The sequence below is a fragment of the Mustelus asterias genome, chromosome 12 (genome assembly GCF_964213995.1).
Source record: "Mustelus asterias chromosome 12, sMusAst1.hap1.1, whole genome shotgun sequence".
Classification (NCBI taxonomy): domain Eukaryota; kingdom Metazoa; phylum Chordata; class Chondrichthyes; order Carcharhiniformes; family Triakidae; genus Mustelus; species Mustelus asterias.
In genome coordinates, this window is record NC_135812.1 from 53,907,824 (window position 1) to 53,979,912 (window position 72,089).

Here is a 72,089-nt window from a genome sequence, read left to right on the forward strand (position 1 = left end):
TATCCGCTATATCAGATTTTCGGCAGTAATAACTCATTGGCATTGAGGAAAGCTTTGGAATCAATTCTCAATAAACTAAAATGCTTAACTTCTCTCGCAATGCAACTTGCCGAAGAACAAATTGCGAATCCTTGCAATCAATTGTGGATTTACTCATAATGCTTACCTAATCCTGCCATGTAACATGCCGAAATATCAGACTTCTGGCAAAAGAATCTGATTGGGATTCAACAAATCTTTGGAAATGAATGTAGATTTACAAGCAATGCTTCCCTCATTCACGTACTGACTTACCCACCGTATCAGATTTTCGGCAGTAAAGACTCACTGGCATTGAGGAATTCATTGGAATCAATTCTCCATCAACTCAAAATGCTTTCCTTATCTCGCCATGGAGCTGGGCGAAGAGCAAGTTGCGAATCCTTGCCATCAATTGTTGATTTATTCAGAATGCTTCGCTCATCCAGCCATGTAACATGCCGAAATATCAGACTTCAGGCAATAGAGACTGATTGGCATTCAACAAATCTTTGGAAATCAATGTAGATTTACATGCACTGCGTCCCTCATTCACATACTGACTTACCCGCTACATCAGATTTTCGGCAGTAATAACTCATTGGCATTGAAGAAAGCTTTGGAATCAATTCTCAATTAACTAAAAATGCTTAACTTCTCTCGCAATGCAACTTGCCGAAGAACAAATTGCGAACCCTTGCAATCAATTGTGGATTTACTCATAATGCTTAGCTCATCCAGCCATGTAACATGCCGAAATGTCAGACTTTTGGCAAAAGAGACTGATTGGCATTCAACAAATGTTTCGAAATGAATGTAGATTTACACGCAATGCTTCCCTCATTCACCTACTGACTTATCCGCTATATCAGATTTTCGGCAGTAATAACTCATTGGCATTGAGGAAAGCTTTGGAATCAATTCTCAATAAAGTAAAATGCTTAACTTCTCTCGCAATGCAACTTGCCGAAGAACAAATTGCGAATTCTTGCAATCAATTGTGGATTTACTCATAATCCTTACCTAATCCAGCCATGTAACATGCCGAAATATCAGACTTCTGGCAAAAGAGTCTGATTGGCATTCAACAAATCTTTGGAAATCAATGTAGATTTGCACGCAATGCTTCCCTCATTCACATACTGACTTACCCGCTATATCAGACTGTCGGCAGTAATAACTCATTGGCATTGAGGACAGCTTTGGAATCAATTCTCAATTAACTGAAAATGCTTAACTTATCTCGCCATGCAACTTGCCAAAGAACAAATTGCGAATCCATGCAATCAAATGTGGATTGACTGAAATGCTGAACCCTTCGAGATAAGAACTTTGCCGCAATGCCAGATTTCTGGCGAGTAAGCTTTCATTTGTGTTGAGGAAATCTTTGGGATCAACCCTGGGGTTACTCAATATGCTTACCTCATCCAGATATGCACATTGCATCAAGATCAGATTTCTGGCGATAAAAGCTCATTGGCATTGAGGAACTCTTTGGACTCAATTTTGGATTTACTCAAAATCCTTACTTCATCCAGCCATATAACGTGCCGAAATAACAGACTTTTGGCAAAAGAGACTGATTGGCATTCAACAAATCATTGGAAATCAATGTAGATTTACACGCAATGCTTCCCTCATTCACATACTGACGTACCCGCTATATCAGATTTTCGGCAGTAAAGACTCACTGGCATTGAGGAATTCATTGGAATCAATTCTCCATCAACTCAAAATGCTTTCCTTATCTCGCCATGGAGCTGGGCGAAGAGCAAGTTGCGAATCCTTGCAGTCAATTGTTGATTTACTCATAATGCTTAGCTCATCCAGCCATGGAACATGCCGAAATATCAGACTTCAGGCAATAGAGACAGATTGGCATTCAACAAATCTTTGGAAATCAATGTAGATTTACCTCATCCAGATATGCACATTGCATCAAGATCAGATTTCTGGCGATAAAAGCTCATTGGCATTGAGGAACTCTGGACTCAATTCTGGATTTACTCAAAATGCTTACTTCATCCAGCCATATAACATGCCGAAATATCAGACTTTTGGCAAAAGAGACTGATTGGCATTCAACAAATCTTTGGAAATGAATGTAGATTTACAAGCAATGCTTCCCCCCTTCACGTACTGACTTACCCGCCGTATCAGATTTTCGGCAGTAAAGATTCACTGGCATTGAGGAATTCATTGGAATCAATTCTCCATCAACTCAAATTGCTTTCCTTATCTCGCCATGGAGCTGGGGGAAGAGCAAGTTGCGAATCCTTGCAGTCAATTGTTGATTTACTCATAATGCTTAGCTCATCCAGCCATGTAACATGCCGAAATATCAGACTTCAGGCAAGAGAGACTGATTGGCATTCAACAAATCTTTGGAAATCAATGTAGATTTACACGCAATGCATCCCTCATTCACATACTGACTTACCCGCTATATCAGATTTTCGTCAGTAATAACTCATTGGCATTGAGGAAAGCTTTGGAATCAATTCTCAATTAACTAAAAATGCTGAACTTCTCTCGCAATGCAACTTGCCGAAGAACAAATTGCGAATCCTTGCAATCAATTGTGGATTTACTCATAATGCTTACCTCATCCAGCCATGTAACATGCCGAAATATCAGACTTCTGGCAAAAGAATCTGATTGGCATTCAACAAATCTTTGGAAATCAATGTAGATTTACACGCAATGCTTCCCTCATTCACATACTGACTTACCCGCTATATCAGACTGTCGGCAGTAATAACTCATTGGCATTGAGAACAGCTTTGGAATCAAGTCTCAATTAACTGAAAATGCTTCACTTATCTCGGCATGCAACTTGCCAAAGAACAAATTGCGAATTGATGCAATCAAATGTGGATTGACTAAAATGCTGAACCCTTCGAGATAAGCACTTTGCCGCAATGTCAGATTTTTGGCGAGTTAGCTTTCATTTGTGTTGAGGAAATCTTTGGGATCAACACTGGGGTTCCTCAAAATGCTTACCTCATCCAGATATGCACATTACATCAAGATCAGATTTCTGGCGATAAAAGCTCATTGGCATTGAGGAACTCTTTGGACTCAATTCTGGATTTACTCAAAATGCTTACCTCATCCAGCCACATAACGTGCCGAAATATCAGACTTTTGGCAAAAGAGACTGATTGGCATTCAACAAATGTTTCGAAATGAATGTAGATTTACACGCAATGCTTCCCTCATTCACCTACTGTCTTATACGCTATATCAGATTTTCGGCAGTAATAACTCATTGGCATTGAGGAAAGCTTTGGAATCAATTCTCAATAAACTAAAATGCTTAACTTCTCTCGCAATGCAACTTGCCGAAGAACAAATTGCGAATCCTTGCAATCAACTGTGGATTTACTCATAATGCTTACCTAATCCAGCCATGTAACATGCCGAAATATCAGACTTCTGGCAAAAGAATCTGATTGGCATTCAACAAATCTTTGGAAATGAATGGAGATTTACAAGCAATGCTTCCCTCATTCACGTACTGACTTACCCGCCGTATCAGATTTTCGGCAGTAAAGACTCACTGGCATTGAGGAATTCATTGGAATCAATTCTCCATCAACTCAAAATGCTTTCCTTATCTCGCCATGGAACTGGGCGAAGAGCAAGTTGCGAATCCTTGCCATCAATTGTTGATTTACTGAGAATGCTTTGCTCATCCAGCCATGTAACATGCCGAAATATCAGACTTCAGGCAATAGAGACTGATTGGCATTCAACAAATCTTTGGAAATCAATGTAGATTTACATGCACTGCGTCCCTCATTCACATACTGACTTACCCGCTACATCAGATTTTCGGCAGTAATAACTCATTGGCATTGAAGAAAGCTTTGGAATCAATTCTCAATTAACTAAAAATGCTTAACTTCTCTCGCAATGCAACTTGCCGAAGAACAAATTGCGAACCCTTGCAATCAATTGTGGATTTACTCATAATGCTTAGCTCATCCAGCCATGTAACATGCCGAAATGTCAGACTTTTGGCAAAAGAGACTGATTGGCATTCAACAAATGTTTCGAAATGAATGTAGATTTACACGCAATGCTTCCCTCATTCACCTACTGACTTATCCGCTATATCAGATTTTCGGCAGTAATAACTCATTGGCATTGAGGAAAGCTTTGGAATCAATTCTCAATAAAGTAAAATGCTTAACTTCTCTCGCAATGCAACTTGCCGAAGAACAAATTGCGAATTCTTGCAATCAATTGTGGATTTACTCATAATCCTTACCTAATCCAGCCATGTAACATGCCGAAATATCAGACTTCTGGCAAAAGAGTCTGATTGGCATTCAACAAATCTTTGGAAATCAATGTAGATTTGCACGCAATGCTTCCCTCATTCACATACTGACTTACCCGCTATATCAGACTGTCGGCAGTAATAACTCATTGGCATTGAGGACAGCTTTGGAATCAATTATCAATTAACTGAAAATGCTTAACTTATCTCGCCATGCAACTTGCCAAAGAACAAATTGCGAATCCATGCAATCAAATGTGGATTGACTAAAATGCTGAACCCTTCGAGATAAGAACTTTGCCGCAATGCCAGATTTTTGGCGAGTAAGCTTTCATTTGTGTTGAGGAAATCTTTGGGATCAACCCTGGGGTTACTCAATATGCTTACCTCATCCAGATATGCACATTGCATCAAGATCAGATTTCTGGCGATAAAAGCTCATTGGCATTGAGGAACTCTTTGGACTCAATTTTGGATTTACTCAAAATCCTTACTTCATCCAGCCATATAACGTGCCGACATAACAGACTTTTGGCAAAAGAGACTGATTGGCATTCAACAAATCTTTGGAAATGAATGCAGATTTACACGCAATGCCTCCCTCATTCACATACTGACTTACCCGCTATATCAGATTTTCGGCAGTAAAGACTCACTGGCATTGAGGAATTCATTGGAATCAATTCTGCATCAACTCAAAATGCTTTCCTTATCTCGCCATGGAGCTGGGCGAAGAGCAAGTTGCGAATCCTTGCAGTCAATTGTTGATTTACTCATAATGCTTAGCTCATCCAGCCATGGAACATGCCGAAATATCAGACTTCAGGCAATAGAGACAGATTGGCATTCAACAAATCTTTGGAAATCAATGTAGATTTACCTCATCCAGATATGCACATTGCATCAAGATCAGATTTCTGGCGATAAAAGCTCATTGGCATTGAGGAACTCTTTGGACTCAATTCTGGATTTACTCAAAATGCTTACTTCATCCAGCCATATAACATGCCGAAATATCAGACTTTTGGCAAAAGAGGCTGATTGGCATTCAACAAATCTTTGGAAATGAATGTAGATTTACAAGCAATGCTTCCCTCATTCACGTACTGACTTACCCGCCGTATCAGATTTTCGGCAGTAAAGACTCACTGGCATTGAGGAATTAATTGGAATCAATTCTCCATCAACTCAAAATGCTTTCCTTATCTCGCCATGGAGCTGGGCGAAGAGCAAGTTGCGAATCCTTGCAGTCAATTGTTGATTTACTCATAATGCTTAGCTCATCCAGCCATGTAACATGCCGAAATATCAGACTTCAGGCAATAGAGACTGATTGGCATTCAACAAATCTTTGGAAATCAATGTAGATTTACACGTCATGCATCCCTCATTCACATACTGACTTACCCGCTATATCAGATTTTCGTCAGTAATAACTCATTGGCATTGAGGAAAGCTTTGGAATCAATTCTCAATTAACTAAAAATGCTGAACTTCTCTCGCAATGCAACTTGCCGAAGAACAAATTGCGAATCCTTGCAATCAATTGTGGATTTACTCATAATGCTTACCTCATCCAGCCATGTAACATGCCGAAATATCAGACTTCTGGCAAAAGAATCTGATTGGCATTCAACAAATCTTTGGAAATCAATGTAGGTTTACACGCAATGCTTCCCTCATTCACATACTGATTTACCCGCTATATCAGACTGTCGGCAGTAATAATTCATTGGCATTGAGAACAGCTTTGGAATCAATTCTCAATTAACTGAAAATGCTTAACTTATCTCGGCATGGAACTTGCCAAAGAACAAATTGCGAATTGATGCAATCAAATGTGGATTGACTAAAATGCTGAACCCTTCGAGATAAGCACTTTGCCGCAATGTCAGATTTTTGGCGAGTTAGCTTTCATTTGTGTTGAGGAAATCTTTGGGATCAACACTGGGGTTACTCAAAATGCTTACCTCATCCAGATATGCACATTACATCAAGATCAGATTTCTGGCGATAAAAGCTCATTGGCATTGAGGAACTCTTTGGACTCAATTCTGGATTTACTCAAAATGCTTACCTCATCCAGCCACATAACGTGCCGAAATATCAGACTTTTGGCAAAAGAGACTGATTGGCATTCAACAAATGTTTCGAAATGAATGTAGATTTACACGCAATGCTTCCCTCATTCACCTACTGTCTTATCCGCTATATCAGATTTTCGGCAGTAATAACTCATTGGCATTGAGGAAAGCTTTGGAATCAATTCTCAATAAACTAAAATGCTTAATTTCTCTCGCAATGCAACTTGCCGAAGAACAAATTGCGAATCCTTGCAATCAATTGTGGATTTACTCATAATGCTTACCTAATCCTGCCATGTAACATGCCGAAATATCAGACTTCTGGCAAAAGAATCTGATTGGGATTCAACAAATCTTTGGAAATGAATGTAGATTTACAAGCAATGCTTGTAAATCTACATTCACGTACTGACTTACCCGCCGTATCAGATTTTCGGCAGTAAAGACTCACTGGCATTGAGGAATTCATTGGAATCAATTCTCCATCAATTCAAAATGCTTTCCTTATCTCGCCATGGAGCTGGGCGAAGAGCAAGTTGCGAATCCTTGCCATCAATTGTTGATTTACTCAGAATGCTTAGCTCATCCAGCCATGTAACATGCCGAAATATCAGACTTCAGGCAATCGAGACTGATTGGCATTCAACAAATCTTTGGAAATCAATGTAGATTTACATGCACTGCGTCCCTCATTCACATACTGACGTACCCGCTACATCAGATTTTCGGCAGTAATAACTCATTGGCATTGAAGAAAGCTTTGGAATCAATTCTCAATTAACTAAAAATGCTTAACATCTCTCGCAATGCAACTTGCCGAAGAACAAATTGCGAATCCTTGCAATCAATTGTGGATTTACTCATAATGCTTAGCTCATCCAGCCATGTAACATGCCGAAATGTCAGACGTTTGGCAAAAGAGACTGATTGGCATTCAACAAATGTTTCGAAATGAATGTAGATTGACACGCAATGCTTCCCTCATTCACCTACTGACTTATCCGCTATATCAGATTTTCGGCAGTAATAACTCATTGGCATTGAGGAAAGCTTTGGAATCAATTCTCAATAAACTAAAATGCTTAACTTCTCTCGCAATGCAACTTGCCGAAGAACAAATTGCGAATTCTTGCAATCAATTGTGGATTTACTCATAATCCTTACCTAATCCAGCCATGTAACATGCCGAAATATCAGACTTCTGGCAAAAGAGTCTGATTGGCATTCAACAAATCATTGGAAATCAATGTAGATTTGCACGCAATGCTTCCCTCATTCACATACTGACTTACCCGCTATATCAGACTGCCGGCAGTAATAACTCATTGGCATTGAGGACAGCTTTGGAATAAATTCTCAATTAACTGAAATTGCTTAACTTATCTCGCCATGCAACTTGCCAAAGAACAAATTGCGAATCCATGCAATCAAATGTGGATTGACTGAAATGCTGAACCCTTCGAGATAAGAACTTTGCCGCAATGCCAGATTTCTGGCGAGTAAGCTTTCATTTGTGTTGAGGAAATCTTTGGGATCAACCCTGGGGTTACTCAATATGCTTACCTCATCCAAATATGCATATTGCATCAAGATCAGATTTCTGGCGATAAAAGCTCATTGGCATTGAGGAACTCTTTGGACTCAATTTTGGATTTACTCAAAATCCTTACTTCATCCAGATATATAACGTGCCGAAATATCAGACTTTTGGCAAAAGAGACTGATTGGCATTCAACAAATCTTTGGAAATGAATGTAGATTTACACGCAATGCTTCCCTCATTCACATACTGACTTACCCGCTATATCAGATTTTCGGCAGTAAAGACTCACTGGCATTGAGGAATTCATTGGAATCAATTCTCCATCAACTCAAAATGCTTTCCTTATCTCGCCATGGAGCTGGGCGAAGAGCAACTTGCGAATCCTTGCAGTCAATTGTTGATTTACTCATAATGCTTAGCTCATCCAGCCATGGAACATGCCGAAATATCAGACTTCAGGCAATAGAGACAGATTGGCATTCAACAAATCTTTGGAAATCAATGTAGATTTACACGCAATGCATCCCTCATTCACATACTGACTTACCCGCTATATCAGATTTTCGTCAGTAATAACTCATTGGCATTGAGGAAAGCTTTGGAATCAATTCTCAATTAACTAAAAATGCTGAACTTCTCTCGCAATGCAACTTGCCGAAGAACAAATTGCGAATCCTTGCAATCAATTGTGGATTTACTCATAATGCTTACCTCATCCAGCCATGTAACATGCCGAAATATCAGACTTCTGGCAAAAGAATCTGATTGGCATTCAACAAATCTTTGGAAATCAATGTAGATTTACACGCAATGCTTCCCTCATTCACATACTGACTTACCCGCTATATCAGACTGTCGGCGGTAATAACTCATTGGCATTGAGAACAGCTTTGGAATCAATTCTCAATTAACTGAAAATGCTTAACTTATCTCGGCATGCAACTTGCCAAAGAACAAATTGCGAATTGATGCAATCAAATGTGGATTGACTAAAATGCTGAACCCTTCGAGATAAGCACTTTGCCGCAATGTCAGATTTTTGGCGAGTTAGCTTTCATTTGTGTTGAGGAAATCTTTGGGATCAACACTGGGGTTACTCAAAATGCTTACCTCATCCAGATATGCACATTACATCAAGATCAGATTTCTGGCGATAAAAGCTCATTGGCATTGAGGAACTCTTTGGACTCAATTCTGGATTTACTCAAAATGCTTACCTCATCCAGCCACATAACGTGCCGAAATATCAGACTTTTGGCAAAAGAGACTGATTGGCATTCAACAAATGTTTCGAAATGAATGTAGATTTCCACGCAATGCTTCCCTCATTCACCTACTGTCTTATACGCTATATCTGATTTTCGGCAGTAATAACTCATTGGCATTGAGGAAAGCTTTGGAATCAATTCTCAATAAACTAAAATGCTTAACTTCTCTCACAATGCAACTTGCCGAAGAACAAATTGCGAATCCTTGCAATCAATTGTGGATTTACTCATAATGCTTACCTAATCCAGCCATGTAACATGCCGAAATATCAGACTTCTGGCAAAAGAATCTGATTGGCATTCAACAAATCTTTGGAAATGAATGTAGATTTACAAGCAATGCTTCCCTCATTCACGTACTGACTTACCCGCCGTATCAGATTTTCGGCAGTAAAGACTCACTGGCATTGAGGAATTCATTGGAATCAATTCTCCATCAACTCAAAATGCTTTCCTTATCTCGCCATGGAACTGGGCGAAGAGCAAGTTGCGAATCCTTGCCATCAATTGTTGATTTACTTAGAATGGTAGCTCATCCAGCCATGTAACATGCCGAAATATCAGACTTCAGGCAATCGAGACTGATTGGCATTCAACAAATCTTTGGAAATCAATGTAGATTTACATGCACTGCGTCCCTCATTCACATACTGACTTACCCGCTACATCAGATTTTCGGCAGTAATAACTCATTGGCATTGAAGAAAGCTTTGGAATCAATTCTCAATTAACTAAAAATGCTTAACTTCTCTCGCAATGCAACTTGCCGAAGAACAAATTGCGAATTCTTGCAATCAATTGTGGATTTACTCATAATCCTTACCTAATCCAGCCATGTAACATGCCGAAATATCAGACTTCTGGCAAGAGAGTCTGATTGGCATTCAACAAATCTTTGGAAATCAATGTAGATTTGCACGCAATGCTTCCCTCATTCACATACTGACTTACCCGCTATATCAGACTGTCGGCAGTAATAACTCATTGGCATTGAGGGCAGCTTTGGAATCAATTATCAATGAACTGAAAATGCTTAACTTATCTCGCCATGCAACTTGCCAAAGAACAAATTGCGAATCCATGCAATCAAATGTGGATTGACTAAAATGCTGAACCCTTCGAGATAAGAACTTTGCCGCAATGCCAGATTTTTGGCGAGTAAGCTTTCATTTGTGTTGAGGAAATCTTTGGGATCAACCCTGGGGTTACTCAATATGCTTACCTCATCCAGATATGCACATTGCATCAAGATCAGATTTCTGGCGATAAAAGCTCATTGGCATTGAGGAACTCTTTGGACTCAATTTTGGATTTACTCAAAATCCCTACTTCATCCAGCCATATAACGTGCCGACATAACAGACTTTTGGCAAAAGAGACTGATTGGCATTCAACAAATCTTTGGAAATGAATGTAGATTTACACGCAATGCTTCCCTCATTCACATACTGACTTACCCGCTATATCAGATTTTCGGCAGTAAAGACTCACTGGCATTGAGGAATTCATTGGAATCAATTCTCCATCAACTCAAAATGCTTTCCTTATCTCGCCATGGAGCTGGGCGAAGAGCAAGTTGCGAATCCTTGCAGTCAATTGTTGATTTACTCATAATGCTTAGCTCATCCAGCCATGTAACATGCCGAAATATCAGACTTCAGGCAATAGAGACAGATTGGCATTCAACAAATCTTTGGAAATCAATGTAGATTTACACGCAATGCATCCCTCATTCACATACTGACTTACCCGCTATATCAGATTTTCGTCAGTAATAACTCATTGGCATTGAGGAAAGCTTTGGAATCAATTCTCAATTAACTAAAAATGCTGAACTTCTCTCGCAATGCAACTTGCCGAAGAACAAATTGCGAATCCTTGCAATCAATTGTGGATTTACTCATAATGCTTACCTCATCCAGCCAGGTAACATGCCGAAATATCAGACTTCTGGCAAAAGAGTCTGATTGGCATTCAACAAATCTTTGGAAATCAATGTAGATTTACGCGCAATGCTTCCCTCATTCACATACTGACTTACCCGCTATATCAGACAGTCGGCAGTAATAACTCATTGGCATTGAGAACAGCTTTGGAATCAATTCTCAATTAACTGAAAATGCTTAACTTATCTCGGCATGCAACTTGCCAAAGAACAAGTTGCGAATTGATGCAATCAAATGTGGATTGACTAAAATGCTGAACCCTTCGAGATAAGCACTTTGCCGCAATGTCAGATTTTTGGCGAGTTAGCTTTCATTTGTGTTGAGGAAATCTTTGGGATCAACACTGGGGTTACTCAAAATGCTTCCCTCATCCAGATATGCACATTGCATCAAGATCAGATTTCTGGCGATAAAAGCTCATTGGCATTGAGGAACTCTTTGGACTCAATTCTGGATTTACTCAAAATGCTTACTCATCCAGCCATATAACGTGCCGAAATATCAGACTTTTGGCAAAGGAGACTGATTGGCATTCAACAAATCTTTGGAAATCAATGTAGAATTACATGCACTGCGTACCTCATTCACACACTGACTTACCCGCTACATCAGATTTTCGGCAGTAATAACTCATTGGCATTGAAGAAAGCTTTGGAATCAATTCTCAATTAACTAAAAATGCTTAACTTCTCTCGCAATGCAACTTGCCGAAGAACAAATTGCGAATCCTTGCAATCAATTGTGGATTTACTCATAATGCTTAGCTCATCCAGCCATGTAACATGCCGAAATATCAGACTTTTGGCAAAAGAGACTGATTGGCATTCAACAAATGTTTCGAAATGAATGTAGATTTACACGCAATGCTTCCCTCATTCAGCTACTGACTTATCCGCCATATCAGATTTTCGGCAGTAATAACTCATTGGCATTGAGGAAAGCTTTGGAATCAATTCTCAATGAACTAAAATGCTTAACTTCTCTCGCAATGCAACTTGCCGAGGAACAAATTGCGAATCCTTGCAATCAATTGTGGATTTACTCATAATGCTTACCTAATCCTGCCATATAACGTGCGGAAATATCAGACTTTTGGCAAAAGAGACTGATTGGCATTCAACAAATCTTTGGAAATGAATGTAAATTTACACGCAATGCTTCCCTCATTCACATACTGACTTACCCGCTATATCAGATTTTCGGCAGTAAAGACTCACTGGCATTGAGGAATTCATTGGAATCAATTCTCCATCAACTCAAAATACTTTCCTTATCTCGCCATGGAATGGGCGAAGAGCAAGTTGCGAATCCTTGCAGTCAATTGTTGATTTACTCATAATGCTTAGCTCATCCAGCCATGTAACATGCCGAAATATCAGACTTCAGGCAATAGAGACAGATTGGCATTCAAGAAATCTTTGGAAATCAATGTAGATTTACCTCATCCAGATATGCACATTGCATCAAGATCAGATTTCTGGCGATAAAAGCTCATTGGCATTGAGGAACTGCAAGGATTCGCAACTTGCTCTTCGCCAAGCTCCATGGCGAGATAAGGAAAGCATTTTGAGTTGATGGAGAATTGATTCCAATGAATTCCTCAATGCCAGTGAGTCTTTCCTGCCGAAAATCTGATATAGCGGATAAGTCAGTATGTGAATGAGGGAAGCATTGCGTGTAAATCTACATTCATTTCCAAAGATTTGTTGAATGCCAATCAGTCTCTTTTGCCAAAGGTCTGATATTTCGGCACGTTATATGGCTGGATGAAGTAAGGATTTTGAGTAAATCCAAAATTGAGTCCAAAGAGTTCCTCAATGCCAATGAGCTTTTATCGCCAGAAATCTGATCTTGATGCAATGTGCATATCTGGATGAGGTAAGCATATTGAGTAACCACAGGGTTGATCCCAAAGTTTTCCTCAACACAAATGAAAGCTTACTCGCCAAAAATCTGACATTGCGGCAAAGTGCTTATCTCGAAGGGTTCAGCAATTTAGTCAATCCACATTTGATTGCATGGATTCGCAATTTGTTCTTTGGCAAGTTGCATGGCGAGATAAGTTAAGCATTTTTAGTTTATTGAGAAATGATTCCAAAGCTTTCCTCAATGCCAATTAGTTATTACTGCCGAAAATCTGATATAGCGGATAAGTCAGTAGGTGAATGAGGGAAGCATTGCGTGTAAATCTACATTCATTTCGAAACATTTGTTGAATGCCAATCAGTCTCGTTTGCCAAAAGTCTGACATTTCGGCATGTTACATGGCTGGATGAGCTAAGCATTATGAGTAAATCAACAATTGAATGCAAGGATTCGCAACTTGCTCTTCGCCCAGCTCCATGGCGAGATAAGTTAAGCAGTTTGAGTTGATGGAGAATTGATTCCAAAGAATTCCTCAATGCCAGTGAGTCTTTACTGCCGAAAATCTGATATAGCGGGTAAGTCAGTATGTGAATGAGGGAAGCATTGCGTGTAAATCTACTTTCATTTCCAAAGATTTGTTGAATGCCAATCAGTCTCCTTTGCCAAATGTCTGATATTTCGGCACGTTATATGGCTGGAAGAGGTAAGCATTTTGAGTAAATCCAGAATTGAGTCCAAAGAGTTCCTCAATGCCAATCAGCTTTAATCGCCAGAAATCTGATCTTGATGCAATGTGCATATCTGGATGAGGTAAGCATATTGAGTAACCCCAGGGTTGATCCCAAAGATTTCCTCAACACAAATGAAACCTTACTCGCCAAAAATCTGACATTGCGGCAAAGTGCTTATCTCGAAGGGTTCAGCATGTTAGTCAATCCACATTTGATTGCAAGGATTCGCAATTTGTTCTTCGGCAAGTTGCATGGCGAAATAAGTTAAGCATTTTCAGTTCATTGAGAATTGATTCCAAAGCTGTTCTCAATGCCAATGAGTGATTGCTGCCGACAGTCTGATATAGCGGGTAAGTCAGTATGTGAATGAGGGAAGCATTGCGTGTAAATCTACATTGATTTCCAAAGATTTGTTGAATGCCAATCAGATTCTTTTGCCAGAAGTCTGATATTTCGGGATGTTACATGGCTGGATGAGGTAAGCATTATGAGTAAATCCACAATTGATTGCAAGGATTCGCAATTGATTGCAAGGATTCGCAATTTGAGTAAATCCAGAATTGAGTCCAAAGAGTTCCTCAATGCCAATGAGCTTTTATCGCCAGAAATCTGATTTTGATGCAATGTGCATATCTGGATGAGGTGAGCATATTGAGTAAGCCCAGTGTTGATCCCAAAGATTTCCTCAACACAAATGAAAGCTAACTCGCCAAAAATCTGACATTGCGGCAAAGTGCTTATCTCGAAGGGTTCAGCATTTTAGTCAATCCACATTTGATTGCATCGATTCGCAATTTGTTCTTTGGCAAGTTGCATGCCGAGATAAGTTAAGCATTTTCAGTTAATTGAGAATTGATTCCAAAGCTGTTCTCAATGCCAATGAGTTATTACTGCCGACAGTCTGATATAGCGGGTAAGTCAGTATGTGAATGAGGGAAGCATTGCGTGTAAATCTACATTGATTTCCAAAGATTTGTTGAATGCCAATCAGTCTCCTTTGCCAAAAGTCTGATATAACGGCACGTCATATGGCTGGATGAGGTAAGCATTTTGAGTAAATCCAGAATTGATTGGAAGGACTCGCAACTTGTTCTTCGGCAAGTTGCATTGCGAGAGAAGTTAAGCATTTTTAGTTCATTGAGAATTGATTCCAAAGCTGTTCTCAATGCCAATGAGTTATTACTGCCGACAGTCTGATATAGCGGGTAAGTCAGTATGTGAATGAGGGAAGCATTGCGTGTAAATCGACATTGATTTCCAAAGATTTGTTGAATGCCAATCAGTCTCTATTGCCTGAAGTCTGATATTTCGGCATGTTACATGGCTGGATGAGCTAAGCATTATGAGTAAATCAACAATTGATGGCAAGGATTCGCAACTTGCTCTTCGCCCAGTTCCATGGCGAGATAAGGAAAGCATTTTGAGTTGATGGAGAATTGATTCCAATGATTTCCTCAATGCCAGTGAGTCTTTACTGCCGAAAATCTGATACGGCGGGTAAGTCAGGACGTGAATGAGGGAAGCATTGCTTGTAAATCTACATTCATTTCCAAAGATTTGTTGAATGCCAATCAGCCTCTTTTGCCAAAAGTCTGATATTTCGGCATGTCATATGGCTGGATGAAGTAAGCATTTTGAGTAAATCCAGAATTGAGTCCAAAGAGTTCCTCAATGCCAATGAGCTTTTATCGCCAGAAATCTGATCTTGACGCAATGTGCATATCTGGATGAGGTAAATCTACATTGATTTCCAAAGATTTGTTTAATGCCAATCTGTCTCTATTGCCAGAAGTCTGATATTTCGGCATGTTACATGGCTGGATGAGCTAAGCATTATGGGTAAATCAACAATTGATTGCAAGGATTCGCAACTTGCTCTTCGCCCAGTTCCATGGCGAGATACGGTAAGCATTTTGAGTTGATGGAGAATTGATTCCAATGATTTCCTTAATGCCAGTGAGTATTTCCTGCCGAAAATCTGATATAGCGGGTCAGTCAGTCTGTGAATGAGGGAAGCATTTTATGTAAATCTACATAGATTTCCAAATATTTGCGGAATGCCAATCAGTCTCCTTCGCCAAATGTCCGATATTTCGGCACGTTACATGGCTGGATGATGTAAGTGTTCTGAGTAAATCCAGAATTGAGTCCAAAGAGTTCCTCAATGCCAATGAGCTTTTATCGCCAGAAATCTGATCTTGATGCAATGTGCATATCTGGATGAGGTAAGCATATTGAGTAACCACAGGGTTGATCCCAAAGTTTTCCTCAACACAAATGAAAGCTTACTCGCCAAAAATCTGACATTGCGGCAAAGTGCTTATCTCGAAGGGTTCAGCAATTTAGTCAATCCACATTTGATTGCATGGATTCGCAATTTGTTCTTTGGCAAGTTGCATGGCGAGATAAGTTAAGCATTTTTAGTTTATTGAGAATTGATTCCAAAGCTTTCCTCAATGCCAATTAGTTATTACTGCCGAAAATCTGATATAGCGGATAAGTCAGTAGGTGAATGAGGGAAGCATTGCGTGTAAATCTACATTCATTTCGAAACATTTGTTGAATGCCAATCAGTCTCGTTTGCCAAAAGTCTGACATTTCGGCATGTTACATGGCTGGATGAGCTAAGCATTATGAGTAAATCAACAATTGAATGCAAGGATTCGCAACTTGCTCTTCGCCCAGCTCCATGGCGAGATAAGTTAAGCAGTTTGAGTTGATGGAGAATTGATTCCAATGAATTCCTCAATGCCAGTGAGTCTTTACGGCCGAAAATCTGATATAGCGGGTAAGTCAGTATGTGAATGAGGGAAGCATTGCGTGTAAATCTACTTTCATTTCCAAAGATTTGTTGAATGCCAATCAGTCTCCTTTGCCAAATGTCTGATATTTCGGCACGTTATATGGCTGGAAGAGGTAAGCATTTTGAGTAAATCCAGAATTGAGTCCAAAGAGTTCCTCAATGCCAATCAGCTTTAATCGCCAGAAATCTGATCTTGATGCAATGTGCATATCTGGATGAGGTAAGCATATTGAGTAACCCCAGGGTTGATCCCAAAGATTTCCTCAACACAAATGAAACCTTACTCGCCAAAAATCTGACATTGCGGCAAAGTGCTTATCTCGAAGGGTTCAGCATGTTAGTCAATCCACATTTGATTGTAAGGATTCGCAATTTGTTCTTCGGCAAGTTGCATGGCGAAATAAGTTAAGCATTTTCAGTTCATTGAGAATTGATTCCAAAGCTGTTCTCAATGCCAATGAGTGATTGCTGCCGACAGTCTGATATAGCGGGTAAGTCAGTATGTGAATGAGGGAAGCATTGCGTGTAAATCTACATTGATTTCCAAAGATTTGTTGAATGCCAATCAGATTCTTTTGCCAGAAGTCTGATATTTCGGGATGTTACATGGCTGGATGAGGTAAGCATTATGAGTAAATCCACAATTGATTGCAAGGATTCGCAATTGATTGCAAGGATTCGCAATTTGAGTAAATCCAGAATTGAGTCCAAAGAGTTCCTCAATGCCAATGAGCTTTTATCGCCAGAAATCTGATTTTGATGCAATGTGCATATCTGGATGAGGTGAGCATATTGAGTAAGCCCAGTGTTGATCCCAAAGATTTCCTCAACACAAATGAAAGCTAACTCGCCAAAAATCTGACATTGCGGCAAAGTGCTTATCTCGAAGGGTTCAGCATTTTAGTCAATCCACATTTGATTGCATCGATTCGCAATTTGTTCTTTGGCAAGTTGCATGCCGAGATAAGTTAAGCATTTTCAGTTAATTGAGAATTGATTCCAAAGCTGTTCTCAATGCCAATGAGTTATTACTGCCGACAGTCTGATATAGCGGGTAAGTCAGTATGTGAATGAGGGAAGCATTGCGTGTAAATCTACATTGATTTCCAAAGATTTGTTGAATGCCAATCAGTCTCCTTTGCCAAAAGTCTGATATAACGGCACGTCATATGGCTGGATGAGGTAAGCATTTTGAGTAAATCCAGAATTGATTGGAAGGACTCGCAACTTGTTCTTCGGCAAGTTGCATTGCGAGAGAAGTTAAGCATTTTTAGTTAATTGAGAATTGATTCCAAAGCTGTTCTCAATGCCAATGAGTTATTACTGCCGACAGTCTGATATAGCGGGTAAGTCAGTATGTGAATGAGGGAAGCATTGCGTGTAAATCGACACTGATTTCCAAAGATTTGTTGAATGCCAATCAGTCTCTATTCCCTGAAGTCTGATATTTCGGCATGTTCCATGGCTGGATGAGCTAAGCATTATGAGTAAATCAACAATTGATGGCAAGGATTCGCAACTTGCTCTTCGCCCAGTTCCATGGCGAGATAAGGAAAGCATTTTGAGTTGATGGAGAATTGATTCCAATGATTTCCTCAATGCCAGTGAGTCTTTACTGCCGAAAATCTGATACGGCGGGTAAGTCAGGACGTGAATGAGGGAAGCATTGCTTGTAAATCTACATTCATTTCCAAAGATTTGTTGAATGCCAATCAGCCTCTTTTGCCAAAAGTCTGATATTTCGGCATGTCATATGGCTGGATGAAGTAAGCATTTTGAGTAAATCCAGAATTGAGTCCAAAGAGTTCCTCAATGCCAATGAGCTTTTATCGCCAGAAATCTGATCTTGACGCAATGTGCATATCTGGATGAGGTAAATCTACATTGATTTCCAAAGATTTGTTTAATGCCAATCTGTCTCTATTGCCAGAAGTCTGATATTTCGGCATGTTACATGGCTGGATGAGCTAAGCATTATGGGTAAATCAACAATTGATTGCAAGGATTCGCAACTTGCTCTTCGCCCAGTTCCATGGCGAGATACGGTAAGCATTTTGAGTTGATGGAGAATTGATTCCAATGATTTCCTTAATGCCAGTGAGTATTTCCTGCCGAAAATCTGATATAGCGGGTCAGTCAGTCTGTGAATGAGGGAAGCATTTTATGTAAATCTACATAGATTTCCAAATATTTGCGGAATGCCAATCAGTCTCCTTCGCCAAATGTCCGATATTTCGGCACGTTACATGGCTGGATGATGTTAGTGTTCTGAGTAAATCCAGAATTGAGTCCAAAGAGTTCCTCAATGCCAATGAGCTTTTATCGCCAGAAATCTGATCTTGATGCAATGTGCATATCTGGATGAGGGAAGCATATTGAGTAACCCCAGGGTTGATCCCAAAGATTTCCTCAACACAAATGAAACCTTACTCGCCAAAAATCTGACATTGCGGCAAAGTGCTGATCTCGAAGGGTTCAGCATTTTAGTCAATCCACATTTGATTGCAGGGATTCGCAATTTGTTCTTCGGCAAGTTGCATGGCGAGATAAGTTAAGCATTTTCAGTTAATTGAGAATTGATTCCAAAGCTGTCCTCAATGTCAATGAGTTATTACTGCCGACAATCTGATATAGCGGGTAAGTCAGTATGTGAATGAGGGAAGCAGTGCGTGTAAATCTACATTGATTTCCAGAGATTTGTTCAATGCCAATCAGTCTCCTTTGCCAAAAGTCTGATATTTCGGCACGTTATGTGGCTGGATGAGGTAAGCATTTTGAGTAAATCCAGAATTGATTGGAAGGATTCGCAATTTGTTCTTCGGCAAGTTGCATTGCGAGAGCAGATAAGCATTTTTAGTTAATTGAGAATTGATTCCAAAGCTTTCCTCAATGCCAATGAGTTATTACTGCCGAAAATCTGATATGGCGGATAAGTCAGCATTTGAATGAGGGAAGCATTGCGTGTAAATCTACATTGATTTCCAAACTTTGTTGAATGCCAATCAGTCTCTTTTGCCAGAAGTCTGATATTTCGGCATGTTACATGGCTGGATGAGCTAAGCATTATGAGTCAATCCACAATTGATTGCAAGGATTCGCAATTTGTTCTTCGGCAAGTTGTATTGCGAGAGCAGTTAAGCATTTTTAGTTAATTGAGAATTGATCCACTGGAGCAAGCTGAGAGGGGTGATTGAAAAGCAGCAGTGCTGGTAAGAGATTAATTGGATTAATTGAATTGTTTATTTATTTAATTAGTCAGCTAGTGTGTGTATTTTTTTGGCCTTTACTTTAACAGCAGTTTTTCAAGTTTAAAGTGAAAACTAGAAGTGGGCAGCAAAGGAGTCTGGGAAGGGTTTTTATTTTAACTTTAAAAGTCAGTTACCTGGGAGGTTCCCCCTCATTGATCCACTGGAGCAAGCTGAGAGGGGTGATTGAAAAGCAGCAGTGCTGGTAAGAGATTAATTGGATTAATTGAATTGTTTATTTATTTAATTAGTCAGCTAGTGTGTGTATTTATTTGGCCTTTACTTTAACAGCAGTTTTTCAAGTTTAAAGTGAAAACTAGAAGTGGGCAGCAAAGGAGTCTGGGAAGGGTTTTTATTTTAACTTTAAAAGTCAGTTACCTGGGAGGTTCCCCCTCAGTAGTAGTTTTTTTTTCTCTCGGGCCCCTAGCCCTATAAATTGGTGCAGAGGAGATACCCGATCCTCGACACTGGTAGAGGATCCCACCCTTCCATCCTCCTCTAACCTAATTATAAGTGTGGGGAAGTTTTTTGTTTTCTTTTTTTCTTGCTGGTAATGGCTTCAGGGATGGCAGTTCAGGCAGTATGCTGCATCTCCTGTGGGATGTATGTGGTGAGGAAATCCAGTAGTGTTTCAGGAGATTTTAGTTGTAAGAAGTGCATTAGATTGCAGCTTCTGGAGGAGCGTGTAAAGGAGCTGGAGGGGGAGGTAGAGGAACTCCGCATAATTCGGGAGGCGGAGGTGGAAGTTGATAGGAGTTATAGAGAAATAGTAACTCCTAGAAATGAGGCTTGGGTCAATGCCAGGAGGAGGGGTAAGAAGCAATCGGGAAGACAATCCCCTGGGGCGGTTCCCCTCCATAATAGGTTTTCGGTGCTGGAGGCTACAGTTGAGGAGGAATCAACTGAGCATAGAGAGCAGATCTCTGGGGGTGAGCCGAGTGAGAAAGCTCAGGTGGTTAGGGGCTGTAAAAGACTGGGCCTTGTGATTGGGGACTCCACAATTAAGGGGACAGATAGGAGGGTCGGAACTAAAGGTAGGGACTCAGGGTTGGTGTGTTGCCTACCAGGGGCTGGGGTCCGGGATGTGTCTGACAGGGTATTCAGGACTCTTAGGGGGGAGGGAGATAAACCACAAGTTATTGTACATGTGGGGACACACGACATAGGGAGGATAGGGGAAGGGGATATTAGGCAGGGATTTATGGAGTTGGGGTGGAAACTAAAGGCCAAGACTGACAGAGTGGTTATCTCTGGACTCTTGCCTGTACCACGGGATAGTTTAGAGAGGAATAGGGAGAGGGAAGGTTTGAATTCATGGCTGAGGGGATGGTGCAGGAGGGAGGGGTTCAGGTACTTAAGCAATTGGGGCTCGTACTGGGGAAGGTGTGACCTCTATGAGAAGGATGGTCTACACCTTAATCAGAAGGGGACCAATATCCTGGGGGGTAAATTTGCTAAGGCCATGCAGGGAGGTTTAAACTGATTCGGGGGGGGGGAGGGATCCTGAGTAGTGGGGCTGAAAGTGAGGGATGCATGGATGGGGACTGCAATGCACGGCATTGCAGAGGTGGGGTGGAGCAGGGTTTGAAATGTGTATACTTCAATGCCAGGAGTATTCGCAATAAAGTGGGTGAACTTGCAGCGTGGATCAGTACCTGGGACTTCGATGTTGTGGCTATTTCAGAGACATGGATAGAGCAGGGGCAGGAATGGATGCTGCAGGTCCCGGGGTTCAAATGTTTTAGTCGAAGTAGGGAAGGAGGTAGAAGAGGGGGAGGGGTAGCATTATTGGTCAGAGATTGTATCACAGTGTCAGAGAGGAGGTTTGATGAGGACTTATCTGTTGAGGTAGTATGGGCGGAGATTAGAAATAGGAGAGGAGAGGTCACCCTGTTGGGAGTCTTTTATAGACCTCCTAAAAGTTCTAGAGAGGTTGAGGAAAGGATTGCGGAGTCAATCCTGCTTAGGAGTGAAAGTAATAGGGCAATTGTTATGGGGGATTTTAACTTGACTAATATTGACTGGAATTGTTATAGCTCTAGCTCGTTAGAGGGGTCAGTTTTTGTTCAAAGCGTGCAGGAAGGTTTTTTGACTCAGTATGTAGACAGGCCAACTAGAGGTGAGGCTATATTGGATCTGGTGCTGGGAAATGAGCCAGACCAGGTGCTGGACTTGGAAGTTGGTGTGCATTTTGGTGATAGTGACCACAATTCGGTTACGTTCACCTTAGTGATGGAAAGGGATAGGCATGAACCTCGGGCCAGTGGTTTTAGCTGGGGGAAGGGTAATTATGAGGCTATTAGGAGAGAATTAGGAAACATAGGTTGGACTAGGAGATTACAGGGACTGGGAACGTCCGACATGTGGAGTTTTTTCAAGGAGCAGCTACTGCGAGTCTGTGATAGGTATGTCCCTGTCAGGCAAGGAGGAATTGGTAGGGCTAGGGAACCGTGGTGCACCAAAAAAGTTTCTTTGTTGGTTAAAAAGAAAAAGGAGGCTTATGTTCGGATGAGACGTGAGCACTCGGGTAGTGCACTAGAAAGCTTTAGATTGGCTAAGAGGGAGTTGAAGAGCGAGCTTAGAAGGGCTAAAAGGGGACATGAGAAGACTTTGGCGGATAGGGTTAAAGAGAATCCTAAGGCGTTCTATAGGTATGTCAAGAACAGAAGGTTGGTTAGGGCAAGTTTAGGGCCAGTTATAGATGGCAGAGGGAAGTTATGTGTGGAACCGGAGGAGATTGGTGAAGCATTGAACCAATATTTCTCTTCGGTGTTCACGCAAGGGGACATGAATATAGCTGAGGAGGACACTGGGTTGCAAGGGAGTAGAATAGACAGTATTACAGTTGATAAGGAGGATGTGCAGGATATTCTGGAGGGTCTGAAAATAGATAAATCCCCTGGTCCGGATGGGATTTATCCAAGGATTCTCTGGGAGGCAAGAGAAGTGATTGCAGCGCCTCTGGCTCTGATCTTCAGGTCGTCGTTGGCCTCTGGTATAGTACCAGAAGATTGGAGGTTAGCGAATGTTGTCCCATTGTTTAAGAAGGGGAACAGAGACTTCCCCGGGAATTATAGACCGGTGAGTCTCACTTCTGTTGTCGGCAAGATGTTGGAAAAAATTATAAGGGATAGGATTTATAGTTATTTGGAGAGTAATGAATTGATAGGTGATAGTCAGCATGGTTTTGTGGCAGGTAGGTCGTGCCTTACTAACCTTATTGAGTTTTTTGAGAAAGTGACCAAGGAGGTGGATGGGGGCAAGGCAGTGGACGTGGTATATATGGATTTTAGTAAGGCGTTTGATAAGGTTCACCATGGTAGGCTTCTGCAGAAAATGCAGATGTATGGGATTGGGGGTGATCTAGGAAATTGGATCAGGAATTGGCTAGCGGATAGGAAACAGAGGGTGGTGGTTGATAGTAAATATTCATCATGGAGTGCGGTTACAAGTGGTGTACCTCAGGGATCTGTTTTGGGGCCACTGCTGTTTGTAATATTTATTAATGATCTGGATGAGGGTATAGTTGGGTGGATTAGCAAATTTGCTGATGACACCAAAGTCGGTGGTGTGGTAGACAGTGAGGAAGGGTGTCGTAGTCTGCAGGAAGACTTAGACAGGTTGCAAAGTTGGGCCGAGAGGTGGCGGATGGAGTTTAATGCGGAGAAGTGTGAGGTAATTCACTTTGGTAGGAATAACAGATGTGTTGAGTATAGGGCTAACGGGAGGACTTTGAATAGTGTGGAGGAGCAGAGGGATCTAGGTGTATGTGTGCATAGATCCCTGAAAGTTGGGAATCAAGTAGATAAGGTTGTTAAGAAGGCATATGGTGTCTTGGCGTTTATTGGTAGGGGGATTGAATTTAGGAGTCGTAGCGTTATGTTGCAACTGTACACAACTCTGGTGCGGCCGCACTTGGAGTACTGTGTGCAGTTCTGGTCCCCACATTACAGGAAGGATGTGGAGGCTTTGGAGAGGGTGCAGAGGAGGTTTACCAGGATGTTGCCTGGTATGGAGGGGAGATCCTATGAGGAGAGGCTGAGGGATTTGGGATTGTTTTCGCTGGAAAGGCGGCGGCTAAGAGGGGATCTTATTGAAACATATAATATGATTAGAGGTTTAGATAGGGTGGATAGTGATAGCCTTTTTCCTCTGATGGAGAAATCCAGCACGAGGGGGCATGGCTTTAAATTGAGGGGGGGTAGTTATAGAACCGATGTCAGGGGTAGGTTCTTTACCCAGAGGGTGGTGAGGGATTGGAATGCCCTGCCAGCATCAGTAGTAAATGCGCCTAGTTTGGGGGCGTTTAAGAGATCCGTAGATAGGTTCATGGACGAAAAGAAATTGGTTTAGGTTGGAGGGTCACAGTTTTTTTTTTTAACTGGTCGGTGCAACATCGTGGGCCGAAGGGCCTGTTCTGCGCTGTAATGTTCTATGTTCTATGTTCTAAAGCTTTCTTCAATGCCAATGAGTTATTACTGCCGAAAATCTGATATAGCGGGTAAGTCAGTATGTGAATGAGGGAAGCAGTGCGTGTAAATCTACATTGATTTCCAGAGATTTGTTCAATGCCAATCAGTCTCCTTTGCCAAAAGTCAGATATTTCGGCACGTTATATGGCTGGATGAGGTAAGCATTTTGAGTAAATCCAGAATTGATTGGAAGGATTCGCAATTTGTTCTTCGGCAAGTTGCATTGCGAGAGAAGTTAAGCTGGATAGGCAATTGGCCGCAACATCACCTTCTTGGCGAAAACATGCAGAGAAACTTTGGAAACGATTGTGGATTTGGAGAAGCTGCTTAACAATCGAGATGAGGACATAGCCGCAATATGAATAAGTTGGCAAGCAAACTCCGGATGACATTGAAAGAATCATTGGAAACTAATTTAGATTGACTCAAGTTGCAGTTCTCATTGAGATTAGCACTTTGCCGCCATATCGCATGAGTGGCGAAAAATATTCAATCATCATGCGAGAAATATTGGAAGCTAATGGGGATTTATTCAAAACCCTTAGCTCAACTGGGTAGGCACTTTGGCCGCAATATCACCTTTTTGGACGAAGACATATCGAATGGCATGCAGTGAAACTTTGGAAACGATTGTGGAGTCAGTGAAAATGCTTAACAAATCGAGATGAGGACTTCGCCACAATATCAGGAACTTGGCAGAAAACTCTCCATGACATTGAAAGAATCATTGGAAACTCATGTAGATTTACTCAAATTGCCGAACTCACCGAGATGAGCACTTTGCCGCCATACCTCTTGAATGGCGGAAAATAATCAATTATTATGCGAGAAACACTGGAAGCTCATGTGGATTTACTCAAAGTCCTTAACGCAATATGAATAAGTTGGCAAGAGAACTCCCGATGACATTGTAACAATCATTGGAAACTAATTTAGATTGACTCAAGTTGCAGTTCTCATTGAGATTAGCACTTTGCCGCCATATCGCATGAGTGGCGAAAAATATTCAATCATTATGCGAGAAACATTGGAAGCTAATGTGGATTTACTCAAAATCCTTAAGTCAACTGGATAGGCACTTGGCCGCAATGCCACCTTTCTTGGCGAAAACATAACGAATGGCTTGCAGAGAAACTTTGGAAACGACTGTGGATTTAGTGAAGTTGCTTAACACATCCAGATGAGGCAGTCGCCACAAAATGTATCAGATGGCAGAAAACCCCCGATGACATTGAAAGATTCATTGGAAACTAATGTAGATTTACTCAAATTGCTGAACTCATGGAGATTAGCACTTTGCCGCCAGATCGCTTGAGTAGCGAAAAAAAATCAATTAGTATGCGAGAAACACTGGAAGCTCATGTGGATTTACTCAAAATCCTTAACGCAATATAACTAAGTTGGCAAGAAACTCCCGATGACATTGAAAGAATCATTGGAAACGAATGTAGATTTACTTAATTTGCTGTACTCATCGAGATTAGCACTATGCCGCCATATCGCTTGAGTGCCGAAAAATACTCAATACTATGCGAGAAACATTGGAATCTAATGCAGATTTACTCAAAATCCTTAATTCAGCTGGATAGGCACTTGGACGCAACATCACCTTCTTGGCAAAAACATTTCGAGTGGCATGCAGAGAAACTTTGGAAGCGATTGTGGACTTGGAGAAGCTGCTTAACAATCGAGATGAGGACATAGCCGCAATATGAATAAGTTGGCAAGCAAACTCCGGATGACATTGAAAGAATCATTGGAAACTAATGTAGATTGACTCAAGTTGCTGTACTCATCGAGATTAGTACTTTGCCGCCATATCGCTTGAGTGGCGGAAAATATTCAATTACTATGCGAGAAACATTGGAAGCTAATGTGGATTTACTCAAAATACTGAACTCCACTGGATAGGCACTTGGCGGCAATATCACCTTTCTTGTCGAAGCCATTTCGAGTGGAATGCAGTGAAACTAATGTGGATTTATTCAAAATTCTTAACTCAAGTGGGTAGGCACTTCGGTCGCAATATCACCTTTTTTTGCCGAATACATATCGAATAGCATGCAGTGAAACTTTGGAAACGATTGTGGATTTGGAGAAGCTGCTTAACAATGGGGATGAGGACATAGCCGCAATATGAATAAATTGGCAAGCAAACCCCCGATGATATTGAAAGAATCATTGGAAACTAATGTAGATTTACTCAAATTGCCGTACTCATCGAGATTAGCACTTTGCCGCCATAGCGCTTGAGTGGCGAAAAATATTCAATTACTTTGCGAGAAACATTGGAAGCTAATGGGGATTTATTCAAAACCCTTAGCTCAACTGGGTAGGCACTTCGGCCGCAATATCACCTTTTCTGGGGAAGACATATCGAATGGCGTGCAGTGAAACTTGGAAACGATTGTGGAGTCAGTGAAAATGCTTATGAAATCGAGATGAGGACTTCGCCACAATATCAGGAACTTGGCAGAAAACTCTCCATGACATTGAAAGTATCATTGGAAACGAATGTAGATTTACTCAAATTGCCGAACTCACCGAGATGAGTACTTTGCCGCCATATCTCTTGAATGGCGGAAAACGTTCAATTACTATTGGAGAAAAAGTGGAAGCTAATGTGGATTCACTCAAAATGCTCAACTCAACTGGGTGGGCACTTGGCTAGAATGTCACATCTCTTGGCGAAAATATCACGAACGGTCCTGAGCAAAGGTTTGGAACGATTGCAGATTTAGTGAAGTTGCTTCACACTTCGAGATGAGGACGTAGCCGCAATATGAATAAGTTGGCAAAAGAACTCCCGATGACATTGTAACAATCATTGGAAACTAATTTAGATTGACTCAAGTTGCAGTTCTCATTGAGATTAGCACTTTGCCGCCATATCGCATGAGTGGCGAAAAATATTCAATCATTATGCGAGAAACATTGGAAGCTAATGTGGATTTACTCAAAATCCTTAACTCAACTGGATAGGCACTTGGCCACAATACCACCTTTCTTGGCGAAAACATAACGAATGGCTTGCAGAGAAACTTTGGAAATGACTGTGGATTTAGTGAAGTTGCTTAACACATCCAGATGAGGCAGTCGCCACAATATGTATCAGATGGCAGAAAACTCCCGATGACATTGAAAGATTCATTGGAAACTAATGTAGATTTACTCAAAGGTTGAACTCATGGAGATTAGCACTTTGCCGCCAGATCGCTTGAGTGGCGAAAAATAATCAATTAGTATGCGAGAAACACTGGAAGCTCATGTGGATTTACTCAAAATCGTTAACGCAATATAACTCAGTTGGCAAGATACTCCCGATGACATTGAAAGAATCATTGGAAACTAATGTCGATTTACTCAAAGTGCTGAACTCATGGAGATTAGCACTTTGCCGCCAGATCGCTTGAGTGGTGAAAAATACTCAATTACGACGCGAGAAACATTGGAAGCTAATGCGGATTTACTCAAAATCCTTAACTAAGCTGGCTTGGCACTTGGCCGCAACATCACTGAAAGTGAGGGATGCATGGATGGGGACTGCAATGCACGGCATTGCAGAGGTGGGGTGGAGCAGGGTTTGAAATGTGTATACTTCAATGCCAGGAGTATTCGCAATAAAGTGGGTGAACTTGCAGCGTGGATCAGTACCTGGGACTTCGATGTTGTGGCTATTTCAGAGACATGGATAGAGCAGGGGCAGGAATGGATGCTGCAGGTCCCGGGGTTCAAATGTTTTAGTCGAAGTAGGGAAGGAGGTAGAAGAGGGGGAGGGGTAGCATTATTGGTCAGAGATTGTATCACAGTGTCAGAGAGGAGGTTTGATGAGGACTTATCTGTTGAGGTAGTATGGGCGGAGATTAGAAATAGGAGAGGAGAGGTCACCCTGTTGGGAGTCTTTTATAGACCTCCTAAAAGTTCTAGAGAGGTTGAGGAAAGGATTGCGGAGTCAATCCTGCTTAGGAGTGAAAGTAATAGGGCAATTGTTATGGGGGATTTTAACTTGACTAATATTGACTGGAATTGTTATAGCTCTAGCTCGTTAGAGGGGTCAGTTTTTGTTCAAAGCGTGCAGGAAGGTTTTTTGACTCAGTATGTAGACAGGCCAACTAGAGGTGAGGCTACATTGGATCTGGTGCTGGGAAATGAGCCAGACCAGGTGCTAGACTTGGAAGTTGGTGTGCATTTTGGTGATAGTGACCACAATTCGGTTACGTTCACCTTAGTGATGGAAAGGGATAGGCATGAACCTCGGGCCAGTGGTTTTAGCTGGGGGAAGGGTAATTATGAGGCTATTAGGAGAGAATTAGGAAACATAGGTTGGACTAGGAGATTACAGGGACTGGGAACGTCCGACATGTGGAGTTTTTTCAAGGAGCAGCTACTGCGAGTCTGTGATAGGTATGTCCCTGTCAGGCAAGGAGGAATTGGTAGGGCTAGGGAACCGTGGTGCACCAAAAAAGTTTCTTTGTTGGTTAAAAAGAAAAAGGAGGCTTATGTTCGGATGAGACGTGAGCACTCGGGTAGTGCACTAGAAAGCTTTAGATTGGCTAAGAGGGAGTTGAAGAGCGAGCTTAGAAGGGCTAAAAGAGGACATGAGAAGACTTTGGCGGATAGGGTTAAAGAGAATCCTAAGGCGTTCTATAGGTATGTCAAGAACAGAAGGTTGGTTAGGGCAAGTTTAGGGCCAGTTATAGATGGCAGAGGGAAGTTATGTGTGGAAGCGGAGGAGATTGGTGAAGCATTGAACCAATATTTCTCTTCGGTGTTCACGCAAAGGGACATGAATATAGCTGAGGAGGACACTGGGTTGCAAGGGAGTAGAATAGACAGTATTACAGTTGATAAGGAGGATGTGCAGGATATTCTGGAGGGTCTGAAAATAGATAAATCCCCTGGTCCGGATGGGATTTATCCAAGGATTCTCTGGGAGGCAAGAGAAGTGATTGCAGAGCCTCTGGCTCTGATCTTCAGGTCGTCGTTGGCCTCTGGTATAGTACCAGAAGATTGGAGGTTAGCGAATGTTGTCCCATTGTTTAAGAAGGGGAACAGAGACTTCCCCGGGAATTATAGACCGGTGAGTCTCACTTCTGTTGTCGGCAAGATGTTGGAAAAAATTATAAGGGATAGGATTTATAGTTATTTGGAGAGTAATGAATTGATAGGTGATAGTCAGCATGGTTTTGTGGCAGGTAGGTCGTGCCTTACTAACCTTATTGAGTTTTTTGAGAAAGTGACCAAGGAGGTGGATGGGGGCAAGGCAGTGGACGTGGTATATATGGATTTTAGTAAGGCGTTTGATAAGGTTCACCATGGTAGGCTTCTGCAGAAAATGCAGATGTATGGGATTGGGGGTGATCTAGGAAATTGGATCAGGAATTGGCTAGCGGATAGGAAACAGAGGGTGGTGGTTGATAGTAAATATTCATCATGGAGTGCGGTTACAAGTGGTGTACCTCAGGGATCTGTTTTGGGGCCACTGCTGTTTGTAATATTTATTAATGATCTGGATGAGGGTATAGTTGGGTGGATTAGCAAATTTGCTGATGACACCAAAGTCGGTGGTGTGGTAGACAGTGAGGAAGGGTGTCGTAGTCTGCAGGAAGACTTAGACAGGTTGCAAAGTTGGGCCGAGAGGTGGCGGATGGAGTTTAATGCGGAGAAGTGTGAGGTAATTCACTTTGGTAGGAATAACAGATGTGTTGAGTATAGGGCTAACGGGAGGACTTTGAATAGTGTGGAGGAGCAGAGGGACCTAGGTGTATGTGTGCATAGATCCCTGAAAGTTGGGAATCAAGTAGATAAGGTTGTTAAGAAGGCATATGGTGTCTTGGCGTTTATTGGTAGGGGGATTGAATTTAGGAGTCGTAGCGTTATGTTGCAACTGTACACAACTCTGGTGCGGCCGCACTTGGAGTACTGTGTGCTGTTCTGGTCCCCACATTACAGGAAGGATGTGGAGGCTTTGGAGAGGGTGCAGAGGAGGTTTACCAGGATGTTGCCTGGTATGGAGGGGAGATCCTATGAGGAGAGGCTGAGGGATTTGGGATTGTTTTCGCTGGAAAGGCGGCGGCTAAGAGGGGATCTTATTGAAACATATAAGATGATTAGAGGTTTAGATAGGGTGGATAGTGATAGCCTTTTTCCTCTGATGGAGAAATCCAGCACGAGGGGGCATGGCTTTAAATTGAGGGGGGGTAGTTATAGAACCGATGTCAGGGGTAGGTTCTTTACCCAGAGGGTGGTGAGGGATTGGAATGCCCTGCCAGCATCAGTAGTAAATGCGCCTAGTTTGGGGGCGTTTAAGAGATCCGTTGATAGGTTCATGGATGAAAAGAAATTGGTTTAGGTTGGAGGGTCACAGTTTTTTTTTAACTGGTCGGTGCAACATCGTGGGCCGAAGGGCCTGTTCTGCGCTGTAATGTTCTATGTTCTATGTTCTATGTTCTATGTTCTATCACCTTCTTGGCGAAAACATTTCGAGTGGCATGCAGTGAAACTAATGTGGATTTATTCAAAATCCTCAACTCAAGTGGGTAGGCACTTCGGTCGCGATATCACCTTTTTTTGCCGAACACATAATGAATGGCATGCAGTGAAACATTGGAAACGATTGTGGATTTGGAGAAGCTGCCTAACAATGGAGATGAGGACGTAGCCGCAATATGAATAAGTTGGCAAGCAAACTCCCGATGATATTGAAAGAATCATTGGAAACTAATGTAGATCGACTCAAGTTGCTGTACTCATCGAGATTAGCACTTTGCCGCCATAGCGCTTGAGTGGCGAAAAATATTCAATTACTTTGCGAGAAACATTGGAAGCGAATGGGGATTTATTCTTAACCCTTAGCTCAACTGGGTAGGCACTTCGGCCGCAATATCACCTTTTTTGGCGAAGACATATCGAATGGCATGCAGTGAAACTTTGGAAACGATTGTGGAGACAGTGAAAATGCTTACGAAATCGAGATGAGGACTTCGCCACAATATCAGGAACTTGGCAGAAAACTCTCCATAGAACATAGAACATAGAAAGTCACAGCACAAACAGGCCCTTCGGCCCACAAGTTGCGCCGATCACATCCCCACCTCTAGGCCTATCTATAGCCCTCAATCCCATTAAATCCCATGTACTCATCCAGAAGTCTCTTAAAAGACCCCAACGAGTTTGCCTCCACCACCACCGACGTCAGCCGATTCCACTCACCCACCACCCTCTGAGTGAAAAACTTACCCCTGACATCCCCCCTGTACCTACCCCCCAGCACCTTAAACCTGTGTCCTCTCGTAGCAACCATTTCAGCCCTTGGAAATAGCCTCTGAGAGTCCACCCTATCCAGACCCCTCAACATCTTGTAAACCTCTATCAGGTCACCTCTCATCCTTCGTCTCTCCAGGGAGAAGAGACCAAGCTCCCTCAACCTATCCTCATAAGGCATGCCCCCCAATCCAGGCAACATCCTTGTAAATCTCCTCTGCACCCTTTCAATGGCTTCAACATCTTTCCTGTAATGAGGTGACCAGAACTGCGCGCAGTACTCCAAGTGGGGTCTAACCAGGGTCCTATAAAGCTGCAGCATTATCTCCCGACTCCTAAACTCAATCCCTCGATTAATGAAGGCTAGTACGCCATACGCCTTCTTGACCGCATCCTCCACCTGCGAGGCCGATTTAAGAGTCCTATGGACCCAGACCCCAAGGTCCTTCTGATCCTCTACACTGCTAAGAATGGCAGAAAACTCTCCATGACATTGAAAGAATCATTGGAAACAAATGTAGATTTACTCAAATTGCCGAACTCACCGAGATGAGCACTTTGCTGCCATACCTCTTGAATGGCGGAAAACGTTCAATTACTATTCGAGAAAAATTGGAAGCTAATGTGGGTTCTCTCAAAATGCTCAACTCAACTGGATGGGCACTTGGCCAGAATGTCACATCTCTTGGTGAAAATATCACGAACGGACAGGAGCAAAGGTTTGGAACGATTGCGGATTTAGTGAAGTTGCTTCACACATCGAGATGAAGACGTAGCCGCAATATGAATAAGTTGGCAAGAGAACTCCCGATGACATTGTAACAATCATTGGAAACTAATGTAGATTGACTCAAATTGCAGTTCTCATTGAGATTAGCACTTTGCCGCCATACCGCATGAGTGGCGAAAAATATTCAATCACTATGTGAGAAACATTGGAAGCGAATGTGGATTTACTCAAAATCCTTAACTCAACTGGACAGGCACTTGGCCGCAATACCACCTTTCTTGGTGAAAACATACCGAATGGCTTGCCGAGAAACTTTGGAAACGACTGTGGATTTAGTGAAGTTACTTAACACATCCAGATGAGGCAGTCGCCACAAAATGTACCAGATGGCAGAAACCTCCCGATGACATTGAAAGATTCATTGGAAACTAATGTAGATTTACTCAAAGTGCTGAACTCAAGGAGATTAGCACTTTGCCGCCAGATCGCTTGAGTAGCGAAAAAAAATCAATTCGTATGCGAGAAACACTGGAAGCTCAATGTGGATTTACTCAAAATCCTTAAAGCAATGTAACTCAGTTGGCAAGAAACTCCCGATGACATTGAAAGAATCATTGGAAACGAATGGAGATTTACTTAAATTGCTGTACTCATCGAGATTAGCACTATGCCGCCATATCGCTTGAGTGGCGAAAAATACTCAATTACTATGTGAGAAACATTGGAAGCTAATGTGGATTTACTCAAAACCTTAACTCAACTGGATAGGCACTTGGCCGCAATACCAACCTTCTTGGCGAAAACATAACGAATGGCTTGCAGAGAAACTTTGGAAACGACTGTGGATTTAGTGAAGTTGCTTAACAGATCCAGATGAGGCAGTCGCCACAATATGTATCAGATGGCAGAAAACTCCTGATGACATTGAAAGATTCATTGGAAACTAATGTAGATTTACTCAAATTGCTGAACTCATGGAGATTAGCACTTTGCCGCCAGATCGCTTGAGTGGCGAAAAATATTCAATTACTTTGCGAGAAACATTGGAAGCGAATGGGGATTTATTCTTAACCCTGAGCTCAACTGGGTAGGCACTTCGGCCGCAATATCACCTTTTTTGGCGAAGACATATCGAATGGCATGCAGTGAAACTTTGGAAACGACTGTGGAGACAATGAAAATGCTTAAGAAATCGAGATGAGGACTTCGCCACAATATCAGGAACTTGGCAGAAAACTCTCCATGACATTGAAAGAATCATTGGAAAAAAATGTATATTCACTCAAAATGCCGAACTCACCGAGATGAGCACTATGCCGCCATATCGCTTGAGTGGCGGAAAATACTCAATTACTATGCGAGAAACATTGGAATCTAACGCGGATTTACTCAAAATCCTTAACTCAACTGGATAGGCAATTGGCGGCAATATCACCTTCCTTGTCGAAACCATTTCGAGTGGAATGCAGTGAAACTTTGGAAACGATTGTGAATTTGGAGAAGCTGCTTAACAGTCGAGATGAGGACATAGCCGCAGTATGAATAAGTTGGCAAGCAAACTCCGGATGACATTGAAAGAATCATTGGAAACTAATGTAGATCGACTCAAGTTGCTGTACTCATTGAGATTAGCACTTTGCCGCCATAGCGCTTGAGTGGCGAAAAATATTCAATTACTTTGCGAGAAACATTGGAAGCTAATGGGGATTTATTCAAAACCCTTAGCTCAACTGGGTAGGCACTTGGCCCCAATATTACCTTTTTTGGCGAAGACATATCGAATGGCATGCAGTGAAACTTTGGAAACGATTGTGGAGTCAGTGAAAATGCTTATGAAATCGAGATGAGGACTTCGCCACAATATCAGGAACTTGGCAGAAAGCTCTCCATGACATTGAAGCTAAAAATTGGAAGCTAATGTGGGTTCTCTCAAAATGCTCAACTCAACTGGATGGGCACTTGGCCAGAATGTCACATCTCTTGGCGAAAATATCACGAACGGTCCGGAGCAAAGGTTTGGAACGATTGCGGATTTAGTGAAGTTGCTTCACACATCGAGATGAGGACGTAGCCGCAATATGAATAAGTTGGCAAGAGAACTCCCGATGACATTGTAACAATCATTGGAAATTAATGTAGATTGACTCAAGTTGCAGTTCTCATTGAGATTAGCACTTTGCCGCCATATCGCATGAGTGGCGAAAAATATTCAATCACTATGCGAGAAACATTGGAAGCTAATGTGGATTTACTCAAAATCCTTAACTCAACTGGATAGGCACTTGGCCGCAATACCACCTTTCTTGGCGAAAACATACCGAATGGCTTGCCGAGAAACTTTGGAAACGACTGTGGATTTAGTGAAGTTGCTTAACACATCCAGATGAGGCAGTCGCCACAAAATGTATCAGATGGCAGAAACCTCCCGATGACATTGAAAGATTCATTGGAAACTAATGTAGATTTACTCAAAGTGCTGAACTCAAGGAGATTAGCACTTTGCCGCCAGATCGCTTGAGTGGCGAAAAATAATCAATTAGTATGCGAGAAACACTGGAAGCTCATGTGGATTTACTCAAAATCCTTAACGCAATGTAACTAAGTTGGCAAGAAACTCCCGATGACATTGAAAGAATCATTGGAAACGAATGTAGATTTACTTAAATTGCTGTACTCATCGAGATTAGCACTATGCCGCCATATCGCTTGAGTGGCGAAAAATACTCAATTCCTATGCGAGAAACATTGGAATCTAATGCAGATTTACTCAAAATCCTTAACTCAACTGGATAGGCACTTGGCGGCAATATCACCTTTCTTGTCGAAACCATTTCGAGTGGAATGCAGTGAAACTTTGGAAACGATTGTGGATTTGGAGAAGCTGCTTAACAGTCGAGATGAGGACATAGCCACAGTATGAATAAGTTGGCAAGCAAACTCCGGATGACATTGAAAGAATCATTGGAAACTAATGTGGATTGACTCAAGTTGCTGTACTCATCGAGATTAGTACTTTGCCGCCATATCGCTTGAGTGGCGAATAATATTCAATTACTATGCGAGAAACATTGGAAGCTAATGTGGATTTACTCAAAATCCTTAACTCAACTGGATAGGCACTTGGCGGCAATATCACCTTTCTTGTCGAAACCATTTCTAGTGGAATGCAGTGAAACTCATGTGGATTTATTCAAAATTCTTAACTCAAGTGGGTAGGCACTTCGGTCGCAATATCACCTTTTTTTGCCGAACACATATCGAATGGCATGCAGTGAAACTTTGGAAACGATTGTGGATTTGGAGAAGCAGCTTAACAATGGGGATGAGGGCGTAGCCGCAATATGAATAAATTGGCAAGCAAACACCCGATGATATTGAAAGAATCATTGGAAACTAATGTAGATTTACTCAAATTGCCGTACTCATCGAGATTAGCACTTTGCCGCCATAGCGCTTGAGTGGCGAAAAATATTCAATTACTTTGCGAGAAACATTGGAAGCTAATGGGGATTCATTCAAAACCCTTAGCTCAACTGGGTAGGCACTTCGGCCGCAATATCACCTTTTTTGGCGAAGACATATCAAATGGCATGCAGTGAAACTTTGGAATCGATTGTGGAGTCAGTGAAAATGCTTATGAAATTGAGATGAGGACTTCGCCACAATATCAGGAACTTGACAGAAAACTCCCCATGACATTGAAAGAATCATTGGAAACTAATGTAGATTTACTCAAATTGCCGAACTCACCGAGATGAGCACTTTGCCGCCATATCACTTGAATGTCGGAAAACGTTCAATTACTATTGGAGAAAAAGTGGAAGCTAATGTGGATTCACTCAAAATGCTCAACTCAACTGGGTGGGCACTTGGCCAGAATGTCACATCTCTTGGCGAAAATATCACGAACGGTGCGGAGCAAAGGGTTTGGAACGATTGCGGATTTAATGAAGTTGCTTCACACTTCGAGATGAGGACGTAGCCGCAATATGAATAAGTTGGCAAGAGAACTCCCGATGACATTGTAACAATCATTGGAAACTAATGTAGATTGACTCAAGTTGCAGTTCTCATTGAGATTAGCACTTTGCCCCCATATCGCATGAGTGGCGATAAATATTCAATCATTATGCGACATACATTGGAAGCTAATGTGGATTTACTCAAAATCCTCAACTCAACTGGATAGGCACTTGGCCACAAAACCACCTTCCTTGGCGAAAACATAACGAATGGCTTGCAGAGAAACTTTGGAAACGACTGTGGATTTAGTGAAGTTGCTTAACACATCCAGATGAGGCAGTCGCCACAATATGTATCAGATGGCAGAAAACTCCCGATGACATTGAAAGATTCATTGGAAACTAATGTAGATTTACTCAAAGTGCTGAACTCATGGAGATTAGCACTTTGCCGCCAGATCGCTTGAGTGGCGAAAAATAATCAATTAGTATGCGAGAAACACTGGAAGCTCATGTGGATTTACTCAAAATCCTTAACGCAATATGACGACGTTGGCAAGAAACTCCCGATGACATTGAAAGAATCATTGCAAACTAATGTAGATTTACTCAAAGTGCTGAACTCAAGTAGATTGGCACTTTGCCGCCAGATCGCTTGAGTAGCGAAAAAAAATCAATTAGTATGCGAGAAACACTGGAAGCTCAATGTGGATTTACTCAAAATCCTTAACGCAATGTAAATAAGTTGGCAAGAAACTCCCGATGACATTGAAAGAATCATTGGAAACGAATGTAGATTTACTTAAATTGCTGTATTCATCGCGATTAGCACTATGCCACCATATCGCTTGAGTGGCGAAAAATACTCAATTACTATGCGAGAAACATTGGAATCTAATGCCGATTTACTCAAAATCCTTAACTCAGCTGGATAGGCAGTTGGCCGCAACATCACCTTCTTGGCGAAAACATTTCGAGTGGCATGCAGAGAAACTTTGGAAACGATTGTGGATTTGGAGAAGCTGCTTAACAATCGAGATGAGGAAATAGCCGCAATATGAATAAGGTGGCAAGCAAACTCCGGATGACATTGAAAGAATCATTGGAAACTAATGTAGATTGACTCAAGTTGCTGTGCTCATCGAGATCAGTACTTTGCCGCCATATCGCATGAGTGGCGAAAAATATTCAATCATTATGAGAGAAACATTGGAAGCTAATGTGGATTTACTCAAGAGCCTTAACTCAACTGGATAGGCACTTGGCCGCAATACCACCTTTCTTGGCGAAAACATAACGAATGGCTTGCAGAGAAACTTTGGAAACGACTGTGGATTTCGTGAAGTTGCTTAACACATCCAGATGAGGCAGTCGCCACAATTTGTATCAGATGGCAGAAATCTCCCGATGACATTGAAAGATTCATTGGAAACTAATGTAGATTTACTCAAAGTGCTGAACTCATGGAGATTAGCACTTTGCCGCCAGATCGCTTGAGTGGCGAAAAATAATCAATTAGTATGCGAGAAACACTGGAAGCTCATGTGGATTTACTCAAAATCCTTAACGCAATATAACTAAGTTGGCAAGAAACTCCCGATGACATTGAAAGAATCATTGGAAACTAATGTAGATTTACTCAAAGTGCTGAACTCATGGAGATTAGCACTTTGCCGCCAGATCGCTTGAGTGGCGACAAATACTCAATTACTATGCGAGAAACATTGGAAGCTAATGCGGATTTACTCAAAATCCTTAACTCTGCTGGCTTGGCACTTGGCCGCAACATCACCTTCTTGGCGAAAACATTTCGAGTGGCATGCAGTGAAACTAATGTGGATTTATTCAAAATCCTTAACTCAAGTGGGTAGGCACTTCCGTCGCAATATCACCTTTTTTGCCGAACACAGAATGAATGGCATGCAGTGAAACTTTGGAAACGACGGTGGATTTGGAGAAGCTGCTTAACAATGGAGATGAGGACGTAGCCGCAATATGAATAAGTTGGCAAGCAAACTCCCGATGATATTGAAAGAATCATTGGAAACTAATGTAGATCGACTCAAGTTGCTGTGCTCATCGAGATTAGCACTTTGCCGCCATAGCGCTTGAGTGGCGAAAAATATTCAATTACTTTGCGAGAAACATTGGAAGCTAATGGGGATTTATTCAAAACCCTTTGCTCAACTGGGTAGGCACTTCGGTCGCAATATCACCTTTTTTGGCGAAGACATATCGAATGGCATGCAGTGAAACGTTGGAAACGATTGTGGAGTCAGTGAAAATGCTTAAGAAATCGAGATGAGGACTTCGCCACAATATCAGGAACTTGGCAGAAAACTCTCCATGACATTGAAAGAATAATTGGAAACTAATGTAGATTTACTCAAATTGCCGAACTCACCGAGATGAGCACTTTGCCGCCATATCTCTTGAATGGCGGAAAACGTTCAATTACTATTCGAGAAAAAGTGGAAGCTAATGTGGATTCACTCAAAATGCTCAACTCAACTGGGTGGGCACTTGGCCAGAATGTCACATCTCTTGGCGAAAATATCACGAACGGTGCGGAGCAAAGGGTTTGGAACGATTGCGGATTTAGTGAAGTTGCTTCACACTTCGAGATGAGGACGGAGCCGCAATATGAATAAGTTGGCAAGAGAACTCCCGATGACATTGTAACAATCATTGGAAACTAATGTAGATTGACTCAAGTTGCAGTTCTCATTGAGATTAGCAATTTGCCGCCATATCGCATGAGTGGCGAAAAATATTCAATCATTCTGCGAGAAACATTGGAAGCTGATGTGGATTTACTCAAAATCCTTAACTCAACTGGATAGGCGCTTGGCCGCAATACCACCTTTCTTGGCGAAAACATACCGAATGGCTTGCCGAGAAACTTTGGAAACGACTGTGGATTTTGTGAAGTTACTTAACACATCCAGATGAGGCAGTCGCCACAAAATGTACCAGATGGCAGAAACCTCCCGATGACATTGAAAGATTCATTGGAAACTAATGTAGATTTACTCAAAGTGCTGAACTCAAGGAGATTAGCACTTTGCCGCCAGATCAATTGAGTGGCGAAAAATAATCAATTAGTATGCGAGAAACACTGGAAGCTCATGTGGATTTACTCAAAATCCTTAACGCAATATAACTATGTTGGCAAGAAACTCCCGATGACATTGAAAGAATCATTGGAAACGAATGTAGATTTACTTAAATTGCTGTACTCATCGAGATTAGCACTATGCCGCCATATCGCTTGAGTGGCGAAAAATACGCAATTCCTATGCGAGAAACATTGGAATCTAATGCGGATTTACTCAAAATCCTTAACTCAACTGGATAGGCTCTTGGCGGCAATATCACCTTTCTTGTCGAAACCATTTCGAGTGGAATGCTGTGAAACTTTGGAAACGATTGTGGATTTGGAGAAGCTGCTTAACAGTCGAGATGAGGACATAGCCACAGTATGAATAAGTTGGCAAGCAAACTCCGGATGACATTGAAAGAATCATTGGAAACTAATGTGGATTGACTCAAGTTGCTGTACTCATCGAGATTAGTACTTTGCCGCCATATCGCTTGAGTGGCGAATAATATTCAATTACTATGCGAGAAACATTGGAAGCTAATGTGGATTTACTCAAAATCCTTAACTCAACTGGATAGGCACTTGGCGGCAATATCACCTTTCTTGTCGAAATCATTTCTCGTGGAATGCAGTGAAACTAATGTGGATTTCTTCAAAATTCTTAACTCAAGTGGGTAGGCACTTCGGTCGCAATATCACCTTTTTTTGCCGAACACATATCGAATGGCATGCAGTGAAACTTTGGAAACGATTGTGTATTTGGAGAAGCAGCTTAACAATGGGGATGAGGGCGTGGCCGCAATATGAATAAATTGGCAAGCAAACACCCGATGATATTGAAAGAATCATTGGAAACTAATGTAGATTTACTCAAATTGCTGTACTCATCGAGATTAACACTTTGCCGCCATCGCGCTTGAGTGGCGAAAAATATTCAATTACTTTGCGAGAAACATTGGAAGCTAATGGGGATTTATTCAAAACCCTTAGCTCAACTGGGTAGGCACTTCGGCCGCAATATCACCTTTTTTGGCGAAGACATATCGAATGGCATGCAGTGAAAGTTTGGAAACGATTGTGGAGTCAGTGAAAATGCTTATGAAATTGAGATGAGGACTTCGCCACAATATCAGGAACTTGACAGAAAACTCCCCATGACATTGAAAGAATCATTGGAAACTAATGTAGATTTACTCAAATTGCCGAACTCACCGAGATGAGCACTTTGCCGCCATATCTCTTGAATGGCGGAAAACGTTCAATTACTATTCGAGAAAAAGTGGAAGCTAATGTGGATTCACTCAAAATGCTCAACTCAACTGGGTGGGCACTTGGCCAGAATGTCACATCTCTTGGCGAAAATATCACGAACGGTCCGGAGCAAAGGTTTGGAACGATTGCGAATTTAGTGAAGTTGCTTCACACTTCGCGATGAGGACGTAGCCGCAATATGAATAAGTTGGCAAGAGAACTCCCGATGACATTGTAACAATCATTGGAAACTAATGTAGATTGACTCAAGTTCCAGTTCTCATTGAGATTAGCACTTTGCCGCCATATCGCATGAGTGGCGAAAAATATTCAATCATTCTGCGAGAAACATTGGAAGCTGATGTGGATTTACTCAAAATCCTTAACTCAACTGGATAGGCGCTTGGCCGCAATACCACCTTTCTTGGCGAAAACATACCGAATGGCTTGCCGAGAAACTTTGGAAACGACTGTGGATTTGGTGAAGTTACTTAACACATCCAGATGAGGCAGTCGCCACAAAATGTACCAGATGGCAGAAACCTCCCGATGACATTGAAAGATTCATTGGAAACTAATGTAGATTTACTCAAAGTGCTGAACTCAAGGAGATTAGCACTTTGCCGCCAGATCGCTTGAGTGGCGAAAAATAATCAATTAGTATGCGAGAAACACTGGAAGCTCATGTGGATTTACTCAAAATCCTTAACGCAATATAACTATGTTGGCAAGAAACTCCCGATGACATTGAAAGAATCATTGGAAACGAATGTAGATTTACTTAAATTGCTGTACTCATCGAGATTAGCACTATGCCGCCATATCGCTTGAGTGGCGAAAAATACGCAATTCCTATGCGAGAAACATTGGAATCTAATGCGGATTTACTCAAAATCCTTAACTCAACTGGATAGGCACTTGGCGGCAATATCACCTTTCTTGTCGAAACCATTTCGAGTGGAATGCTGTGAAACTTTGGAAACGATTGTGGATTTGGAGAAGCTGCTTAACAGTCGAGATGAGGACATAGCCACAGTATGAATAAGTTGGCAAGCAAACTCCGGATGACATTGAAAGAATCATTGGAAACTAATGTGGATTGACTCAAGTTGCTGTACTCATCGAGATTAGTACTTTGCCGCCATATCGCTTGAGTGGCGAATAATATTCAATTACTATGCGAGAAACATTGGAAGCTAATGTGGATTTACTCAAAATCCTTAACTCAACTGGATAGGCACTTGGCGGCAATATCACCTTTCTTGTCGAAATCATTTCTAGTGGAATGCAGTGAAACTAATGTGGATTTCTTCAAAATTCTTAACTCAAGTGGGTAGGCACTTCGGTCGCAATATCACCTTTTTTTGCCGAACACATATCGAATGGCATGCAGTGAAACTTTGGAAACGATTGTGGATTTGGAGAAGCAGCTTAACAATGGGGATGAGGGCGCAGCCGCAATATGAATAAATTGGCAAGCAAACACCCGATGATATTGAAAGAATCATTGGAAACTAATGTAGATTTACTCAAATTGCCGTACTCATCGAGATTAGCACTTTGCCGCCATCGTGCTTGAGTGGCGAAAAATATTCAATTACTTTGCGAGAAACATTGGAAGCTAATGGGGATTTATTCAAAACCCTTTGCTCAACTGGGTAGGCACTTCGGTCGCAATATCACCTTTTTTGGCGAAGACATATCGAATGGCATGCAGTGAAACGTTGGAAACGATTGTGGAGTCAGTGAAAATGCTTAAGAAATCGAGATGAGGACTTCGCCACAATATCAGGAACTTGGCAGAAAACTCTCCATGACATTGAAAGAATAATTGGAAACTAATGTAGATTTACTCAAATTGCCGAACTCACCGAGATGAGCACTTTGCCGCCATATCTCTTGAATGGCGGAAAACGTTCAATTACTATTCGAGAAAAAGTGGAAGCTAATGTGGATTCACTCAAAATGCTCAACTCAACTGGGTGGGCACTTGGCCAGAATGTCACATCTCTTGGCGAAAATATCACGAACGGTGCGGAGCAAAGGGTTTGGAACGATTGCGGATTTAGTGAAGTTGCTTCACACTTCGAGATGAGGACGGAGCCGCAATATGAATAAGTTGGCAAGAGAACTCCCGATGACATTGTAACAATCATTGGAAACTAATGTAGATTGACTCAAGTTGCAGTTCTCATTGAGATTAGCAATTTGCCGCCATATCGCATGAGTGGCGAAAAATATTCAATCATTCTGCGAGAAACATTGGAAGCTGATGTGGATTTACTCAAAATCCTTAACTCAACTGGATAGGCGCTTGGCCGCAATACCACCTTTCTTGGCGAAAACATACCGAATGGCTTGCCGAGAAACTTTGGAAACGACTGTGGATTTTGTGAAGTTACTTAACACATCCAGATGAGGCAGTCGCCACAAAATGTACCAGATGGCAGAAACCTCCCGATGACATTGAAAGATTCATTGGAAACTAATGTAGATTTACTCAAAGTGCTGAACTCAAGGAGATTAGCACTTTGCCGCCAGATCAATTGAGTGGCGAAAAATAATCAATTAGTATGCGAGAAACACTGGAAGCTCATGTGGATTTACTCAAAATCCTTAACGCAATATAACTATGTTGGCAAGAAACTCCCGATGACATTGAAAGAATCATTGGAAACGAATGTAGATTTACTTAAATTGCTGTACTCATCGAGATTAGCACTATGCCGCCATATCGCTTGAGTGGCGAAAAATACGCAATTCCTATGCGAGAAACATTGGAATCTAATGCGGATTTACTCAAAATCCTTAACTCAACTGGATAGGCTCTTGGCGGCAATATCACCTTTCTTGTCGAAACCATTTCGAGTGGAATGCTGTGAAACTTTGGAAACGATTGTGGATTTGGAGAAGCTGCTTAACAGTCGAGATGAGGACATAGCCACAGTATGAATAAGTTGGCAAGCAAACTCCGGATGACATTGAAAGAATCATTGGAAACTAATGTGGATTGACTCAAGTTGCTGTACTCATCGAGATTAGTACTTTGCCGCCATATCGCTTGAGTGGCGAATAATATTCAATTACTATGCGAGAAACATTGGAAGCTAATGTGGATTTACTCAAAATCCTTAACTCAACTGGATAGGCACTTGGCGGCAATATCACCTTTCTTGTCGAAATCATTTCTCGTGGAATGCAGTGAAACTAATGTGGATTTCTTCAAAATTCTTAACTCAAGTGGGTAGGCACTTCGGTCGCAATATCACCTTTTTTTGCCGAACACATATCGAATGGCATGCAGTGAAACTTTGGAAACGATTGTGTATTTGGAGAAGCAGCTTAACAATGGGGATGAGGGCGTGGCCGCAATATGAATAAATTGGCAAGCAAACACCCGATGATATTGAAAGAATCATTGGAAACTAATGTAGATTTACTCAAATTGCTGTACTCATCGAGATTAACACTTTGCCGCCATCGCGCTTGAGTGGCGAAAAATATTCAATTACTTTGCGAGAAACATTGGAAGCTAATGGGGATTTATTCAAAACCCTTAGCTCAACTGGGTAGGCACTTCGGCCGCAATATCACCTTTTTTGGCGAAGACATATCGAATGGCATGCAGTGAAAGTTTGGAAACGATTGTGGAGTCAGTGAAAATGCTTATGAAATTGAGATGAGGACTTCGCCACAATATCAGGAACTTGACAGAAAACTCCCCATGACATTGAAAGAATCATTGGAAACTAATGTAGATTTACTCAAATTGCCGAACTCACCGAGATGAGCACTTTGCCGCCATATCTCTTGAATGGCGGAAAACGTTCAATTACTATTCGAGAAAAAGTGGAAGCTAATGTGGATTCACTCAAAATGCTCAACTCAACTGGGTGGGCACTTGGCCAGAATGTCACATCTCTTGGCGAAAATATCACGAACGGTCCGGAGCAAAGGTTTGGAACGATTGCGAATTTAGTGAAGTTGCTTCACACTTCGCGATGAGGACGTAGCCGCAATATGAATAAGTTGGCAAGAGAACTCCCGATGACATTGTAACAATCATTGGAAACTAATGTAGATTGACTCAAGTTCCAGTTCTCATTGAGATTAGCACTTTGCCGCCATATCGCATGAGTGGCGAAAAATATTCAATCATTCTGCGAGAAACATTGGAAGCTGATGTGGATTTACTCAAAATCCTTAACTCAACTGGATAGGCGCTTGGCCGCAATACCACCTTTCTTGGCGAAAACATACCGAATGGCTTGCCGAGAAACTTTGGAAACGACTGTGGATTTGGTGAAGTTACTTAACACATCCAGATGAGGCAGTCGCCACAAAATGTACCAGATGGCAGAAACCTCCCGATGACATTGAAAGATTCATTGGAAACTAATGTAGATTTACTCAAAGTGCTGAACTCAAGGAGATTAGCACTTTGCCGCCAGATCGCTTGAGTGGCGAAAAATAATCAATTAGTATGCGAGAAACACTGGAAGCTCATGTGGATTTACTCAAAATCCTTAACGCAATATAACTATGTTGGCAAGAAACTCCCGATGACATTGAAAGAATCATTGGAAACGAATGTAGATTTACTTAAATTGCTGTACTCATCGAGATTAGCACTATGCCGCCATATCGCTTGAGTGGCGAAAAATACGCAATTCCTATGCGAGAAACATTGGAATCTAATGCGGATTTACTCAAAATCCTTAACTCAACTGGATAGGCACTTGGCGGCAATATCACCTTTCTTGTCGAAACCATTTCGAGTGGAATGCTGTGAAACTTTGGAAACGATTGTGGATTTGGAGAAGCTGCTTAACAGTCGAGATGAGGACATAGCCACAGTATGAATAAGTTGGCAAGCAAACTCCGGATGACATTGAAAGAATCATTGGAAACTAATGTGGATTGACTCAAGTTGCTGTACTCATCGAGATTAGTACTTTGCCGCCATATCGCTTGAGTGGCGAATAATATTCAATTACTATGCGAGAAACATTGGAAGCTAATGTGGATTTACTCAAAATCCTTAACTCAACTGGATAGGCACTTGGCGGCAATATCACCTTTCTTGTCGAAATCATTTCTAGTGGAATGCAGTGAAACTAATGTGGATTTCTTCAAAATTCTTAACTCAAGTGGGTAGGCACTTCGGTCGCAATATCACCTTTTTTTGCCGAACACATATCGAATGGCATGCAGTGAAACTTTGGAAACGATTGTGGATTTGGAGAAGCAGCTTAACAATGGGGATGAGGGCGCAGCCGCAATATGAATAAATTGGCAAGCAAACACCCGATGATATTGAAAGAATCATTGGAAACTAATGTAGATTTACTCAAATTGCCGTACTCATCGAGATTAGCACTTTGCCGCCATCGTGCTTGAGTGGCGAAAAATATTCAATTACTTTGCGAGAAACATTGGAAGCTAATGGGGATTTATTCAAAACCCTTAGCTCAACTGGGTAGGCACTCCGGCCGCAATATCACCTTTTTTGGCGAAGACATATCGAATGGCATGCAGTGAAAGTTTGGAAACGATTGTGGAGTCAGTGAAAATGCTTATGAAATTGAGATGAGGACTTCGCCACAATATCAGGAACTTGACAGAAAACTCCCCATGACATTGAAAGAATCATTGGAAACTAATGTAGATTTACTCAAATTGCCGAACTCACCGAGATGAGCACTTTGCCGCCATATCACTTGAATGTCGGAAAACGTTCAATTACTATTGGAGAAAAAGTGGAAGCTAATGGGGATTCACTCAAAATGCTCAACTCAACTGGGTGGGCACTTGGCCAGAATGTCACATCTCTTGGCGAAAATATCACGAACGGTGCGGAGCAAAGGTTTGGAACGATTGCGGATTGAATGAAGTTGCTTCACACTTCGAGATGAGGACGTAGCCGCAATATGAATAAGTTGGCAAGAGAACTCCCGATGACATTGTAACAATCATTGGAAACTAATGTAGATTGACTCAAGTTGCAGTTCTCATTGAGATTAGCACTTTGCCCCAATATCGCATGAGTGGCGAAAAATATTCAATCATTATGCGAGATACATTGGAAGCTAATGTGGATTTACTCAAAATCCTCAACTCAACTGGATAGGCACTTGGCCACAATACCACCTTTCTTGGCGAAAACATAACGAATGGCTTGCAGAGAAACTTTGGAAACGACTGTGGATTTAGTGAAGTTGCTTAACACATCCAGATGAGGCAGTCGCCACAATATGTATCAGATGGCAGAAAACTCCCGATGACATTGAAAGATTCATTGGAAACTAATGTAGATTTACTCAAAGTGCTGAACTCATGGAGATTAGCACTTTGCCGCCAGATCGCTTGAGTGGCGAAAAATAATCAATTAGTATGCGAGAAACACTGGAAGCTCATGTGGATTTACTCAAAATCCTTAACGCAATATGACGACGTTGGCAAGAAACTCCCGATGACATTGAAAGAATCATTGCAAACTAATGTAGATTTACTCAAAGTGCTGAACTCAAGTAGATTGGCACTTTGCCGCCAGATCGCTTGAGTAGCGAAAAAAAATCAATTAGTATGCGAGAAACACTGGAAGCTCAATGTGGATTTACTCAAAATCCTTAACGCAATGTAACTAAGTTGGCAAGAAACTCCCGATGACATTGAAAGAATCATTGGAAACGAATGTAGATTTACTTAAATTGCTATACTCATCGCGATTAGCACTATGCCACCATATCGCTTGAGTGGCGAAAAATACTCAATTACTATGCGAGAAACATTGGAATCTAATGCGGATTTACTCAAAACCCTTAACTCAGCTGGATAGGCAATTGGCCGCAACATCACCTTCTTGGCGAAAACATTTCGAGTGGCATGCAGAGAAACTTTGGAAACGATTGTGGATTTGGAGAAGCTGCTTAACAATCGAGATGAGGACATAGCCCCAATATGAATAAGGTGGCAAGCAAACTCCGGATGACATTGAAAGAATCATTGGAAACTAATGTAGATTGACTCAAGTTGCTGTACTCATCGAGAGCAGTACTTTGCCGCCATATCGCATGAGTGGCGAAAAATATTCAATCATTATGAGAGAAACATTGGAAGCTAATGTGGATTTACTCAAAAGCCTTAACTCAACTGGATAGGCACTTGGCCGCAATACCACCTTTCTTGGCGAAAACATAACGAATGGCTTGCAGAGAAACTTTGGAAACGACTGTGGATTTAGTGAAGTTGCTTAACACATCCAGATGAGGCAGTCGCCACAATTTGTATCAGATGGCAGAAAACTCCCGATGACATTGAAAGATTCATTGGAAACTAATGTAGATTTACTCAAAGTGCTGAACTCATGGAGATTAGCACTTTGCCGCCAGATCGCTTGAGTGGCGAAAAATAATCAATTAGTATGCGAGAAACACTGGAAGCTCATGTGGATTTACTCAAAATCCTTAACGCAATATAACTAAGTTGGCAAGAAACTCCCGATGACATTGAAAGAATCATTGGAAACTAATGTAGATTTACTCAAAGTGCTGAATTCATGGAGATTAGCACTTTGCCGCCAGATCGCTTGAGTGGCGACAAATACTCAATTACTATGCGAGAAACATTGGAAGCTAATGCGGATTTACTCAAAATCCTTAACTCTGCTGGCTTGGCACTTGGCCGCAACATCACCTTCTTGGCGAAAACATTTCGAGTGGCATGCAGTGAAACTAATGTGGATTTATTCAAAATCCTTAACTCAAGTGGGTAGGCACTTCCGTCGCAATATCACCTTTTTTGCCGAACACATAATGAATGGCATGCAGTGAAACTTTGGAAACGACTGTGGATTTGGAGAAGCTGCTTAACAATGGAGATGAGGACGTAGCCGCAATATGAATAAGTTGGCAAGCAAACTCCCGATGATATTGAAAGAATCATTGGAAACTAATGTAGATTGACTCAAGTTGCTGTACTCATCGAGATTAGCACTTTGCCGCCATAGCGCTTGAGTGGCGAAAAATATTCAATTACTTTGCGAGAAACATTGGAAGCTAATGGGAATTTATGCAAAACCCTTAGCTCAACTGGGTAGGCACTTCGGTCGCAATATCACCTTTTTTGGCGAAGACATATCGAATGGCATGCAGTGAAACGTTGGAAACGATTGTGGAGTCAGTGAAAATGCTTAAGAAATCGAGATGAGGACTTCGCCACAATATCAGGAACTTGGCAGAAAACTCTCCATGACATTGAAAGAATCATTGGAAACTAATGTAGATTTACTCAAATTGCCGAACTCACCGAGATGAGCACTTTGCCGCCATACGTCTTGAATGGCGGAAAACGTTCAATTACTATTCGAGAAAAATTGGAAGCTAATGTGGATTCTCTCAAAATGCTCAACTCAACTGGGTGGGCACTTGGCCAGAATGTCACATCTCTTGGCGAAAATATCACGAACGGTCCGGAGCAAAGGTTTGGAACGATTGCGGATTTAGTGAAGTTGCTTCACACTTCGAGATGAGGACGTAGCCGCAATATGAATAGGTTGGCAAGAGAACTCCCGATGACATTGTCACAATCATTGGAAACTAATGTAGATTGACTCAAGTTGCAGTTCTCATTGAGATTCGCACTTTGCCGCCATATCGCATGAGTGGCGAAAAATATTCAATCATTATGAGAGAAACATTGGAAGCTAATGTGGATTTACTCAAAATCCTTAACTCAACTGGATAGGCACTTGGCCGCAATACCACCTTTCTTGGCGAAAACATAACGAATGGCTTGCAGAGAAACTTTGGAAACGACTGTGGACTTAGTGAAGTTGCTTAACACATCCAGATGAGGCAGTCGCCACAATATGTACCAGATGGCAGAAAACTCCCGATGACATTGAAAGATTCATTGGAAACTAATGTAGATTTACTCAAAGTGCTGAACTCATGGAGATTAGCACTTTGCCGCCAGATCGCTTGAGTGGCGAAAAATAATCAATTAGTATGCGAGAAACACTGGAAGCTCATGTGGATTTACTCAAAATCCTTAACGCAATATAACTAAGTTGGCAAGAAACTCCCGATGACATTGAAAGAATCATTGGAAACGAATGTAGATTTACTTAAATTGCTGTACTCATCGAGATTAGCACTATGCCGCCATATCGCTTGAGTGGCGAAAAATACTCAATTACGATGCGAGAAACATTGGAAGCTAACGCGGATTTACTCAGAATCCTTAACTCAACTGGATAGGCACTTGGCCGCAACATCACCTTCTTGGCGAATACATTTCGAGTGGCATGCAGAGAAACCTTGGAAACGATTGTGGATTTGGAGAAGCTGCTTAACAATCGAGATGAGGACATAGCCGCAATATGAGTAAGTTGGCAAGAAAACTCCGGATGACATTGAAAGAATCATTGGAAACTAATGTAGATTGACTCAAGTTGCTGTCCTCATCGAGATTATTACTTTGCCGCCATATCGCTTGAGTGGCGAAAAATATTCAATTACTATGCGAGCAACATTGGAAGCTAATGTGGATTTACTCAAAATCCTTAACTCAACTGGATAGGCACTTGGCGGCAATATCACCTTTCTTGGCGAAAACATTTCGAGTGGCATGCAGTGAAACTAATGTGGATTTATTCAAAATCCTTAACTCAAGTGGGTAGGCACTTCGGTCGCGATATCACCTTTTTTTGCCGAGCACATATCGAATGGCATGCAGTGAAACTTTGGAAACGATTGTGGATTTGGAGAAGCTGCTTAACAATGGAGATGAGGACGTAGCCGCAATATGAATAAGTTGGCAAGCAAACTCCCGATGATATTGAAAGAATCATTGGAAACTAATGTAGATTGACTCAAGTTGCTGTACTCATCGAGATTAGCACTTTGCCGCCATAGCGCTTGAGTGGCGAAAAATATTCAATTACTTTGCGAGAAACATTGGAAGCTAATGGGGATTTATTCAAAACCCTTAGCTCATATGGGTAGGCACTTCGGCCGCAATATCACCTTTTTTGGCGAAGACATATGGAAAGGCATGCAGTGAAACTTTGGAAACGATTGTGGAGTCAGTGAAAATGCTTAAGAAATCGAGATGAGGACTTCGCCACAAAACCAGGAACTTGGCAGAAAACTCTCCAAGACATTGAAAGAATCATTGGAAACTAATGTAGATTTACTCAAATTGCCGAACTCACCGAGATGAGCACTTTGCCGCCATATCTCTTGAATGGCGGAAAACGTTCAATTATTATTCGAGATAAATTGGAAGCTAATGTGGATCCTCTCAAAATGCTCAACTCAACTGGGTGGGCACTTGGCCAGAATGTCACATCTCTTGGCGAAAATATCACGAACGGTCCGGAGCAAAGGTTTGGAACGATCGCGGATTTAGAGAAGTCGCTTAACACATCCAGATGAGGCAGTCGCCACAATATGTATCAGATGGCAGAAAACTCCCGATGACATTGTAACAATCATTGGAAACTCATGTAGATTGACTCAAGTTGCAGTTCTCATTGAGATTAGCACTTTGCCGCCATATCGCTTGAGTGGCGAAAAATATTCAATCACTATGCGAGAAACATTGGAAGCTAATGTGGATTTGCGCAAAATCCTTAACTCAACTGGAATAGGCACTTGGCCGCAATACCACCTCTCTTGGCGAAAACAGAACGAATGGCTTGCAGAGAAACTTTGGAAACGATTGTGGATTTAGTGAAGTTGCTTAACACATCGAATTGGCAAGAAAGGTCCCGATGACATTGAAAGAATCATTGGAAAACAATGCAGCTTGACTCAAATCGCTGAACTCATCGAGATTAGCAATTTGCCGCCATATCGCCAGAGTGGCGAAAAATAGTCAAATACTATGCGAGGAACACTGGAAGCAATTGTGAATTTACGCACAATCCTTAACTTAACTGGGTCGGCACTTGTGCGCAATATCACGTTTCTTGGCGAAAACATATCGAATGGCACAGAGAGAAACTTTGGAAACGATTGTGAATTTAGTGAGGTTGCTTAACACATCCAGATGAGGCAGTTGCCACAATATGTATAAGATGGCAGAAAACTGCCGATGTCATTGAAAGATTCATTGGAAACTAATGTCGATTTACTCAAAGTGCTGAACTCAAGGAGATTAGCACTTTGCCGCCAGATCGCTTGAGTGGCGAAAAATAATCAATTAGTATGCGAGAAACACTGGAAGCACATGTGGATTTACTCAAAATCCTTAATTCAAGTGGGTAGGCACTTCGGTCGCAATATCACCTTTTTTTGCCGAACACAAATGGAATGGCATGCAGTGAAACTTTGGAAACGATTGTGGAGTCAGTGAAAATGCTTCAGAAACGAGATGAGGACTTCGCCACAATATCAGGAACTTGGCAGAAAACTCTCCATGAAATTGAAAGAATCATTGGAAGCTAATGCAGATTTACTCAAATTGCCGAACTCACCGAGATGAGCCCTTTGCCACCATATCGCTTGATTGGCGGAAAACGTTCAATTACTATTCGAAAAACATTGGAAGCTAATGTGGATTCACTCAAAATGCTCAACTCAACTGGGTGGGCACTTGGCCAGAATGTCACCTTTCTTGGCGAAAACATAACGAATGGCTTGCAGAGAAACTTTGGAAACGACTGTGGATTTAGTGAAGTTGCTTAACACATCCAGATGAGGCAGTCGCCACAATATGTATCAGATGGCAGAAAACTCCCGATGACATTGAAAGATTCATTGGAAACTAATGTAGATTGACTCAAGTTGCTGTACTCATCGAGATTAGTACTTTGCCGCCATATCGCTTGAGTGGCGAAAAATACTCAATTACCATGCGAGAAACATTGGAAGCTAACGCGGATTTACTCAAAATCCTTAACTCAACTGGATAGGCACTTGGCCGCAACATCACCTTCTTGGCGAATACATTTCGAGTGGCATGCAGAGAAACCTTGGAAACGATTGTGGATTTGGAGAAGCTGCTTAACAATTGAGATGAGGACATAGCCGCAATATGAATAAGTTGGCAAGCAAACTCCGGATGAAATTGAAAGAATCATTGGAAACTAATGTCGATTGACTCACGTTGCTGTACTCATCGAGATTAGTACTTTGCCGCCATATCGCTTGAGTGGCGAAAAATATTCAATTACGATGCGAGCAACATTGGAAGCTAATGTGGATTTACTCAAAATCCTTAACTCAACTGGATAGGCACTTGGCGGCAATATCACCTTTCTTGGCGAAAACATTTCGAGTGGCATGCAGTGAAACTAACGTGGATTTATTCAAAATCCTTAACTCCAGTGGGTAGGCACTTCGGTCGCAATATCACCTTTTTTTGCCGAGCACATATCGAATGGCATGCAGTGAAACTTTGGAAACGATTGTGGATTTGGAGAAGCTGCTTAACAATGGAGATGAGGACGTAGCCGCAATATGAATAAGTTGGCAAGCAAACTCCCGATGATATTGAAAGAATCATTGGAAACTAATGTAGATTGACTCATGTTGCTGTACTCATCGAGATTAGCACTTTGCCGCCATAGCGCTTGAGTGGCGAAAAATATTCAATTACTTTGCGAGAAACATTGGAAGCTAATGGGGATTTATTCAAAACCCTTAGCTCATATGGGTAGGCACTTCGGCCGCAATACCACCTTTTTTGGCGAAGACATATGGAAAGGCATGCAGTGAAACTTTGGAAACGATTGTGGAGTCAGTGAAAATGCTTAAGAAATCGAGATGAGGACTTCGCCACAAAATCAGGAACTTGGCAGAAAACTCTCCATGACATTGAAAGAATCATTGGAAACTAATGTAGATTTATTCAAATTGCCGAACTCACCGAGATGAGCACTTTGCCGCCATATCTCTTGAATGGCGGAAAACGTTCAATTACTATTCGAGATAAATTGGAAGCTAATGTGGATTCTCTCAAAATGCTCAACTCAACTGGGTGGGCACTTGGCCAGAATGTCACATATCTTGGCGAAAATATCGCGAACGGTCCGGAGCAAAGGTTTGGAACGATTGCGGATTTAGTGAAGTTGTTTCACACATCGAGATGAGGACGTAGCCGCAATATGAATAAGTTGGCAAGAGAACTCCCGATGACATTGTAAGAATCATTGGAAACTAATGTAGATTGAGTCAAGTTGCAGTTCTCATTGAGATTAGCACTTTGCCGCCATATCGCTTGAGTGGCGAAAAATATTCAATCACTATGCGAGAAACATTGGAAGCTAATGTGGATTTACTCAAAATCCTTAACTCAACCGGATAGGCACTTGGCCGCAATACCACCTTTCCTGGCGAAAACATAACGAATGGCTTGCAGAGAAACTTTGGAAACGACTGTGGATTTGTAGAAGCTGCTGAACAATCGAGATGAGGACATAGCCACAATATGAATAAGTTGGCAAGCAAACTCCGGATGACATTGAAAGAATCATTGGAAACTAATGTAGATTGACTCAAGTTGCTGTACTCATCGAGATTAGTACTTTGCCGCCATACCGCTTGAGTGGCGAAAAATATTCAATTACTCTGCGAGAAACATTGGAAGCTAATGTGGATTTACTCAAATTCCTTAACTCAACTGGATAGGCACTTGGCGGCAATATCACCTTTCTTGGCGAAAACATTTCGAGTGGCATGCAGTGAAACTAATGTGGATTTATTCAAATTCCTTAACTCAAGTGGGTAGGCACTTCGGTCACAATATCACCTTTTTTTGCCGAACACATGTCGAATGGCATGCAGTGAAACTTTGGAAACGATGGTGGAGTCAGTGAAAATGCTTCAGAAATCGAGATGAGGACTTCGCCACAATATCAGGAACTTGGCAGAATACTCTCCATGACATTGAAAGAATCATTGGAAACTAATGTAGATTTACTCAAATTGCCGAACTCACCGAGATGAGCACTTTGCCGCCATATCGCTTGATTGGCGGAAAACGTTCAATTAGTATTCGAGAAACATTGGAAGCTCATGTGGATTCACTCAAAATGCTCAACTCAACTGGGTGGGCACTTGGCCAGAATGTCACATCTCTTGGCGAAAATATCACGAACGGTCTGGAACCAAAGTTTGGAACGATTGCAGATTTAATGAAGTTGTTTAACACATCGAGATGAGGACGAAGCCGCAATATGAATAAGTTGGCAAGAGCACTCCCGATGACATTGTAAGAATCATTGGAAACTAATGGAGATTGACTCAAGTTGCTGTACCCATCGAGATTAGCACTTTGCCGCCATATCGCCTGAGTGGCGAAAAATATTCAATTACTATGCGAGAAACATTGGAAGTTAATGGGGATTTATTCAAAACCCTGAGCTCAACTGGGTAGGCACTTGTGCGCAATATCACCTTTCTTGGCGAAAACATATCGAATGGCACGGAGAGAAATTTTGGAAACGATTGTGCATTTAGTGAAGTTGCTTAACAAATCCAGATGAGGCAGTCGCCACAATATGTATAAGATGGCAGAAAACTCCCGATGACATTGAAAGATTCATTGGAAACTAATGTAGATTTACTCAAAGAGCTGAACTCATGGAGATTTGTACTTTGCCGCCAGATCGCTTCAGTGGCGAAAAATAATCAATTAATATGCGAGAAACACTGGAAGCTCATGTGGATTTACTCAAAATCCTTAACGCAATATAACTAAGTTGGCAAGAAACTCCCGATAACATTGAAAGAATCATTGGAAACGAATGTAGATTTACTTAAATTGCTGTACTCATCGAGATTAGCACTATGCCGCCATATCGCTTGAGTGGCGAAAAATACTCAATTACAATGCGAGAAACATTGGAATCTAACGCGGATTTACTCAAAATCCTTAACTCAACTGGATAGGCACTTGGCCGCAACATCACCTTCTTGGCGAATACATTTCGAGGGACATGCAGAGAGACTTCGGAAACGATTGTGGATTGGAGAAGCTGCTTAACAATCGCGATGAGGACATAGCCGCAAAATGACTAAGTTGGCAAGCAAACTCTGGATGACATTGAAAGAATCATTGGAAACTAATGTAGATTGACTCAAGTTGCTGTACTCATCGAGATTAGCACTTTGCCGCCATAGCGCTTGAGTGGCGAAAAATAATCAATTAGTGTGCGAGAAACACTGGAAGCTCCTTAACGTTAAAATCCTTAACGCAATATAACTAAGTTGGCAAGAAACTCCCGATGACATTGAAAGAATCATTGGAAACGAATGTAGATTTACTTAAATTGCTGTACTCATCGAGATTAGCACGATGCCGCCATATCGCTTGAGTGGCGAAAAATACTCAATTAGTATGCGGGAAACATTGGAAGATAATGCGGATGTACTCAAGATCCTAAACTCAACTGGTTAGGCACTTGGCAGGAAGATCACCTTTCTTGTTGAAAACATTTCGAGTGGCATGCAGAGAAACTTTGGAAACGATTGTGGTTTTGATGAAGCTGCTTAACAATCGAGATGAGGACATAGCCGCAATATGAATAAATTGGCAAGCAAACTCCGGATGACATTGAAAGAATCATTGGAAACTAATGTAGATTGACTCAAGTTGCTGTACTCATCGAGATTAGCACTTTGCCGCCATAGCGCTTGAGTGGCGAAAAATATTCAATTACTTTGCGAGAAACATTGGAAGCTAATGGGGATTTATTCAAAACCCTTAGCTCAACTGGGTAGGCACTTCGGCCGCAATATCACCTTTTTTGGCGAAGACATATCGAATGGCATGCAGTGAAACTTTGGAAACGATTGTGGAGTTAGTGAAAATGCTTCAGAAATCGAGATGAGGACTTCGCCACAATATCAGGAACTTGGCAGAAAACTCTCCATGACATTGAAAGAATCATTGGAAACTAATATAGATTTACTCAAATTGCCGAACTCACCGAGATGAGCACTTTGCCACAAGATCGCTTGATTGGCGAAAAACGTTCAATTACTATTCGAGAAACATTGGAAGCTAATGTGGATTCACTCAAAATGCTCAACTCACCTGGTTGGGCACTTGGCCAGAATGTCACATCTCTTGGCGAAAATATCACGAATGGTCCGGAGCAAAGGTTTGGAACGATTGCGGATTTAGTGACGTTGCTTCACACATCGAGATGAGGACGTAGCCGCAATATGAATAAGTTGGCAAGAGAACTCCCGATGACATTGTAACAATTATTGGAAACTAATGTAGTTTGACTCAAGTTGCAGTTCTCATTGAGATTAGCACGTTGCCGCCATATCGCATGAGTGGCGAAAAATATTCAATCATTATGCGAGAAACATTGGAAGCTAATGTGGATTTACTCAAAATCCTTAACTCAACTATCCAGTTGAGTGGCACTTGGCTGCAATACCACCTTTCTTGTCGAAAACATAACGAATGGCTTGCAGAGAAACTTTGGAAACGACTGTGGATTTAGTGAAGTTGCTTAACACATCCAGATGAGGCAGTCGCCACAATATGTATCATCTGGCAGAAAACTCCCGATGACATTGAAAGATTCATTGGAAACTAATGTAGATTTACTCAAAGAGCTGAACTCATGGAGATTAGCACTTTGCCGTCAGATCGCTTGAGTGGCGAAAAATAATCAGTTAGTATGCGAGAAACATTGGAAGCTCATGTGGATTTACTCAAAATCCTTAACGCAATATAACTAAGTTGGCAAGAAACTCCCGATGACATTGAAAGAATCATTGGAAACGAATGTAGATTTACTTAAATTGCTGTACTCATCGAGATTAGCACTATGCCGCCATATCGCTTGAGTGGCGAAAAATACTCAATTACTATGCGAGAAACATTGGAAGCTAATGTGGATTTACTCAAAATCCTTAACTCAGCTGGATAGGCACTTGGCCACAACATCACCTTCTTGGCGAAAACATTTCGAGTGGCATGCAGAGAAACTTTCGAAACGATTGTGGATTTGGAGAAGCTGCTGAACAATCGAGATGAGGACATAGCCGCAATATGAATAAGTTGGCAAGCAAACACCGGATGACATTGAAAGAATCATTGAAAACTAATGTAGATTGACTCAAGTTGCTGTACTCATCGAGATTAGCACTTTGCCACCATAGCGCTTGAGTGGCGAAAAATATTCAATTACGATGCGAGAAACATTGGAAGCTAATGGGGATATGTTCAAAATCCTTAGCTCAACTGGGTAGGCACTTCGGCCGCAATATCACCATTTTTGGCGAAGACAGATCGAATGGCATGCAGTGAAACTTTGGAAACGATTGTGGAGTCAGTGAAAATGCTTTAGAAATCGAGATGAGGATTTAGCCACAATATCAGGAACCTGGCAGAAAACTCTCCATGACATTGAAAGAATCATTGGAAACTAATGTAGATTTACTCAAATTGCCAAACTCACCGAGATTAGCACTTTGCCGCCATATCTCTTGAATAGCGGAATACGTTCAATTACTAATCGAGGAAAATTGGAAGCTAATGTGGATTCACTAAAAATGCTCAACTCAACTGGGTGGGCAGTTGGCCAGAATGTCACATCTCTTGGCGAAAATATCACGAACGGTCGGAGTAAAGGTTTGGAACGATTGCGGATTGAGTGAAGTTGCTTCACAAATCGAGATGAGGACATAGCCGCAATATGAATAAGTTGGCAAGAGAACTCCCGATGACATTGTAACAATCATTGGAAACTAATGTAGATTGACTCAAGTTGCAGTTCTCATTGAGATGAGCACTTTGCCGCCATAGCGCTTGAGTGTCGAAAAGTATTCAATCACTATGCGAGAAACATTGGAAGCTAATGTGGATTTACTCAAAATCCTTAACTCATCTGGATAGGCACTTGGCCGCAATACCACCTTTCTTGGCGAAAACATAACGAATGGCTTGCGGTGAAACTTTGGAAACGACTGTGGATTTAGTGAAGTTGCTTAACACATCGAGTTGGCAAGAATAGTCCCGATGACATTGAAACAATCATTGGAAACCAATGTAGCTTGACTCAAATCGCTGAACTCATCGAGATTCGCAATTTGCCGCCATATCGCCTGAGTGGCGAAAAATAGTCAATTACTATGCGAGGAACACTGGAAGCAAATGTTGATTCACGCAAAATCCTTAATGTAACTCGGTAGGCACTTGTGCGCAATATCACCTTCCTTGGCCAAAACATATCGAATGGCACGGAGAGAAAGTTTGGAAACGATTGTGGATTCAGTGAAGTTGCTGAACATATCCAGATGAGGCAGTCGCCACAATATGTATAAGATGGCAGAGAACTCCCGATGACATTGTAACAATCATTGGAAACTAATGTAGATTTACTCAAGTTGCAGTTCTCATTGTGATTCGCACTTTGCCGCCATATCGCATGAGTGGCGAAAAATATTCAATCATTTATTCGAGAAACATTGGAAGCGAATGTGGATTTACTCAAAATCCTTAACTCAACTGGATAGGCACTTGGCCGCAATAACACCTTTCTTGGCGAAAACATACCGAATGGCTTGCCGAGAAACTTTGGAAACGACTGTGGATTTAGTGAAGTTACTTCACACATCCAGATGAGGCAGTCGCCACAAAATGTATCAGATGGCAGAAAACTCACGATGACATTGAAAGATTAATTGGAAACTAATGTAGATTTAATCAAATTGCTGAACTCAAGGAGATTAGCACTTTGCCGCCAGATCGCTTGAGTAGTGAAAAATAATCAATTAGTATGCGAGAAACACTGGAAGCTCATGTGGATTTACTCAAAATCCTTAACGCAATATAACTAAGTTGGCAAGAAACTCCCGATGACATTGAAAGAATCATTGGAAACGAATGTAGATTTACTTAAATTGCTGTACTCATCGAGATTAGCACTATGCCGCCATATCGCTTGAGTGGCGAAAAATACTCAATTACTATGCGAGAAACATTGGAATCTAATGCGGATTTACGCAAAATCCTTAACTCAGCTGGATAGGCACTTGGCCGCAACATCACCTTCTTGGCGAAAACATTTCGAGTGGCATGCAGAGAAACTTTGGAAACGATTGTGGATTTGGAGAAGCTGCTTAACAATCCAGATGAGGACATAGCCGCAATATGAATAAGTTGGCAAGCAAACTCCGGATGACATTGAAAAAATAATTGGAAACTAATGTAGATTGACTCAAGTTGCTGTACTCATCGAGATTAGTACTTTGCCGCCATATCGCTTGAGTGGCGAAAAATATTCAATTACTATGCGAGAAACATTGGAAACTAATGTGGATTTACTCAAAATCCTTAACTCAACTGGATAGGCTCTTGGCGGCAATATCATCTTTCTTGTCGAAACAATTTCGAGTGGCATGCAGTGAAACTAATGTGGATTTATTCAAAATTCTTAACTCAAGTGGGTAGGCACTTCGGTCGCAATATCACCTTTTTTTGCCGAACACATATCGAATGGCATGCAGTGAAACTTTGGAAACGATTGTGGATTTGGAGAAGCAGCTTAACAATGGAGATGAGGACGTAGCCGCAATATGAATAAATTGGCAAGCAAACTCCCGATGATATTGAAAGAATCATTGGAAACTAATGTGGACTGACTCAAGTTGCTGTTCTCATCGAGATTAGCACATTGCCGACATATCGCTTGAGTGGCGAAAAATAATCAATTACTATGCGAGAAACATTGGAAGCTAATGTGGATTTACTCAAAATCCTTAACTCAACTGGATAGGCACTTGGCGGCAATATCACCTATCTTGTCGAAAACATTTCGAGTGGCATGCAGTGAAACTAATGTGGATTAATTCAAAAATCTTAACTCAAGTGGGTCAGCACTTCGGTCGCAATATCACCTTCTTGTGCCGAACACATATGGAATGGCATGCAGTGAAACTTTGGAAACGATTGTGGATTTGGAGAAGCAGCTTAACAATGGAGATGAGGACGTAGCCACAATATGAATAAGTTGGCAAGAGAACTCCCGATGACATTGTAACAATCATTGGAAACGAATGTAGATTGACTCAAGTTGCAGTTCTCATTGAGATTAGCACTTTGCCGCCATATCGCTTGATTTTCGAAAAATATTCAACCACTATGCGAGAAACATTGGAAGCTAATGTGGATTTACTCAAAATCCTCAACTCATCTGGATAGGCACTTGGCCGGAATACCACCTTTCTTGGCGAAAACATAACAAATGGCTGGCAGAGAAACTTTGGGAACGACTGTGGATTTCGTGAAGTTGCTTAACACATCGAGTTGGCAAGAAAAGTCCCGATGACATTGAAACAATCATTGGAAAACAATGTAGCTTGACTCAAATCGCTGAACTCATTGAGATTCGCAATTTGCCGCCATATCGCCTGAGTGGCGAAAAATAGTCAATTACTATGCGAGGAACACTGGAAGCAAATGTGCATTTATGCAAAATCCTTAATGTAACTCATAGAACATAGAACATAGAACATTACAGCGCAGAACAGGCCCTTCGGCCCACGATGTTGCACCGACCAGTTAAAAAAAAACTGTGACCCTCCAACCTAAACCAATTTCTTTTCGTCCATGAACCTATCTACGGATCTCTTAAACGCCCCCAAACTAGGCGCATTTACTACTGATGCTGGCAGGGCATTCCAATCCCTCACCACCCTCTGGGTAAAGAACCTACCCCTGACATCGGTTCTATAACTACCCCCCCTCAATTTAAAGCCATGCCCCCTCGTGCTGGATTTCTCCATCAGAGGAAAAAGGCTATCACTATCCACCCTATCTAAACCTCTAATCATCTCATATGTTTCAATAAGATCCCCTCTTAGCCGCCGCCTTTCCAGCGAAAACAATCCCAAATCCCTCAGCCTCTCCTCATAGGATCTCCCCTCCATACCAGGCAACATCCTGGTAAACCTCCTCTGCACCCTCTCCAAAGCCTCCACATCCTTCCTGTAATGTGGGGACCAGAACAGCACACAGTACTCCAAGTGCGGCCGCACCAGAGTTGTGTACAGTTGCAACATAACGCTACGACTCCTAAATTCAATCCCCCTACCAATAAACGCCAAGACACCATATGCCTTCTTAACAACCTTATCTACTTGATTCCCAACTTTCAGGGATCTATGCACACATACACCTAGATCCCTCTGCTCCTCCACACTATTCAAAGTCCTCCCGTTAGCCCTATACTCAACACATGTGTAACTCCGTAGGCACTTGTGCGCAATACCACCTTGCTTGGCGAAAACATATCGAATGGCACGGAGAGAAAGTTTGGAAACGATTGTGGATTTAGTGAAGTTGCTGAACACATCCACATGAGGCAGTCGCCACAATATGTATAAGATGGCAGAAAACTCCCGATGACATTGAAAGATTCATTGGAAACTAATGTAGATTTACTCAAAGTGCTGAACTCATGGAGATTAGCACTTTGCCGCCAGATCGCTTGAGTGGCGAAAAATAATCAATTAGTATGTGAGAAACACTGGAAGCTCATGTGGATTTACTCAAAATCCTTAACGCAATATAACTCAGTTGGCAAGAAACTCCCGATGACACTGAAGGAATCATTGGAAACGAATGTAGATTTCCTTAAATTGTTGCACTCATCGAGATTAGCACTATGCCGCCATATCGCTAGAGTGGCTAAAAATACTCAATCACTATGCGAGAAACATTGGAAGCTAATGCGGATTTACTCAAAATGCTTAACTCAACTGGATAGGTACTTGGCCGCAATATCACCTTTCTTGGTTAAAACATTTCGAGTGGCATGCAGGGAAACTTTGGAAACGATTGTGGATTTGGAGAAGCTGCTTAACAATCGAGATGAGGACATAGCCGCAATATGAATAAGTTGGCAAGCAAACTCCGGATGAGATTGAAAGAATAATTGGAAACGAATGAAGATTGACTCAAGTTGCTGTACTCATCGAGATTAGTACTTTGCCACCATATCGTTTGAGTGTCGAAAAATATTCAATCACTATGCGTGAAACATTGGAAGCTAATGTGGATTTAGCCAAAATCCTGAACTCAACTGGATAGGCACTTGACGGCAATATCACATTTCTTGGCGAAAACATTTCGCGTGGCATGCAGTGAAACTAATGTGGATTTATTCAAAATCCTTAACTCAAGTGGGTCGGCACTTCGGTCGCAATATCACATTTTTTTGCCGAACACATATCGAATGGCATGCAGTGAAATTTTGGAAATGATTGTGCATTTGGAGAAGCTGCTGAACAATGGAGATGAGGACGTAGCCGCAATATGAATAAGTTGGCAAGCAAACTCCCGATGATATTGAAAGAATCATTGGAAACTAATGTAGATTGACTCAAGTTGCTGTACTCATCCAGATTAGCACTTTGCCGCCATAGCGCTTGAGTGGCGAAAAATATTCAATTACTTTGCGAGAAACATTGGAAGCTAATGTGGATTTTCTCAAAATCCTTAGCTCAACTGGGTAGGCACTTCGGCCGCAATATCACTTTTTTTGGCGAAGACATATCGAATGGCTTGCAGTGAAACTTTGGAAGCGCTTGTGGAGTCAGTGAAAATGCTTAAGAAATCGCGATGAGGACTTCGCCACAATATCAGGAACTTGGCAGAAAACTCTCCATGACATTGAAAGAATCATTGGAAACTAATGTAGATTTACTCAAATTGCCGGATTTACCGAGATGAACACTTTGCCGCCATATCTCTTGAATGGCGGAAAACGTTCAATTACTATTCGAGAAAAATTGGAAGCTAATGTGGATTGACGCAAAATGCTCAACTCAACTGGGTGGGCACTTGGCCAGAATGACACATCGCTTGGCGAAAATATCACGAACGGTCCGGAGTAAAAGTTTCGCCGCTTAAGTGGCGAAAAATACTCAATTACAATGCGAGAAACATTGGAAGCTAACGCGGATTTACTCAAAATCCTTAACTCAACTGGATAGGCACTTGGCCGCAACATCACCTTCTTGGCGACAACATTTCGAGTGGCATGCAGAGAAACTTTAGAAACGATTGTGGATTTGGAGAAGTTGCTTAACAGTCGAGATGAGGACATAGCCGCAATATGAATAAGTTGGCAAGCAAACTCCGGATGACATTGAAAGAATCATTGGAAACTAATGTCGATTGACTCAAGTTGCTGTACTCATCGAGATTAGTACTTTGCCGCCATATCGCTTGAGTGGCGAAAAAGATTCAATTACTATGCAAGAAACATTGGAAGCTAATGTGGATTTACTCAAAATCCTTAACTCAACTGGATCGGCACTTCGGCCGCAATATCACCTTTTTGGCGAAGACATATCGAATGGCATGCAGTGAAACTTTGGAAACGATTGTGGAGTCAGTGAAAATGCTTCAGAAATCGAGATGAGGACTTCGCCACCATATCAGGAAGTTGGCAGAAAACTCTCCATGACATTGAAAGAATCATTGGAAACTAATGTAGATTTACTCAAATTGCCGAACTTACTGAGATGAACACGTTGCCGCCATATCTCTTGAATGGCGGAAAACGTTCAATTACGATTCGAGAAAAATTGGAAGATAATGTGGATTCACTCAAAATGCTCAACTCAACTGGGTGGGCACTTGGCCAGAATGACACCTCGCTAGGCGAAAATATCACGAACGGTCCGGAGTAAAGGGTTGGAACGATTGCGGATTTAGTGAAGTTGCTTCACACATCGAGATGAGGACGTAGCCTCAATATGAATAAGTTGGCAAGAGAACTCCCGATGACATTGTAACAATCATTGGAAACTAATGTAGATTGACTCAAGCTGCAGTTCTCATTGAGGTTAGCACTTTGCCGCCATATCACTTGAGTGTCGAAAAATATTCAATCACTATGCGAGAAACATTGGAAGCTAATGTGGATTTACTCAAAATCCTTAACTCAACTGGATAGGCACTTGGCCGGAATACCACCTTTCTTGGCGAAAACATAACAAATGGCTGGCAGGGAATCTTTGGAAACGACTGTGGATTTAGTGAAGTTGCTTAACACATCGAGTTGGCAAGAAAAGTCCCGATGACATTGAAACAATCATTGGAAAACAATGTAGCTTGACTCAAATCGCTGAACTCATTGAGATTCGCAATTTGCCGCCATATCGCCTGAGTGGCGAAAAATAGTCAATTACTATGCGAGGAACACTGGAAGCAAATGTGCATTTATGCAAAATCCTTAATGTAACTCCGTAGGCACTTGTGCGCAATACCACCTTGCTTGGCGAAAACATATCGAATGGCACGGAGAGAAAGTTTGGAAACGATTGTGGATTTAGTGAAGTTGCTGAACACATCCACATGAGGCAGTCGCCACAATATGTATAAGATGGCAGAAAACTCCCGATGACATTGAAAGATTCATTGGAAACTAATGTAGATTTACTCAAAGTGCTGAACTCATGGAGATTAGCACTTTGCCGCCAGATCGCTTGAGTGGCGAAAAATAATCAATTAGTATGTGAGAAACACTGGAAGCTCATGTGGATTTACTCAAAATCCTTAACGCAATATAACTCAGTTGGCAAGAAACTCCCGATGACACTGAAGGAATCATTGGAAACGAATGTAGATTTCCTTAAATTGTTGCACTCATCGAGATTAGCACTATGCCGCCATATCGCTAGAGTGGCTAAAAATACTCAATCACTATGCGAGAAACATTGGAAGCTAATGCGGATTTACTCAAAATGCTTAACTCAACTGGATAGGTACTTGGCCGCAATATCACCTTTCTTGGTTAAAACATTTCGAGTGGCATGCAGGGAAACTTTGGAAACGATTGTGGATTTGGAGAAGCTGCTTAACAATCGAGATGAGGACATAGCCGCAATATGAATAAGTTGGCAAGCAAACTCCGGATGAGATTGAAAGAATAATTGGAAACGAATGAAGATTGACTCAAGTTGCTGTACTCATCGAGATTAGTACTTTGCCACCATATCGTTTGAGTGTCGAAAAATATTCAATCACTATGCGTGAAACATTGGAAGCTAATGTGGATTTAGTCAAAATCCTGAACTCAACTGGATAGGCACTCGACGGCAATATCACCTTTCTTGGCGAAAACATTTCGCGTGGCATGCAGAGAAACTTTGGAAACGATTGTGGATTTGGAGAAGCTGCTTAACAATCGAGATGAGGACATGGCCGCAATATGAATAAGTTGGCAAGCAAACTCCGGATGAGATTGAAAGAATCATTGGAAACGAATGAAGATTGACTCAAGTTGCTGTACTCATCGAGATTAGTACTTTGCCACCATATCGTTTGAGTGTCGAAAAATATTCAATCACTATGCGTGAAACATTGGAAGCTAATGTGGATTTAGTCAAAATCCTGAACTCAACTGGATAGGCACTTGACGGCAATATCACCTTTCTTGGCGAAAACATTTCGCGTGGCATGCGGTGAAACTAATGTGGATTTATTCAAAATCCTGAACTCAAGTGGGTCGGCACTTCGGTCACAATATCACATTTTTTTGCCGAACACATATCGAATGGCATGCAGTGAAATTTTGGAAATGATTGTGCATTTGGAGAAGCTGCTGAACAATGGAGATGAGGACGTAGCCGCAATATGAATAAGTTGGCAAGCAAACTCCCGATGATATTGAAAGAATCATTGGAAACTAATGTAGATTGACTCAAGTTGCTGTACTCATCCAGATTAGCACTTTGCCGCCATAGCGCTTGAGTGGCGAAAAATATTCAATTACTTTGCGAGAAACATTGGAAGCTCATGTGGATTTTCTCAAAATCCTTAGCTCAACTGGGTAGGCACTTCGGCCGCAATATCACTTTTTTTGGCGAAGACATATCGAATGGCATGCAGTGAAACTTTGGAAACGCTTGTGGAGTCAGTGAAAATGCTTAAGAAATCGCGATGAGGACTTCGCCACAATATCAGGAACTTGGCAGAAAACTCTCCATGACATTGAAAGAATCATTGGAAACTAATGTAGATTTACTCAAATTGCCGGATTTACCGAGATGAACACTTTGCCGCCATATCTCTTGAATGGCGGAAAACGTTCAATTACTATTCGAGAAAAATTGGAAGCTAATGTGGATTGACGCAAAATGCTCAACTCAACTGGGTGGGCACTTGGCCAGAATGACACATCGCTTGGCGAAAATATCACGAACGGTCCGGAGTAAAAGTTTGGAACGATTGCGGATTTAGTGAAGTTGCTTCACACATCGAGATGAGGACGTAGCCTCAATATGAATATGTTGGCAAGCAAACTCCCGATGATATTGAAAGAATCATTGGAAACAAATGTAGAATGACTCAAGTTGCTGTACTCATCGAAATTAGCACTTTGCCGCCATATCGCTTGAGTGGCGAAAAATACTCAATGACTATGCGAGAAACATTGGATGCTCACGCGGATTTACTCAAAATCCTTAACTCAACTGGATAGGCACTTGGCCGCAACATCACCTTCTTGGCGAAAACATTTCGAGTGGCATGCAGAGAAACTTTGGAAACGATTGTGCATTCGGAGAAGCTGCTTAACAATCGAGATGAGGACATAGCCGCAATATGAATAGGTTGGCAAGCAAACTCCCGATGACATTGAAAGAATCATTGGAAACTAATGCAGATTGACTCAAATTGCTGTACTCATCCAGATTATCACTTTGCCGCCATAGCGCTTGAGTGGCGAAAAATATTCAATTACTTTGCGAGAAACATTGGAAGCTAATGGGGATTTATTCAAAACCCTTAGCTCAACTGGGTAGATACTTCGGCCGCAATATCACCTTTTTTGGCGAAGACATATCGAATGGCATGCAGTGAAACTATGGAAACGATTGTGGAGTCAGTGAAAATGCTTAAGAAATCGCGATGAGGACTTCGCCACAATATCAGGAACTTGTCAGAAAACTCTCCATGACATTGAAAGAATCATTGGAAACTAATGTAGATTTACTCAAATTGCCGAACTCACCCAGATGAGCACTTTGCCGCCATATCTCTTGAATGGCGGAAAACGTTCAATTACTATTCGAGAAAAATTGGAAGCTAATGTGGAATCACTCAAAATGCTCAACTCAACTGGGTGGGAACTTGGCCAGAATGTCACATCTCTTGGCGAAAATATCACGAACGGTCCGGAGCAAAGGTTTGGAACGATTGCGGAATTAGTGAAGTTGCTTCACACATCGAGATGAGGACGTAGCCGCAATATGAATAAGTTGGCAAGAGAACTCCCGATGACATTGTAACAATCATTGGAAACAAATGTAGATTGACTCAAGTTGCAGTTCTCATTGAGATTAGCACTTTGCCGCCATATCGCATGAGTGGCGAAAAATATTCAATCATTATGCGAGAAACATTGGAAGCGAATGTGGATTTACTCAAAATCCTTAACTCAATTGGATAGGCACTTGGCCGCAATAACACCTTTCTTGGCGAAAACATAACGAATGGCTTGCAGAGAAACTTTGGAAACGACTGTGGATTTAGTGAAGTTGCTTAACACATCGAGTTGGCAAGAAAAGTCCCGATGACATTGAAAGAATCATTGAAAAACAATGTAGCTTGACTCAAATCGCTGAACTCATCGAGATTAGCAATTTGCCGCCATATCACCTGAGTGGCGAAAAATAGTCAATTACAATGCGAGGAACACTGGAAGCAAATGTGGATTTACGCAAAATCCTTAACGTAACCCGGTAGGCACTTGTGCGCAATATCAACTTTTGTGGCGAAAACATATCGAATGGCTCGGAGAGAAACTTTGGAAACGATTGTGGATTTAGTGAAGTTGCTTAACAGATCCAGATGAGGCAGTCGCCACAATATGTATCAGATGGCAGAAAAATCCCGATGACATTGAAAGATTCATTGGAAACTAATGTAGATTGACTCAAGTTGCAGTTCTCATTGAGATTAGCACTTTGCCGCCATATCGCATGAGTGGCGAAAAATATTCAATCATTATGCGAGAAACATTGGAAGCTAATGTGGATTTACTCAAAATCCTTAACTCAACTGGATAGGCACTTGGCCGCAATAACACATTTCTTGGCGAAAACATACCGAATGGCTTGCAGAGAAACTTTGGAAACGACTGTGGATTTAGTGAAGTTGCTTAACACATCCAGATGAGGCAGTCGCCACAATATGTATAAGATGGCAGAAAACTCCCGATGACATTGAAAGATTCATTGGAAACTAATGTAGATTTACTCAAAGTTGCGAACTCAAGGAGATCAGCACTTTGCCGCCAGATCGCTTCAGTGGTGAAAAATAATCAATTAGTGTGCGTGAAACACTGGAAGCTCATGTGGATTTACTCAAAATCCTTAATGCAATATAACTAAGTTGGCAAGAAACTCCCGATGACATTGAAAGAATCATTGGAAACGAATGGAGATTTACATAAATTGCTGCACTCATCGAGATTAGCACTATGCCGCCATAACGCTTGAGTGGCGAAAAATACTTAATTACTATGCGAGAAACATTGGAAGCTAATGCGGATTTACTCAAAATCCTGAACTCAGCTGGATAGGCACTTGGCCGCAACATCACCTCCTTGGCGAAAACATTTCGAGTGGCATGCAGAGAAACTTTGGAAACGATTGCGGATTTGGAGAAGCTGCTTAACAATCGACATGAGGACGTAGCCGCAATATGATTAAGTTGGCAAGCAAAGTCCGGATGACATTGAAAGAATCATTGGAAACAAATGTAGATTGACTCAAGTTGCTATACTCATCGAGATTAGTACTTTGCCGCCACATCGCTTGAGTGGCGAAAAATATTCTATTACTATGCGAGAAACATTGGAAGCTAATGTGGATTTACTCAAAATCCTTAACTCAACTGGATAGGCACTTGGCGGCAATATCACCTTTCTTGGTGAAAACATTTCGAGTGGCATGCAGTGAAACTAATGTGGATTTATTCAATATCCTTAACTCAAGTGGTTCGGCACTTAGGTCGCAATATCACCTTTTTTAGCCGAACACATATCGAATGGCATGCAGTGAAACTTTGGAAACGATTGTGGATTTGGAGAAGCTGCTTAACAATGGAGATGAGGACGTAGCCGCAATATGAATAAGTTGGCAAGCAAACTCCCGATGATATTGAAAGAATCACTGGAAACTAATGTAGATTGACTCAAGTTGCTGTACTCATCGAGATTAGCACTTTGCCGCCATAGCGCTTGAGTGGCGAAAAATATTCAATTACTTTGCGAGAAACATTGGAAGCTAATGGGGATTTATTCAAAACCCTTAGCTCAACTGGGTAGGCACTTCGGCCGCAATATCACCTTTTTTGGCGAAGACATATCGAATGGCATGCAGTGAAACTTTGGAAACGATTGTGGAGTCAGTGAAAATGCTTACGAAATCGAGATGAGGACTTCGCCACAATATCAGGAACTTGTCAGAAAACTCTCCATGACATTGAAAGAATCATTGGAAAGTAATGTAGATTTACTCAAATTGCCGAACTCACCGAGATGAGCACTTTGCCGCCATATCTCTTGAATGGCGGAAAACGTTCAATTACTATTCGAGAAAAATTGGAAGCTAATGTGGATTCACTCAAAATGCTCAACTCAACTGGGTGGGCACTTGGCCAGAATGTCACATCTCTTGGCGAAAATATCACGAACGGTCCGGAGCAAAGGTTTGGAACGATTGCGGAATTAGTGAAGTTGCTTCACACATCGAGATGAGGACGTAGCCGCAATATGAATAAGTTGGCAAGAGAACTCCCGATGACATTGTAACAATCATTGGAAACAAATGTAGATTGACTCAAGTTGCAGTTCTCATTGAGATTAGCACTTTGCCGCCATATCGCATGAGTGGCGAAAAATATTCAATCATTATGCGAGAAACATTGGAAGCGAATGTGGATTTACTCAAAATCCTTAACTCAACTGGATAGGCACTTGGCCGCAATAACACCTTTCTTGGCGAAAACATAACGAATGGCTTGCAGAGAAACTTTGGAAACGACTGTGGATTTAGTGAAGTTGCTTAACACATCGAGTTGGCAAGAAAAGTCCCGATGACATTGAAAGAATCATTGAAAAACAATGTAGCTTGACTCAAATCGCTGAACTCATCGAGATTAGCACTATGCCGCCATATCGCTTGAGTGGCGAAAAATACTCAATTACTATGCGAGAAACATTGGAAGCTAATGCGGATTTACTCAAAATCCTGAACTCAGCTGGATAGGCACTTGGCCGCAACATCACCTCCTTTGCGAAAACATTTCGAGTGGCATGCAGAGAAACTTTGGAAACGATTGTGGATTTGGAGAAGCTGCTTAACAATCGACATGAGGACATAGCCGCAATATGATTAAGTTGGCAAGCAAAGTCCGGATGACATTGAAAGAATCATTGGAAACAAATGTAGATTAACTCAAGTTGCTATACTCATCGAGATTAGTACTTTGCCGCCACATCGCTTGAGTGGCGAAAAATATTCAATTACTATGCGAGAAACATTGGAAGCTAATGTGGATTTACTCAAAATCCTTAACTCAACTGGATAGGCACTTGGCGGCAATATCACCTTTCTCGGCGAAAACATTTCGAGTGGCATGCAGGGAAACTTTGGAAACGATTGTGGATTTGGAGAAGCTGCTTAACAATCGAGATGAGGACATAGCCGCAATATGAATAAGTTGGCAAGCAAACTCCGGATGAGATTGAAAGAATAATTGGAAACGAATGAAGATTGACTCAAGTTGCTGTACTCATCGAGATTAGTACTTTGCCACCATATCGTTTGAGTGTCGAAAAATATTCAATCACTATGCGTGAAACATTGGAAGCTAATGTGGATTTAGTCAAAATCCTGAACTCAACTGGATAGGCACTCGACGGCAATATCACCTTTCTTGGCGAAAACATTTCGCGTGGCATGCAGAGAAACTTTGGAAACGATTGTGGATTTGGAGAAGCTGCTTAACAATCGAGATGAGGACATGGCCGCAATATGAATAAGTTGGCAAGCAAACTCCGGATGAGATTGAAAGAATCATTGGAAACGAATGAAGATTGACTCAAGTTGCTGTACTCATCGAGATTAGTACTTTGCCACCATATCGTTTGAGTGTCGAAAAATATTCAATCACTATGCGTGAAACATTGGAAGCTAATGTGGATTTAGTCAAAATCCTGAACTCAACTGGATAGGCACTTGACGGCAATATCACCTTTCTTGGTGAAAACATTTCGCGTGGCATGCGGTGAAACTAATGTGGATTTATTCAAAATCCTGAACTCAAGTGGGTCGGCACTTCGGTCACAATATCACATTTTTTTGCCGAACACATATCGAATGGCATGCAGTGAAATTTTGGAAATGATTGTGCATTTGGAGAAGCTGCTGAACAATGGAGATGAGGACGTAGCCGCAATATGAATAAGTTGGCAAGCAAACTCCCGATGATATTGAAAGAATCATTGGAAACTAATGTAGAT